A 70,645-nucleotide genomic window follows, 5' to 3' on the forward strand; every position below is an offset into this window, starting at 1 on the left:
AACGAGAGCTGAGGTTTGACAAAATCGATAAACTTGTGCGGTTACAAGAAGACTAGCAGAGTTGCGAATGGCAACACCGGCAACAGCTGGTGAATCAATAACTGAACTATCAAATTTTAGCTTGAAGCAACTTGAGGGGGGAGGCTGCCAGCTAATTGCAATGGAAGTTGGAAAATTGTAACAAGGAAGTGAAGAGATAGTAAAGAAAAAATCCATCAGAGTTCGATGAGTCCATTCCAAATACAAATATCAGGCTTTGTAATAAATACGATTTAAATTAAGCATAATTTCCTCAAAGATAATTGAATTGTGTTCCTTCCAAATACTCCACAAATTGTAACATAACAATTGTAAGGCCCGAGGGTAAAACAAAATGATGTTTGTTACACGTTGCCTCCTTGTCCCAATTAGTTCTCCACATTTACTTTTTCTAGCCTAATAATGTTCATCAATGTTCAAAGTTAAAGTATGTATATCCTGATCGTTGACGGCTTGTTTAATTATAGTTAAAAATACTGATAAAGAAAATAAATGTTTGTGTAATGGAAATTTGCTCCCAAAATTCATGGTAACACTACTTCACCCCTAAAATATATGATGTCTTGGGAAATATTGATAACAAAGTTTGTGAAGTAAAACACATATTTGGGGTTTGAATTTCATTACCTTAGATATTGACAATTTGAGTTGTGATCCAATAACCCATTACAAGCTTTTCCTCCTTGTATAGAAATATTAATTTGGTAAAATTTCCCATATATGATTTTTTTTTTTTTTTTTTTTTTTTTTTTGAAAAAGGAGCTTGATAAAGGCAGAAATTATGGAAGTGGAAAATTGAATTTTGTAAAGCTTGCTGACTTGTGGTACACTGATACTGTAACCTAAAATTGCATTTTTACTCGCTGAAAGGTGTAGCTAACTACCTACAGCCTACAGTTAAGCCTTTCTTATACACACTGCAAACTTTCAAGTTTCTTTACTGCTGACCCGTTGAGGAAGATCACGCAAGTTAATGATTCCAGCCAACAACAGTGAACTTACATTTCATACCAAAAACAGAACTGATGTTATATTCTGATTATGTCGTTTCGCATAAGATTAAGCATACAATTTTAATGTCAAGAGTAAAACATAACTATTTAATCAAATCCATACTGAAATCCCACAATTTCCACGCTAAAGTGATATCTTGAGCTTGCTTCGAAGGCTTGGCTAACTTACAGTCACTGAAATATCCACCACTTGTGCCTTCCACTTCTGGATGCAAAGCCACATAACATATTGTTGCTGCTCCCTGCAATGAATTCATCATTAGGAAAGATGAAGACAATTACTTCACAAATTTGATTTGCAATTATGATAAGTTTAACTGTGTTTCAGGCCAACTTACATGTGGAACATCTCTGAGGAAAATTTTGTTAAGCATATAAAATACTCCTGTTCAATAAAGCGATGCGTAAATTAAACCATGACCAAATCTGTGTTGAAAGCATAAACTGAATGTAATGATAATACTACAGGTAATAAGTCTCATGTGCATAATCATACGACAATACTCTTGGACCTACGTAGTTGCTGCTCCAATCCGACTTCGTAAACTGAAAGAGGCTTTTTTTTTACTAAGAGTAACAACTAGCCGAATGACTAAAATATGTTCAACTACTAGACACATAACAGATAGACAATAAGCTTTTATTGACGTAACGAAATGCAAATCTTACCGTTGAAAAAGCTGTTATAGCGGTGAATATTTGTATATATGACTCCAGGATGAATAGAATTAGCAGTTAACTTAACCCTGTCATCCTGATAAAAAGATTAAGAAGTACTTTCTAAACAGTTACAGATAATTTATAAAACCGCTGGTCAGAAAGGGCTAATGTCTGCAATGTATGGTATTTGTCATGAAAATGAACACAAAAGTAACTAACCTTCAAAAGTCTTGCTAGTTCATTAGCATGCAAAATGTTGGCGAGTTTTGATTGGCAATATGCGAAAAAACTGGAGTACCTGAACAATAACAATTGTAAGCATATACAGAATTTGAGAATAGCCGGATAGCTACATCCATAACAGCATGAAAACTTAGAATTTTTGGCATATTACGCAAGCAGAAATTCTCATGGGAACATCCTGTAATCCTGTGTCTATGTCCACTAAACAACTGCATTATTTCCCACTTCCCAGAACCTTCCATTGAAGTATTAAACCAAACAAGCACGAAGGCTTGTTGTGAATAAACGGACATAGCAACATGAAAACAAATACCTTTGGCAAGTTAAACGAGTATTTATAATTTCATATCCACGCATTCCACTATTATAACACAAAATGAAACCAGCAAACTAGTATGTTAAGCACCTATATGGCTATATTTCAGAAATTTATCCAAGGTCCAGAAGGTTTTAATGTATTACCCCGAGGAAGTGCCAAGGCTATCAAAACGAATTCCTCCACAAGTTGCAAGTCGATGAGCTTGTGATGAAACAATAAGAATCCTTCCCTCTTTACCACTTTCTGCTGCTGTGTTTTTCATGATGTCCAACAGCAAATGTGTCAGAAGAAAATGACCTACAGATGAGTGCATATACATAAAGTTATTACTCAGAGTATCCGAGAAACACTATCAACATTAGGAACTGTTATGAACAGATCAGCACTTAGATAGTCATCCAATACATGGGATACTTCCATCTTTCTTCATTTCATTTAACTAGATTACTCACCCAAGTGATTTGTTGCAAATTGCAGTTCTATGTTGTCTTGGGAGAGAGTAAAAGGGCAGGCAAACACTCCTGCATTGTTTCTTAATTAGAAATAGAGGGAAAGTTAATACTGTAGCAATTTCTATAACAAACCTTAAAGCATATCATTAAATCAACAAGTGAAAACATCCAAGTACTGCCTTAGTACTATATTTGAGAGTATTAGCCAGATACACTATCACAATTTTTGAAGCGCTAAAGATTTACATTAGGAGCTCAACTTTACTTCGATGGTGAATTTATTATAATCAGCAAGTACTTAGCAATGAAAGGCAGAGAGGAAAAGCAATTAAATACCCAAGGAAAAAAAATTACCAATCTTCAAATTTTCCATACATTAGAAGGTTCAGGGGATAATTCAATGACTTGTAGTCTGATGCAAATTTTCTAATAGAAGCCATTGAGCTCAAATCCAACTCCATAATATCAACCTTCGCGGATGGATTTTCATCGAGTATTTTTGCCCTGATATCTCTTCCAGCAGCCATATTCCTGACTGCCATGAAAACATGAACACCGCGTAAAGCAAGAACACGTGTTGTTTCAGCACCCAAGCCACTTGACGCTCCTGCAAGTCATACTTAGAGTTAATTAGTTGAGTGGAAACTGTCCTAAGCGCAGGAAAATTAACAAAAGTAAACTTATAGGAAGACAAATAAATTAGGCAAAAAGAAACTAAATATGAGCGAATATGGTAAACAAAGCTAAAGTCTAATTACTTAATATGAGCAAAAAATAGTAAACACAGCTAAAATCTAATTACTAGTATCTCTATAAGTTGATTAGGCCAAAATAAAGTGAATCTCTCCATCTTGCATTTTTTAGACTCACAAAAGTTATTAATATAGACAGAATTGGGATCTGATATTCGGTCGTGGGTGGCCAATCCATACTACCATCCACCAATCACTCACTTCTACCAACTAAACATGCTGACAACTTTAAAATTTGCCACTTTGGCTTATGAGTCATGTCATTCATACATTTTCAACTACCAACCTATGATATACTTTGGTCAAACACCGAGTATATTTGCACATAGCAAAAGGAACAGACCAATTTCATAAGAAAAAAACCTAAATCCAAGAACATGACTACCTTTTTGTGCATAGTTGCTATACCAGTTACCGGTAAAACCCAACAAATCCAACTTTAATTCATAAACATATCAGAAATTAGATTCATAATAAACCAACTAAAAGGCAATACTAGAAGTAAAAGATGAATCATAAATGGCAGCTTGATCAAAGTCAATAACGGACCTGTGACAATGGCAGTAAGGCTGCTACCATCAATTTCGTGGGTAACTTCTTCTGCTGTTGAAAAATTTGAAATTCCAGATGATTTTCTTCTTCCAAAAAACCACATTTGATTATCTCTTGATTGTATTAGAGAAGCTGAGATTGGTTGAATGGAGGTCAACTCTTCCAACAAAGCTGAAGCTGTTTTTTTGCATATAATGTGCAACTTCAGGAGTTGGTACTGTTGTGCCATTTACACTTTTGTTTATTATTCATGTCAAACAAGAGTTGCTTTAGAATGAGTTTATTTCTTTTTTGATGGCTAGTTACCCCTTTACATGTACATTATACTCCAATCCCAATTCCCATCTCAATGAATAAAAAAATTCTATAAGGTTGCAGTTTGCACAAGGTAACCATTCTCAACTCAATAAAAAAAATTTCACAGACTAATATCCCTTCCTTAGCAGAAGTGGTATCTATGCACGTAACACGATTACACACCACTTATCTAGAAAAACACTTATTCGGATTTCAGAATAACCAGATACTCCAAAGATAGCCCTTAAAAAACTTTATCAAAGATAATGTGTATGAATATATGCATTGCTAAGCCACAATTAACCAAAATTATAACTTAGGCCAATTTTCATTATTTACAACCAGCTGAGATTCAGTGATCACCAAATGAATGTACATTATTTAAATATACTTAAAGACTGAACATTTTCTCTTGTTGTCAACAAGAAGGTACAACAACCAACCCAAAATCAAAAAAAGAAATCAATCGTTTAAGATCTAGCTGCGTCTACTAGTTGTAACAAATGATTCTCCACATCCACACTGCCCTTTAGAGTTTGGATTTATAAAAACAAATTCGGACCTGAGTTTGTCATCAATAAAATCCATTTTTGTTCCTATAACATGCATTAGGGCCTTAGGATCAATAAGGATCTTCACTCCTTTGTCCTCAACAACCTCATCAAACTTCCCCTTCTCATCAGCATAATTGAGGGTGTAAGACAAACCATTGCACCCACGAGCCTTGACACCAAGGCGGAGGAATGGGCGGTTTCGATGTTCCAGGAGCTGGCTTACACGGTTCGCTGCCATGTCAGTCAAGCTCAGGGCTTGCCGCCGGATACTTGGTTGTGCCCTGTCTGCCGCTTTTGCCAGAAGTGATGCTGCTGCTGCTACTGCCATGTTATGTGATCTCTATAATCTTTGTTTATGTATCTCTACCAGGAGACTGTCATGAATGTGTTCAGCTAACTTCAGCAAACCAAAACATATGTATTCACAATTCACAAATCACAATTACTCCCTCTATTTTTCTTAATCTTTCTCACTTTCCTCTGCACATCTCTCAATGCACATATTTGAACTTAAATATCTTTCATTATATATTAGTAGAATTTATAACAATTGAATATTAATAATATACTAATTGAGATGATATCTAAGTATGAATAGTGTCAAGATTCTAAGTGAGAACAATAAAAAGAAACAAAGGGAGTACATTTTAGGTAAATTTAGAGAAAGACTTAAAATCATCCTAAAATACCTCCTATTTTTCTACAAATCCCTAAAATACATGTCACTTTTCCCAAAATTATAAAAAATTACCATTTCTCAAATGCAAGTATTTGAATTTACCCTCACAATTTTGAACTATGTATGTTCTATAATCTACACCAAACATTCTCAAATAATTGATACTGATAACTTCAATGGAGTTCCTTTTGCATTGTTATAGAACACAATTTATTGCATCCAGAATCTACAAAATTCTACTAGAAATACTTTTGATGATACTTCGATAGTTGATCATATCGACTTGAGTTTGCGAAACATGAATCTCTTTATTAACTATTACCAATATTTTGAAAAAAAAGGTTACAATTTTATATCCAGAAATAGATAATGATAGCCAACTTTGCAAAATTGAGAGATCAACATTACTATAAACAGCGGTAATTGTGCAATCAATTATAACTATGCATAACCAAGTAATTATCAGAAATGGGTAACCCAAAAACCCAGAATTAGAAATCGAGTTGGGTAAAATCCCAGTTCGTTTTTATGGAAAAATAAGACAGATTAAGAAAAAGATTGGGGTTAATTACATCCAGAATTTTAGAATGAAATGGAGAGAGCGTGCAGGTCTGACCTTTGATTAGTAGAGGAGAAATTAGCAGCAACAGTTACTGGAGAGCGCACCCGGAGACAATAGTCCTCTAATCGATTAACCCAAAAAAACATTCGTTTTGATGCCAATACAACCAAATTCATAGTTTTTGTTAGATGAATTCGTTTCATGTTCACACCACCTCAATATTAACCACTAGGCCAGTAGGCCAAGACATTTTTGGTACTTTTAACACTATTGATAACACGGTCTCTTAATAATTGCAACACTTTTTTTATATTTGGAATAGTCACAATAACTCAATAAGTGCAATCAAGTTCAAATTTGGTATAAAAAGTTGAATATTATTACAAATATGTTACCAAAAAAACAAGACGGGATCACAAATTTTTTGTTTTATCACTCGAATTACTCTATTTTATCGTAGTCCCAACTTTATCTTTCTACCTTCCTTGGTATTCCTCCACTTTCTCTATATTGTACTTGTTAAGAACCGGATGAAGTATTTTTTAAATATCCAAGTTTTTTGTAGTTTTTGCTTATTGATAATGAGAAATACTAAAGTTCAAATTTGTGTCTCGACAAGTTTGTCTACTGGAAATGGGTCAATTAAAAAAAAGATAAATACATTACAAAACAATGATGTAGTCATGAAGTGTAATACTACCTCCATTTTAAGTTAATCTATACACTAATTTTGGGGGTGAAACTAACTTTGGGGGAGAACCAAGGAAAAAATGCAAAAGTATGAGATATAAACTAAAAATGTGGAGAAAGAACTCAAAAGTGAGAGAGAAAAACAAAAAAGTTGGTTAAAATATTTAAAAGTGGATGATATAGGTGGAAAAAGAGGATAATGTAGATATGACATGTTACCAAAAATAGAAAAAACAACATTGTGTAGATTAAAAGAAACGGACCAAAAAAGAAAGTGGATGATATACGTGGAAAAAGAGGAAAATGTAGATATGACATGTTACCAAAAATAGAAAAAACAACATTTGTGTAAATTAAAAGAAACAGACCAAAAAAGAAAGTGTATAGATTAATTTGAAACGAAGGTAATATAACTTGATTCGATGAGGGAGAAGGATAGGCTAGTGGTTCAAGAGGTCTTGGGATGTACTTCCTCCGTTTCCTAAAGATCTTCCCTCTTTCCGTTTAAGGGTGTTTCCAAAAGATCTTCCCTCTTTTGCTTTATTCCTTATTTGGCAAAACAAATTTCCCTATTTACCCTCTAATGTCACTATCATATGGTCTACCATTACATTATTAATTCAATTTTACTCCCTTTCCTCTCCTACTTTAACCCCTTTTTTTTGTTTATTTATCTTAATCCCTTTCTCTCTCCTAGTTTACTCACACCATGCCCCACACAACTTGATTTTCCTTGGTATATGTAGGAACAGTAAGTGGGAAGATCTTTAGGAAACGGAGGGAGTATTTCCTCTGTTTTTTTTGTTGCAATACTTCTTCTTTTCAATTCATATAATGTATTACTTTGTTTAATAATATCTTTAATTATGGAGAAATAATATATAATTTTGATATCATAAAAATATCCATTAAGACAAATCCAACAATATCTCATTTGATTATGTAATTTCTTATACACAAATATTAACAAATCTAATAAGACTAGTTGGTGAATAGTAATTTCGACACAAGCGTAGCATCTAAAAAAATATATCGAGGAAGTATATCTAAAAGAAAAATTATCGTATAATCTCATTACTGATAATATGTGTCTTCCTTACCTTGTTTTTGTCTTGAATTATTAAATAAAGCCAATCATGTTTAGGCATTAATTTCCTTTCCCATAGTTATTATTTTTGCCCTTTTGTGTTGGTTTAGTCTGTTTAGAATAGTTAAAATAAAATTTTATTACTTACTCCGTTTCAATTTAGCTGTGACACTTTCTATTTTAGCAAGTTTCAATTTAGTTGTGATATTTTTATTTTAGGTAATAACTTTTCTTTATCTCTCTCCTATCACATGAGAACAATGTGACTCTTTTATTTTCTTTTGCCATCTCTCTCCTCTCTAAAAATTGCCTAGGAGTCCGTGATTTTATAAGTGCCATATCTAAATTGAAACAGAGAAAGTAATTGGGTAAAAAGTAAAAACACAAAACTATTGTTGTTGTTGTTGGGCCAGATCAAGATGACAGAGTGCAAGGACGAGGTTGCACAACGAGAACTGTTAAGACAAACCCAGAACTCCCTCTGAAAATCTCTCCCCAAAACCCAAAACTCCCAAATTTCCCACCCTTCATTACATCGTCGATCTCTTTCTCTCTCCTCCCACTCTTTCTGCCACCAACCACACTCTCTCTCTTCGCCGCCTACGAATCTCTCCATTCTCTTACGCCGGCCATATCCAAATTGCCGCAGCTTCTCTCCCACTTTCCGTTAATAGGTCAGTCAGTTTTACTGATTCTTTCGTCTCTTTCTTAATTGCTGCAAGTTTTGGTTTTTACATTGGATTACTGCATTTCTGCAACTAAACGAGTGCAACTGAACGGATTACATATTCATCTAATCCGCCGTTAAATTAATTATCTTGATGCTTAGTCTATTTTACACCATTTCTAGCTTGTTCTTCCTTATTCATTTTTATCTGTTGCCATTTTAAGTGTTTTTTCACAACATGAACGAGCTAAACTAGCTACTTTGTCAAGTTTCGATTGCTTAGTTGATGAATTATCTAATTGTTTTATTTTAATTCTGAATTTATGATGTATTTATAGTTGATTGTGAGATGATTATGGTGATTTAAGGCAATTTCTAGCTTGTTTGCGTTGTTTTGATGAATTTATCTTTGATGATTTTCCAGTACTAGATTTTGTTTGTCTCTTTGTTGTTTGAAAGTCAGTTACTTAAATTAGGCTTTGTTCACTTCAACTTTAAAAATAATATTGAATAAAAATTCCATTTTTAATCACTAAAAATCAGTTTCAATCACCAAAATTAGTTTTAATCTCTGAAAAGCAGTAACCTGCATAAGAGAGAACACTAGAAAATCAACATCTCAGTTTTAATTAGTAAAAATAAGTTGAAAAATCAGTAACTATCAGTTAGAATTAGTATAATCAAGTTCTAGTAAGTAAAAGTTAGAATAAATCAGTAAAAGACTAAAAGTATTTTTAGGTGAAGTGAACGGGCCTTAAGTGTGTTGATTGTTCAGTTGATAAAGTTATTAAATACTGAGCTTAATATTGAGAACAACATAATATTAATGAAAAACATGACTCCTATGTTCGACAACATAATATAATTATTCTCTAGTGTTCTCATTGAAGGGAATGAAAAGAAATTGTATCTATAGTTTTATCGAATAGAATTACCATAGAAGCTGAAAAATTGTAACTGGATTTTTTGTTTTGGTATTTTTGTATTATATTAAAAACAAAATTGAGAAGATATTTTCAGAAGATGACATGTGTCTTATGAGTTATGAGGAAGTTGTTTTATTAATATTATGTGGTTGTTTGGTTGTCACTTAAATTCCTAGGAAGTAGAATCTCATAGGAAGTGGAAGATTGTCAAGTTTTTGGTTGCCAAAAGTGTAGAGATTAGAACTTCTTAGTAAGTTCTATTTCCTAGAAAGTTGAAAAAGTTGTCTACCGAGGGGGACCTAGGTAAGTGGACTTTCCATGGTTGACCCAACAAAGATTACCAATTTCCGTAGTTTCTATATCACTATTCACCAAGAAGTACTCCCTCTGTCCCAAAAATGTTAATACATTTACTTTTTTACAATTTACGAGATGCAACTTCAAACACCAATATCTTGATACATTTAATTTTTCACAGTTTATTCCTTCTGTCTCAAAAATGTTGATACATTTACTTTTTCACAGTTTACGAGATGCAACTTCAAACACCAATATCTTGAGTTACATATATGAAAAAAATATAAAAATTATATATTTGGAAAATACAAATTGGGACGAATCAAATAAGATCCAACATGACTATGTTTTTTCTTATGTATATCAACTAAAAGACACTCAAAGTTACCAAGTGAATAGTGCCAATGGTCAAAATGTAGCAACATTTTTGGGACAGAGGGAGTACTAAATCATGGGAACTTAGACTTCCTATGGGTAACAAAACAAGCACTAAAAGTTTGTAACAAGACCATCTATAGTTGCTGGCTGCTGCAAAGGATTTTCATGGGTTATGCCTCCATGGCTTCATATATTGAACCTTGAAGATGATGAGATGCCAAAAGAAAAGGAGAGGGAATGACGTAAAGAAAAAGAATCAGTTTGAAAGAATTTGTTGAATGCAAGCAGAGCGTAGCAGGATTGTGACTCCACCTATTTTTTTAGATGTTCCTTTCCATACCTTGACAAGCGCTTATTTGAAGAAGATATTTAGTGTTTTCAGTTTTTTTTGGTATTATTTCCCTGTACTATCAAAATCGTGTGTAGATAGAGTATCATATCAGGTTGTCATTGATGAGCTTGGATTAATACACTCCGTGTTATCGAATGGGCTTTTTTATGTTGCTGTTTCAGAATTTTTTCTAGCAGCAAGCTCTTATACAAATAAACTCAGTTCAAAATGTAAGATCATTAGATCATATCAGATTGTCATCACTCATCAGTGAGCTTGGAGGTTGACTCCTCAGTTCAGAAAAATTAAACAAATAAGTCCCACAGTAATATAAGCATATATACAGGTGCATAGAAAAAACATGTAGCTGTGTGGTCCCCTTGACAGATATGCAAATGGACTTGTTGAGTATGATGTACTAATTCATTTTCTGAAACATAAAAACTTGAACAGATGAGAGGAGGGGTTCCTCATGCAGTCACCTAAGTCTTGTAAGTGTTAATTATGACTTGAAATCTTGTGAATGGCATAAGGCTGACTTTGAATGCACATATATCCTAATCTATAAATGGTTTTGATGTGATTCAAATTGGAGGTGATAGCTTGTTCAAAGAGCTTTCCAATGATAGGTCATATGCCAAATTCCGATAAGAAACGAGAAAGTTACGCCCGTTTTACGAATGACTGACGAAGCTGTTTCGTACCGGGCTCGAAAACCCGCGGGCGGGCAGAACATATGTGAGAATGGGGATGACTGGCCGCGCGGGCGCGGGGTACACCTTGCGGGTCGGGCGTTGAACGCGTATCTTGATATTTTTTCGTTCTTAAGTTATCTTTTAGGGTTTGTACGGGTTCCTTATGATTATAAAAGGGCTCTTAGTGTTCATTATTATTAACACAACTTATGAAACACTTTTAGCCTCTAGAATTTAGGACTCCTTGTATTATTCTTTCTGATTTTTCTCCATTATAGTGAAGAAGCTTTAATTCCCCACCTGTGTGGATGTAGGTCAAATTTGACTGAACCACGTAAATCCTTGTGTTATTTGTTTGTTCATCTTTATAGTTTTCTCACCTTCATTATTTCATTGATTTTTTGTTCCGTATTAATCAAACTACAACACCGATTTCCTAACAGTAAGAAAAAGAATTAATTTCGGGGTTTTGGACCAATCCTCCTTTCCTCCTCCTCTCACAATAATTACCAAATTCCTTAGAATGCTGGCTACTAATGTTCTTGGGTGTGGGCTAATGTTCCAGCACCATGCAATAAGTTTTCTTTACATCAGTAACGTAGATGGTTTTTCATGCATTAGTATTGATATGTAGGAATAACCATTCTCAAGTGTGATTATTCTTTCTTCAATGAAAGTTTCACAAACTCATTTGTTTGGTATTTGTCTACAAGTTGAAACATAAAACTTGTATGAATAAACCTCTTAGTGAAATTATGAAGCAAAAGGATGCTATTTTTAATTACTGGACACTTTTCTTTTGTGGAAGCCAAACTTAGCTTTACTAGATGATCAATCTAGTGTCCTGCATGATACATGATTACTGGGCCATGTAGAATTACGTGTAGAGGCCGTCTTAGGTTGCCCAGTTTGCTGTAATTCGAAGCAACTGCATTCTAAAATCTTTATCCTCTGTAGAATCACGTGTAGGCTGTTATTAGGTGACAGAGATAAAGGGAATTTCTTCTATTAGATGTTTTTTTGGTTATCTGTAGCACTTTGAAAATATCTATATATATGGGGGTCTTAATTTTGCTCAAAATAGGTGATTGAAAAGTAGTTGACTATGAATGGCTATTGTGTCTGGTATTGGTATTTAATTTGTGCACTAATCAATTAATCATTACTTCATCTTAAAATGTAATTTCTGAGGATTTCGGTGATCTATGAAGATATCTTAGTATTTGTAAACAAGAGATTTGTTGGCCAACTTTATGTTTAATAGATCTTGTAGAGCACATGGGTTGGAAGCTCTGATTAAGAATAACTTCTCACTTACTGAGTTACTGCTGATTACAGGCACTGAAGTTTGAATAAATAGGGTAATAAGCGGTAAAGAGTAGGTATATTGAAACTCCAGATGTTAGCAGAAAAATATAGCCTTAATGTATTCGGTTCTTTTCTTTTTGCATCAAGAGACTCTTTCACATGAATTCACTAGCATATAAAATTTTGAAATTGATTTTCTTTTTGTAACATCTACAGGATTACTCCATCAGGTATCAATATCATGGTCATATCCTTTCCCTATTCAAGGCAGAGTGAGGTGTTGAATAAAAGTTGTGCTTGGGACACTTTTAGAGATCTGTATCATCAATGCACCAACTTGTAATCAAGGAATTTCAAGACTTTTATCTCCTTAATAAGACTCAGTGTGCGGAGTGGAATAGAGATCTACGTTTAATTTAGGTGGTTGATTTTCCGTTTTCCCCCTCAGAAAGAATAAGTGACTTTTTTTTTTTGTCATATAAAGCCACACAAAGAGGTAAAAGCTAATGCCAGAAGGTGCAATGGCAGTTGTCAAACCAGAGGTATGCTTGATAGCTTGTCTGTCAGTTTCATTTTCTAGTTGCAGATAGTGCTTATTATAACTGGACATTGTTGAACTTTCAAGGTCCCTTTTCATGTGGCTTGTCAGTTTTATTTTTATTTATGCATGAATGTCAGGGATGCATAAAGGATATACTAGCAGGTAAATGGTGGAAAGAGTTCTCTTTGGGGGAATAAACACTTAACTTTGAACTTTGGCTTATCTTTAACTCATGCATAGCTGTTGAAGCAAGCATGAAAGATCATGCTTATTGTAGAATTTATCTGAGCTTGTTCCATGGTATATTGGTATGCTTCTGAGTACATTGTTATGTCCAACTATCTGTCAGATCAGCAATGAGGCATAAAGTTGCTTAAATAGTTTGTCAGATATATTTGCATTCAATACCTTGACTGGAGTCTGATCTGGGGATGAGGGGATGTTTTCTCTGGATTTGCTTCTGCTTAATCTCACTAGTAAACACAAATACTAGAAAAGAAGTTCCACCCCTTAGTATTATGTTTCAACTTCACCATTGTTTTCCTTCAGCAATTTAGAAAATTAGCCGACCGGTTACACTTAGCTTGAAGGATAGGTTCTCAGTTGAGTGGATTTCCTTGCCTATTGGTCTATCCAGGGGCAGCATTATACTATGGAATTCCTGATCCTTAGGGTTGGTGGGTGCTAGCGTAGGTCATTCTTATGAGTTGCAATCAGTTTGAGACACTTTACTTGGGATCATAGTGGGTTCTATGGGTGATTTATGTAAAACTTTGACATGCTTTATGGGAGGAGTTGGATGCCTTCACCCCCTTTGAAAAAGTCCTTGGTGTATGGAGGAGATCTTAGTGTGGTCTGAGCTCTTTCTGAAAGGTTATCTTGTGACAAGAATTTGCAATGTCAGACTTCAATGCTTTAACATATTTTTACAATGCTGATCCCCCTTTTAGATGTGCCTTCATACTTGGTTTAGAGATGAAGAGGTTTTAGATTCATCACATAGACTTTGATCCCTCTTTTACATTGACATGGAGGAGCATCTCTTGGAGTGCTTCACGTTGTGTTCTGGAAGATAATTGCTGATCAGTTTCTAATTCCCCTTCATGTTGGGTGCACGGTGTTGTTGAAAGACCTTTTACATTTGAAAATACGTGGCTTGAGATGGATGAATTCCATGACTAGCTACTTCTGGGTGACTGGGTTTAAATGTCATTGGAAGTTGTAGCTATGTTGTAGCAAAGAATTATCATTTCTTGAATATGCATAAAATGAAAGAGTGGAATAGAGATATCTTTAGGCATGACAAGAAAACGGAAAATCTGGTAGTCAGGTGATGCTTCAGGGTGACAAGAAGCAACAATATTACTTTATTGTGGCTTAGCAGTTAGCAAATTCTGGGTTCGAAGTGTTGGTGGGTGTTTAGGTGAAATATTAATGTCATTTACAGTATTGAAGTGAGGGGTTTATTTATGTGATAAGAAGCCATTCAGTTGGTGGAAAATTTTGTCATGAAAAGCTGAAGAGGATCTATTTAGGCCAGTGAAGGTATATATTTTAACAACTCTTCACAATTTCGTGGAATGGGAGATTTATTACTAAGAGGAAGTTTGGAAGCCTATTGATGAGTTGGAGAAGAGAATTTATAGGTGTGGTAGTTTGCCTTTTGAAGTCATATAAAGAAGGTTTTGTCTGCAACTTGGATATAGAGAAGCTTACACGGTGGGCTCAGTGTCTACATTTGGTATGATATAGCTGTTCCAGTTGAAATACTGGAATAATTCGGCCCCTTCTATTGAATTTGAGTTCACGATCATGTCAGTAACTAGTCCTTCCGTTCCACAAAGACCTTTACTCTTTCCACTTTAGTCCGTTGCATAGAGTTTTTCCCAATTTTGCTGTATTCCATTTTGGTAAACTTTTCTCCAATCTACCCCTACCTTGTCCCACTATATGGGTCCATTTGGTGTATTAATAAATACCAACAACTTTCTCCCTCCTAACCAAACATCAAACAAAAGAATTCCAGATTGCACTATCTCTCTCCTTTCCCTGGTGCCTGTATTTTCAACTTGGAACACAGGGAGTAGTTGTGGATTTGATTTATGTTACACAGGTTACTTTCTGCTGGTGTATTGATAGAGTGAGGATGTCAAGTTGATGTAAATTGAATTTGACTAATATTTCTAATATTAATGACTAGTATTTTTAATATGAAATATTAATATTTTGGTAAATGTATAGAAGGTTTTCTTTATCAAAGTACTTCATCCGTGTAACTATCATTGTGACATCACACCTCGGACATTTTAAAAAAAAGCCATTTGAAGAGGAGAGAGATAAAGATAAATGAAAAGTGGGACCCATGTGATAGGAGAGAGATGGAGAGAAAATTTTATTAATCATAAGGGAAACGTTGCAATTAATATGAAACTTCCAGAGAAGGAGACATTGCAATTAATATAGAACATAGGAAGTATAATATAAGACAATCTAACAGAGTTGCCTTCACATTTAAATGAATATTTTCTTTATTACAAAATGTAATAGCCAACTTTAGTTGCAACTTGAAAGAACATAGATGAAAAACATGACAATAAAAATGAGATGGAGTGTTATGGAAAGAGTCTGGTCCAATCTTGTCTGACTGGTTTACCTCAGTACAGGATAGCCCGAGCTGGGTTTCACACTCCCAAGCTAGGGCATAGCTCTAGCTCTGTTGTCTTCAATTTGGCCTTTTATGTTTTCCTTTTCTTCTGGGTTGGATTAGTGTAAGACAAAGATCTTTTTCGAAAATCAAATTATATGTGTGAGCTTAAGTTGATGAAATTTATTATGTAATAATGAGCTTGGACACTACGAACTTGGACAGAATACTGCTGAGGGACTGGGTAAGCTTGAAGGCTCAATGACCTTGTTGTGTCAATTCATCCTTGCTTAATGCTTACAGAATATGTATGGTAAAAAATAAGGGAAGGAATCAAACATATGAGGCAATTTTGTGCTGTCTTGAGGTTTTTCATCTTTGGTTACCTGAGGACAATTATTTCATTATGCAGATGAAGTCTTATGTTTGGCTACAAACCACTGATGGCTCAATTCAGCAAGTGGAGGAAGAAGTTGCAATGTTTTGTCCTGTTATATGCCGAGAAATACTTCAAAAAAGCATGGGATCTTCCAAATTAAATGCTATTGTACTCCCAGAGCGGGTTAATCCAGCAACTCTGGGTTTAGTTCTGGATTACTGCCGATTTCACCAAGTGCCTGGTCACTCCATAAAGGTTCTATTTTGTGACATAACGTCACTTTCTGCTTTATTGTGGTTTGTATGCTGATTGTGCATGTTGCAAAAGTAAATTTTGGATATGAGATTTAAATTTACGTTTCCAGTGCACTTTATTTTGTTTGTATCATCTATTTCTGTTCATGATGAGTTGGCATGAAGTACATCTAATATCCTGTATGAGGAGTCATACTAATTCATGTTGTTTCCATCTTTGTTTCACCTAGGAGCGGAAGGCATATGATGATAAGTTCATTCGATTAGATACCAAAAAATTGTGTGAGTTAACATCTGCTGCAGATAGCCTTCAGCTAAAACCTTTGGTTGATCTCACGAGCCGTACACTTGCTCGAATAATTGAAGGAAAGACTCCAGAGGAGATACGTGAGATATTCAATTTACCTGATGATCTCACAGAGGTTATTTTTTGTTGGTAGCAAGACTAGTGTGTATATGTTGTATAACACACATCGTATTGATGTAAAGGTGATTATTGTAGGAAGAGAAGTTGGAGCCCCTAAAAAACGTGACAGATGATCCTCGCATCCGACTGCTGAATCGGTTATATGCTAGAAAGAGGAAGGAATTGAAAGAAAGAGAACAAAAGAAGGTGCTTGCTATTGCCGTGTCCAATTCCTTAGAAGTTTAATGCTTATCATCTGTTTGCAGAATACTGGTGTTGGCTAGGAATTAGGAACCCTTTACCTGAACTTTTACATTAAATGACATGTAAAAGCTTACCTTTTCCTTCCATAGCCTTGATTCCTCATTTCGTCTCCCGTGCTCCTGCCTGTATGAGTTACCTGTTTTATTTTTATTTTTTCTTTTTTTTTTTTTTTTTTTTTTTTTGCTGGAGGGTTGGGGCAGATGTACTGCTATCTCATTTCATGATCTTAACAATTGCCAAGTGGCTTCTCATGAATCTCTTGATTGGAGAAGTATGGACTTACAAGCTATACCCCCTACTTCACAAAAAAGTAGAAGGCAGTATAATGAGAATTTCAATTAGTCTATTATGAATATTAGTGATCTGGTGCTGAAAATCGAGCTCCGACAGACTCTCCATCTCTACTGAAGGTGGATATATAATGGCAAAAATTAATTGCTCTCTCTTTGCTATTCTGATTAATGTTTTACAACGACTAGTTCAGTTTAAGAACTGGTGAATATTCCCATAAAAAAAATAACTGGTAAATATTGCTTATGTCTTGTGCTTATAGACTGTTTTAAAATGTTCTTCCTATAAGGAATGTGGGAAGAAACCAAGCAAAACCCACTTTCTGCAATCTCTCTCTTACTTTTTGGAACTTCTCTCTTGCTTTTTGGTACTTCTCTCATACGTTTTGCTGTCCAAATAAGGTTATATTTCGTCTAGGAAGAACTTTCTGTACACCCTAATGGAGAAACCAAGAGATACATTTAGAAACGAAGGGAATATATCTACTTCTATATTAGATGATAGATTTACTTGTTTACAGCTGGTTCCCAACCTTATCAAGGTTACACAGATAATCTATTGATGCTCGGTGGAGCAAGATCTATTTTCTGTAAGTTCCAGGGCACATATGTAATTGTCATGTAGGAATGACAAAGTGGATGCTCACTGGTAATAGAACTTGTCTGCTTGGTCCCCACCCTAATTTGGCAACCTATTTTATTTCTTGTTGTTTGCAATTTGAAGTGAGAATTGAGGAAGTCTTTAGAATATGTAGCATATTAATGTTCATGAATTATTTCTGACCCCGCCCTAATTTGCTCTGCATTGATGTCTTTTCTTCCTCCTGCATGTATTTCAGAATATTGAAGCCGAAGAAGAGCATGTTGATGAACGCTCTGTTGATGATCTCTTGTCATTTATAAATGGTGAAGATAAAGGTATAACCCCCCCCTTCTCCCCCCCCCCCCCCCAAAAAAAAACCTCCTTCTAGCATATGCTCTATCCTTTGATAAGAATAAGCCTTGAAGGATATTCGGGCTCAAATAAAATTTCTTCATCTTGACCTAATTTATGTCATCTTCTGGTGAGAACCAGCCTCCCTGAAATTTGAGCTGCAAGTGTTTGTCAACTCTTCTTTGTTAGTTCGTACATTCTCCAGATATCTTTGAAACTCAGTAATTAGGTATGATGAGCTGAGTGTGAAAGAGTTGAATAATATGTAGCAATCATTTCTTTTTTGGAAATCTAGACCCATATAACCTAGTGTTGTAGGTGTTTTTCTCAAAAGACCCTCATGTTTGCACCCTTTTTGGAGGTAATCCCTGCTTGTAACATCAATATGCTTAACAATTTTGCAGATGATAGTGAGGTAAAATTTCCTATTTAGTCACTCCCTCACCCCATGAATTTCTTTCAGAATGTTCATTTACGTATGAGAGTATATTCTTCTCTACATTTATACCATATAAAACAAGGTTATATAGATGAAAATTTCGAAAGGATTGGTTATAGAGGATCCTAAAGAATATTTTGTACCTAATTAATGCTGTTTCCCAAACTGAACTTTTATGACACTACACAAGTTAGAGTTTCCTTGTTGGGGTATTTTTTTTGAGAAAAGCACTTAGGATATATATGTGTGTGTGTGTGGGCGCGGGAGCGGGCGCGTGGGGCCGCGCATTATGGGTTCGGTCTAGGTAGGTTATGTAGCAGCTTCTTAGGGCGGCTTCTGAATCAGAAAGTGAAGCAATTACATCTAAGCTTCTGTACCATTCTTCCACCATTTAATCAATTGGAAAGTATACAAAGGGGTCTAGGGATAAGTGAAGGAAATAATTTCCAATGTTGCTTCATGCTTCTAAATCTCTAATATAGCCTCCTAATGAATGACAAATTTTCGTGATACGAGGAATCTTCTAGTTTTAGAATTTGGAGGACCAACGTTTTGTCACTTCGGAGCTTGAAAGTCAAAAATAACTGAAGATGTCCTCTTGTTAGGGTTGGTTTTTAATGGGAGAAAACCCATGCAAAACCGTCAATATAAGCTACTGTCATGCATGTGACTTGTTCGGAATGATAGCTCATCAGCGTTTGATGTACCATGTGTTCAAATTTAGTCTTTGGCGTGTATGGTACTGCAATCCTTGGATGTCTCAAAAATATTGTCAGTTTGTTAGTCCTTTTTTTATTACTTCTTTTCTCCTAACATTACTTGTTTTTGGGGTGTGGAATTGGAGAATTATATTATAGCACATCGAATCAAGAAGTAACAGTGCTTTACCATATGTGACTGGAAGCTGTAGTTGGCTATATTGGAGACAGGCATGGATACAGGTATAGGTATTAATTATTATACATACATAAAAAAATAATTTACAAAATTTACAGTTATAATATGTGGCCATGCGATTTCGTCCAACTTATTTGAAGTGTCCATGCTACCTAGATTTTTAGGGCTAGCGTGCACTTCAACCTGGGCTTAATCTCATTCAATATAAATAAAGAGTTTCTCAGGTGGTTGTACTTATATTGAAATTTACAACAATTATTTCTTTTCATGCAAACTTGTACATTATGACATCATCTAGATGTTACTTCAAAAACGAATCTAACTCCACGTCGAACCCTCCCTGTACTCTTCCCTTGAGAAAGATTTTTGAGAAAGGGAAAGTGGTTAGGTTTAAGAGGGATGATTAATCTAGCTTCAATATTGAGGTAAACCTAGGCAATAGGATTGATGAATCGGCACAATTATACTGGAGAGTGCTAGTTCCCTTTTTCGATTGAAGAAAGAAAGTCTTCAATTATGCTTAGATATCAATTCCCTTGTTTCAGTGCTAGGGCTAAGTAAGCATCCCTTATAGCCAACTAGAAAAAGAATCTGCTTGTTCCAAAGTTGAAATTGGTGTTAAAAACTTTCATTTGATGGATTCATACTAGAAATTTGACTTGAATCCGCTTTTACTGTGGCAACTAATTTCCTTTTCGTGCCATATAAGATACTTCCTCCGTTTTAAAATAAGTGAAACACTTATCTTTAAAAGCTCTCACATAAAAGAGAGAAGCATTTCACTTATTTCAGAACGGAGGAAGTATATTGCTTGCTTAGGCTTTACTTTACCCCCCCCCCCCTTTTATCCCGATTCCATCTTTGCTTCGTCTCAAAGGTCTTCGTTTCCTCTATCAATTCTAGAGCCCAGGGGCATAGTTAGCTGAAATACGCTTATCTATATTGAAATCATTCCTTGAAATTTTTGTTTATACCAAAATGCCTTTACTACTAACTACATATCAACGCCATTATTAGAGGGCGGGGGAGCGCTTTCCTTTATCTCATATTTTCCTTCCTCTCTATCCTCAAGGGAGTCTCCTCTGTCTCCCTGTTCAAAAGCCTTCCCCTATCTTGTTCCTTTCTCTCTCTCCTTTTCCTGCCTTGTCATCATTAGTTGGTTTTAACTTTGCATCTTAATATACCCCTTAAAGAAAGACAAAAAAAAGATGCTTGCTTTATATCTGCATTGGCTGGGAGATTGAAGAGCTTGCTTGGCTCCCATATTAGTTTTTTTGTCAACTTTATAGACATGAATCTTCGAGCTGAAAGTATACGGTTTTTTTTCTGTCCTATCTTTCTTTATGTATGTACTTTGTCATGGGTTATTGAGGATAGAGGATCTGCTTTCAATTTCTTTATCTGGTCTTTCCTCTATATGATACATGTTCCCTTCTATGTAAAGGATCTGTTTTCTAAGTCCAAATGCTATCTATTAGACACATGTATTGAACTTGTTTAAGAGATATGAAGGTTTTCAAATAATAGTAATCACACACGTGGTGCTTCCTAGAATTTTCCTTCCGACTGTTCTGTAGTTTACATCTAAAAATGTTGATGTCATAGGTCCCAATATTTTAGTCATATTCAAGCAGGCTGATCATACTCGGAAACATGATTCATCAGCAAACTAACTGGAGAAAAGATTGTAATCAAATTCCCTCTGTTACCAATGCAAAATTATTCATCACTATTTATGCATACCATGGTATAGTATGCCGCAATATGTTTGAATATTGCTACTTTTTCCAGTGTTTGTAAATTATAACAGCGAGGTTTTCTGGGATGTTGCCGTCAGAGGTTGTGGCGATGCCCTTGCTGCTCTTGGACATTTGGATTTTTTGAAGAAAGAGTTTTGGGAGTTCGGTTTGAGGGGGAGGTGAAGCCGGAGAGAAATTGGAAAGGATTTCGGGAATCCGTTAGAGAGCAAGACAAGACGGGTTTAGGTGTCTGTGTTATTGGAGCGTGTCGGTTGTTTTGTGAAAGTGAGGAAGATAAGAAAATAAGAAATCTAAAGAACAAGTTTGATTTCCTATCATACTCTCTTCATTCCATATAGTTTGTTTGGGTAAGGGCATTTGGATGGAAAGAGAGACAAGGGAAAGGATAGAGAACGGAATTGGAAAGATCCGTTCCCCCTCCTTCGGAGGTGGCAAACAGGTCATACTAGTCGGGTCATATTCAAGTCAACTTTGCGTTGAGGTTCGTTGGGGTACACTCAAGTTCGATTCCATCTCCGACCATGAAATTTGGGGTCAGGTACAAGTACGAGTTTGATGACTGGGGTCAACATCGGGTCGGGTTGAACCGGGTTTGTTTATTCATGTCGGGTCATTTCGGGTAAGGCATGCTTTCTTCCCGTAACAAATAATTGAAACACATACTAACCTGTATAAAGTAAGTCAACTATAATAGTTCCAGTTTCTCCAAAAAAAACCAGTTTAAGTTCTTTTACCAACGTTAATATTTTGGATTAATAGCGTCATACTCATACAATAATGTGAATATGTGATATTTAGACTTTGCTTTGAATTTTCAAAGCTTTATGTTTCTTTATGTATTTCTATTTGGTTATTTAAGTTAATTGCCAAGAAAGTTCACTTTTTTTTCTTAATGTTCGTGTCAAATATTGCATTATTATTTCTGAGTTAGGTCTGAATAGCATAATTTTCGGGTCACTTCGATTCAGTACGTTCAATTCGGGTTGTTTTCGGGTACATGCCATATCCGGGTCTAGGCTTTTACGGGTTAGTTCAGGCCATGTCCTGTCATTCAGATTTCGGTTCTGTTCGTGTGTTTTCTTCGGGTGAAAAAGGGTCTCGGATCGGGTATCTTCGGATCGGTGCAGGTCCATTTTGACACGTTACTCCCTATTAGTAAATCAAATCTGTTGGAAAGATTTGGAAAGAAAATTGAAGCTCATTCTTTCCTTCTCTCCCCTTCCTTTCCCTATCAAACATTGCCTTCCAAACAATGTTTTCCTCTTTCCATTTTTAGTTCGTACCAGAGGTCTTCTCTTTTGCTTTATACCTTTTTGTGGTAAATGGCTTTTCTATTTCTACCTTATCTTGCCTCTCTTGGTGTGTCAACTTAATTCCATGCTCTCTACTCTCTACTCTCTGATAACCACATTTGATAACCACCTTCATTGTGGTATTTGGAAGGGGTTTATGTAATAAATGTCTTATGTGGTTACATCAGTTTCATTGGGTAAGAAGCTCCTTCTTTAAGATGTACCTGTTGCTTGATGAATCTAGAATCTTTGAAGTAGACCCTGTTATGGCATTTGTAAAGGGTTTTATGTCAACGACATTTTCTTTGGATTCCTCGTTTGCTTTATTTGTTTTTCATGCTACAATCTTTTATTGTGCAGAATCGAAAGGAGCTAAAACTGGTAAAAGTAAAAAGAAAAATCGGCGAAAGAAAACACACATTATAGGCTCCTCAAACGAGGATGGGGACCACGAGGTCAGTGTCTTACTTGCTCCCTTACTAAACTCGACTTGTACACGTATGTTTACTAATGTGTTTGTGATCATGTCACCAGGACGCAAATGGTGTATCTCATTCATGTGATAATGGCAAAGCTGATGACAGTTGGATGTTAGATTCTGGTGCTAGTTCAGAATTACTGGATCCTGTGAGTCCTAAGCTTGACTTTGAAGATGGTGATATTGATGACGAACTGGATCCAGCAATGAAGGAAGAGCTTGACAGGTTTGTAAATATTATTCGCGCTATTAATGGCCAACTTTTCTGCCTAAATGGTACATATATACTTACGGGTGAGGTGGACGGGAGCAGTCCATTTTCCAGTTCAATCCAGTCCAAACATGGTGAACTGGACTTGATAAACAATTGGACTGAAATTTTGGAGTCCAAAATAACTAGGCTTGGACTTATCCTTTCGAGTCCAATCTTACATTCAAAGTTTTTTTGAATATTTATGTATACTTCCTCCATTTCAAAATACTTGCTACACTTCCCTATAATAGAAATGTCACAATACTTGCTACTTCCTCCGTTTCTAAATAAGTGCAACAGTTTTTGTTTTTATGTTTTCCAATGCATTATTTTAACCATTAATATCTTCAATTATCAATAAGGAAAAATTATAAAAAGTTGATATTAAAAAAATTCACATTCAGACGAATCTAACAAGATCCCACATGACTATGTTTAACCTAAAATGTAAATCACCAAAGCTAATTAAAGTTTAAACTATGAATAGTAAACACTATGCAAATGTTGCACTTATTTAGAAACGGAGGAAGTATATATTACCTTTTGACACTTTCGCGCTCTTGAAAGTACAATTTAGCTTAATTGAATGTGAAATTATGTGGTGGGGACCAAGAAGGGAATTCGACCATCCTTCTTGAGGGTCCCCTTTGTTCTCTATCTAACTTTTTAAAAATGTGTGCATACTCTCTATGTAGGCATGTAGCAAGTGAATAAAGGATTAGGACCCCCCCCCCCCCAATTGAGACGTTATTAGCATTTATTTATGGCACTTGATGTTATTAGTTTTTCTTCTTTATTATCTATTTTAGAAGATAAGTGGAAGTCAAATTAAGTGCAAACTTCATTTTTATAAAAAAGGTTGTATTCGGCTTGAAACAAACAATATTCATTTTTTATTTTGAAATCTCAAACAAAATCTGTTTGGATTAGACGGGACCTTATTTGTGAAAATTTTGGACTAAATTTGGACTCAAATCTTTCAATTGGACTTGTCCAATTCACAATTCACTCCCCCTATGCACATCGCAAGTCAAAACATCAGGATATGATCTAATATCTTATTCTTTATTTTCCTAGTGACCAAAAGAAACTTTTTTTTTTTAATTTCAAATGAAAATAGGCACAGATATGTCCATTTATTTTTCTCTTGTTTTTAGTCGAAGGTCCCAATGCATGGCCAAGAGCATCCTATCACAAGAAAGTTATTCCAGAAACATCCTAGTACAAGGAAATGCTGGAGCGACGTTTTAGCTATTTGTGAACCTTAGAAAGGCATAATCATTTAACCAAACTTTACAAATGGCATAACTCATTAGAATCCCCTTATTTTAACCTCCATGTTGCCACGTCGCAGGGGTGTGGGTGAGGGGGCACCAAGGCAGGGGTTACTTCTATCATTCTATGTCCTATGAATTTTGTGGTTTATGGAGCTCCATATCAGATTCTTAAAGCAGAATATTGTAGAGTTTATACATTTGGAGTTGATCTAGGTCAAACTTTAAAGGCAGACATGCTCACATCAAAGTAACATTTATTCGAAAGGTCTTTGTTCTGGTCCCAAGTAAAAATGGGGTGACAACTGACAATCTAATAGTGCCACTGTTCCAGCAATTTGCCTAAGATCTGTGAAAAGTGGGGATCCTGCATGATTGAGGATTGTATATAGTCTGAACCAAGATCTGCAGTTCTCTGAAACTTGCCTGTGCTGGTGTGCCTCTTGAATGGGTGATCTGGAAGAGTAACTTGAAAGCACAAAAAGATATGGTACTCCGGTTTAGTTGGTCTCAATATTTTGGATTAAAAAATTGTTGAGAATATCTCATCTGAGTATCAAAGTTCCTATCATTTTCTTCCAAATTTCTGAAGTTGATGATTTAAACCATTTATAAAGATGTTTAACATATTGAAACACGTATGTAATGACACACTTTCTTCTGAGGAAACACAGTTAGTATTATTTGAAATGTTCAGATAGAATTAGATGAGCTGAGGTAAGTTAGCAAATAAGATTAGATTGATTCTGGCGAAAACGAGTGGGACCTTGAACCCAGGGAAAAAAAACGCGGTCGCGGTCGCGTTCGCGGGAACGGTCACGTTTTCGCGGGAACGGCTTGTAACGGGCAAATAGAACGTTTCGCGGCCGACGCGGCGTGAATTTTTTAAAAAAATTCACATAAATATGTTTCAACTTTATTTGCATTTTTTAGTTTATGAAGCATTATTACAACATAATATAATCAAATCTAATGAATATCATGTTTCATCAACTATATAATTAAATCATAGAAAGAATTTGGCCAATGTTTGAAAAAAAACGGATGTAACGGGGAAAAAGCTTCTAACGCGGCGAGTTCGCGTTACGGAACGGACAACGCGGCGAGAAGTATGTGAATTTTATTATGGCGTTCCGTAACGGGATTTCGCGGAACGGCAAATCCAAAATCCGTTACAGAACGGCCGTTCTGTAACGGAACGGGAGAGTTTTAATTCCATGCTTGAACCTGAAATAAGGAGAAAGGGGAGAGGTGTTTTTCCACTTTCAATGCCGTGTTGAGATGTGCATATGTGCATTTGCCCCAACAGAGTAATTATTACCAAATGTTACATTTTTTTTTTCCTTTTCATGTTAAAGTTTTCGTTTATGATAGTGAATTGATCATATACATTAACTGTGATGTGATCTGTTTTGTATCTACTTTAGGGAGGTAGAGGACTTTGCTCGGAGATTGAATTCAGATTGGCCAGAAAGAATGCAAGAGATTCTTTCTTTGGGCCAAGGGAGAAGGCTAAGCCCCATATCAATAAACGGCAATGGCTCTGCACAGAGATATACAGGTTGGCCTTCCAAGCAATTTTCAAGTGATTCCACTTTCGGTTGTTTCTTTTTGTGTCTTTTGATCTTATGCTGGCATTAGAAGTTGCTGCAGCTAGTCTTTGTTGCGCTGCCCCAAAATAGTAGTCCCTCTGATCCAAAAATAACTTTCTTAGCAATTTCAACATAATATTTAGAAGAGTGCTTTAGTTAAAAGTTGCACTGGTGATGTGAGCGCCATATTTTTCTAGTTTACTCACTAGAGAACCAAGGAGGAAGTACAAAAGTATGAGATAAACTGAAAAGGTGGAGAAAGAAATTGAAAAGTGAGATAAAAAACTAAAAAATGGGTTGAAATATTAGTAGATGACGTAGGTGGAAAAAGAGGAGAAAGTAGATGGGACATGTTACCAAGAATAGAAAAGCAACAATGTGTAGATTAAAAAAAAGACCAAAAAAGAAATGTATAAATTAAAAAGAAAAGGAGGGATTATAATACTGTATTGTCGTATTGATGTAATCAACTGACCTACAATGTTGAATTGGTATGAAACATTCTATGTTCCTTTAGTACTAATCAACTTTTTTGGAGAAAAAACTATAACGATTCGTATTTTGGATCGAAGGGAGTATTATTTTGTTTAGCTTCTACAGCCTGAGCTAACATTAACTGCTGAATGTGGAGGTAATGTGAACAAGTACATAGTGTAATGGTTCCCCATCTGTAAGTAACTAAGTATGTAATTTTTGTTTCATTATAAAACAAACACTTGCTTAAAGCTTCACAAACCTCATCATGATCAGCTCTATCTATGACGTACCAAACTGGTTGGTAGAAATATTATGGCGGCTAAAAAGTCGGTGCCACCATTGTGAGAAGTATTCTGATTGAAACACTTGACTCGTGTAATCAGGTTTGTAACAAAGATAATAATGGAGCGAGATTGGCGGACACATTATCGACTGAGCTCCTCTCTCAGGAATAATTTGTTCGTTCTGCTAGTGTGCATATGTTTATATGTTGTGCACTGTGTTGGCCTTGCTGAAGTCATGGAAAAGGATGGTTAGGCCAGTCGCAAAATCTGTATATTTGAGGTTGAGCGAGAACGCTGTGCTGGGAAATTTGTACCTTTAATTTAGTCATAGTTTTGTTCCCTTTGTTTTCAACTTCTCTGTATTGGGAGTGCTACTTTTTCTTTTCTTTCAATACAACCTGTTCCTGAAATTCTCCCACTCTGTATCCGTTTGAACAAGCATTTGCTTTTGCACATATCAGAAGGCCCAAAGCCTCAATTTTTTTTTTTTTTTTTTGAGAACTACAGATATCAATCTATTTATCAGACAAGGAGCTGCTAAAGTTAGATCAAGAATTTTGTTCCCCCGAGTATAATGAAAAGAACATCAATGGAATGGAATGTAATGTATAGTACGCAGGCTATCTACTGTTGATGTTAAGTCTTTTTTTCCTTTGTGCTGATAAAGTAAGGCTTCGTTTTTTGGATTGAGAGAAATTGAAATTAACTGAACAGAGAGAAATTGAATTGAAATTAACTGAATTGAACTAAAAATAAGTTTTAAAAAAATCAGGGATTAAGATGAGAAATAGTAATGAACTTAGGAGGCAGTGAAAGGCAATCCAACTGAAAAAAGTTTTTGAGACATAGCTACATTCTAGTGAATATATTTATTCAGATGTAAGTTTGAGACATAATAAAGAAAATCGAATCTAAAATGCTTGTAAGATTTGGGATGTAATTAAATGTTGAATTAATAAGGTTCGACACTCTAATATTTGGATTTATAATATCAACTTTTCCAGAAGAAAATTAGTTAAGTGATACTTACTACTTACTAGAAATTTATTAAATTGTTCTAAAAATATAATAACTTTATGTAGATTTTTTGTCATAAGATTTTCAACTAGAATAATAAAAACTTTTGTCTGTTCCCTTGCAATAATACAAACTTTTGATTATTTTTAAATAATACAAATTTTGGTCTAAAAATTCATCCAGTAGGGCATGACCGGTTAGTTACTTGTTGGTGCAAGTAAATTGCTTACGTGGCATTTACTTCTTCTTCATTTGTTTTTTTTCATTTCATTCTTCTCTCTTGCTCCCCCTTCACTGTCTTTCTCTCTTGTCCACCCTTAACCCCACCCCTATCCCTCCCTCCTCCACTGCCTTTTTCCCGTGGCAGAGCCACCCCCTTTCCCCCCCAGACAGTTGCCGCCCCTCCCCCCGTTGCTACTTACCCTTTGACCACCACCAACACCAAAATCACACCTCACCTAGTCGAATTAGCTCCCCTCCACCCATGAAACAACCCATCACCCACCTATAAATAGCCATAACACTCAAAGCAACCCTCACCTACTCGAAATCAAAACTTTACCCATTACCCACCGCCCACCCTCGTAACAACCCTTCACCCACAAGATTAACCCCCTACCTAAAACCCACTGTCCTATCTTAAAATCAGCCCCACTCAAAAATAATGGCGGTGATGTTTTGCTTTGACAGTTTATTCAGGATGGTTTGGGGTTTTTATTTTGTGAATGATTTAGGGTTCATGGTGATGAATGTGGTGTTGATAGGATTTGGTGGGTGGGGTTCACGGCGGCTGTGGCTGAATTTTGTGTATTTCGAGGATGAGGGAGTGGAGGGGAATGGTTTTCGAAGGTTGGGGTGGCTGGAATTGGTGGTTTTCGGTAGTGAGGTGGTTGGATTTGGTGGTTTTCAAGGGTAAACGAGTGATGGTGGGTGGTATTCGAGGACGAACGAGTGATGAAAGATGGTTTTCGGGGATGAACGAGTGATAGGAGATGGTTTTCGGGGGTGAACGAGTGATGGGGATGGTTTATGGGGTAAGGGAGAGAGAAGTGTTTTCGGGAGTGGGAAGGAGAGTAGCGGTGTTTTTTTGGAATGGATGAGGAAAGACGTAGTGTTATGGGGTGGGGTAAGAGAGGAGGAGAGGGGAAAATTCAATAATTTTGTAGTGGAATTTCAATTGGTAGGTGATATGAATTTATGGCGCACGCGGAAGTTTTGATGGACCCGAATAGTATCATAGAAATTGCCTTTTCATTGATACTTAATCGTACAAGTTTGTGAGAGCTCATGTCTCTCATTCACCTTGGTAGAACCCTTTGTTTCTATCTTTCCTAATATTTTGTGTGGAGCTCACTTGTTTGGCTCCCTATCAACTCATGCACATACAACACATATTTATAGTTGTTGTAGTTCTAGTTTCTAGATTTCTCTACACTTGTCTATTATCTTTGATTTGTACAAGATGTTTCTAGATACATCACTTCATGTTTCATTACACTTCTAGATTTTTCTAGATTAATCTCTAACACTCCCCCTTAATTTTGAAAAATCTATACTTTAAAAATCTTAAATATGTTGATGCAGTTGTCATCAACAACTCGACCATGCACTGAAATTGCTTTTGTTAGTGCCCATGTCACCAACTATCCTCAGTTTTGCTTTCTCTTCACATCTTCTTGATCTTCAATGTTTTGTGTTAATACCCATGTTACCAACTTACTCTCCCTAATCTGAACTTTTTCATTTTTCTTCTTCACATATCTTTATCCAATTTCATTCTTTCATTGATGCTCATGTCACCAATCATCTCTGCTAATGCCCATGTCATTAGCAAACTCCAAAATCTTTCTCTTGAACTTCTTTTTTTTTTTTTTTTTTTGTTCTTCTCCTTTTTCTTTTCATTTTTTTTCCTTCTTCCCAACTATTGGTGCTCTTGTCACCAATATTCTCCCTTTTTTTTCATTCTTTCCTTTTCTTCCAATGTTAATTTCATTTGTTGATATTCATGTCATGAACCATCCAATTTATCCTACATTTTAATCTTCAACATTTCTCAAAAGTTATTTCATCCATTTTTTTTCTCCATCATCATATTTTAATTTCCAAACATATCTTCCATTTTTATCTTCTCCTAAAACTCTTTTATTTCATCTCCATACCTTTTAATTATCTTCTTTGAAATTTTGTATTAGATACTTACCTTGATTGTGCCATCCAAGTCTCTTCTTACAAGCTTGATTTTCATCTCTCGGGTCTTCGATCTTCTTCGTAATCACTTTTGCAGCTCTGATACCATGATAGAATTTGTGACGCACGCGAAAGTTTTAATGGACCCGAATAGTATCATAAAAATTACCTTTTCATTGATACTTAATCGTATAAGTTTGTGAGAACTCATGTATCTCATTCACCTTATTAAAATCCTTTGTTTCTACCTTTCCTAATATTTTATGTGGAGCTCACTTGTTTGGCTCCCTATCAACTCATGCACATACAACACATATTTATAATTGTTGTAGTTCTAGTTTCTAGATTTCTCTACATTTGTCTAGTATCTTTGATTTGTACAAGATGTTTCTAGATACATCACTTCATGTTTCATTACACTTTTAGATTTTTCTAGATTAATCTCTAACGATAGGAGGGGGAGGAGAGAGATTTTCGATTTTTTAAAATTTTCTTATCACATTACGCTATTAGAGAAATTTTAAACAAATATTTATATTATTTAAAAATAATTAAAAATTTATATTATTACGAGATAAGGGACAAATATTTATACTATCATAGTTAAAAAATCTATTATTATACTGTTCCTTAGACAATATCAGTCAAACGTTTGCATGAGTCTATGACAACAAAAGAAAAGAAACAATAATAATATACTAAAAGTAACGAGATTGTCGAGATAAACGGGACATAAAACTCAAAAATACATTGCAGAAGCTTTGGAACTCAAAACATCCCAAGAAAAGCAAAGCTACTTAACAATTCACATTACATATAATCATATACTAAACCTAATGGATCAACCATCGACCCAAAACCGGCTAAATTTGACCCATACATTTTTAGTCTTATTTTTGGAAGTGCTCAATTTTCGATTGCGAGTCGCAAAAACCCATCCTAAGTAGTGATGTAGACGAAATTCAATTTCCGATCTCGAAAATACTTGACCAACAAAGCTAACTGCATGGACTATCAAATCAGTTTTTTTATGATCACTCTACATGTATATATCATTCCTCCTTTAAAGTAGTAGACCCATTTCCTGAGTAGTATCTCTTAAATGCTCTAGGAAGATAAACAGGTAACAAAAACCCAAACAAATTATAAGACCATAACACAAAATTAGCAACAGCAAGAGCTCTTCCAACACACAACCTACTATAAGAACCACTATATCTACCTTCCACAACTTTCACCATTTCTTCCTTAAGCCACTCTACTAGAGTATACATCCTACATGAGTTAAAAAAAACGGGTATAAAAACCCGAATAGGCAACGAAAATCGGTCCGAAATCGAAACACCTTCCATAAAAACTTGACTTGAAAGAAGAAAAACATGAGGAGCAGCTGCTTTAATTCCATCTTGATCACCTTCTAAGATACCATGAAAGATGTACAAAATGGGAAATAACAACCCAATAACTCCAGCAAAGATTATGTAAATGTTAAGTATTTTATTGTTTTGATCAAAAACGGGTTTTTGTTGGGTAGGAGAGATGTTGTTATAAGTTGGATATGCAAAGTTAGAAAGGAAGAAGATGTAAATAACAGAGAAAACAAATATGGCAAAGTCTCCAGGACTAACCATGCCACTTGCAGCTAAGACAATCATAATAGCAAGACAGTTTAATTGGCGTAAGTTTAAGAATAGAAGATTATTGCCAGGTTTTTGTGGGTGTTTTGATGTTAAATTTAGTGAAGTTGTTATGTTTTCAGCTTGTTTTTCAAGTGGGTGTTCTTCTTTTGGGAGACTTATGTCACAAGTTGGACCAACTCCACCTGACATTTTGATTGAGTGAGTGAGATTTTGATGTTTTGGGATTTTGGTAGATGGATTATGGAGAATTGGAGAAGTGTATAATGGGGGAAAAGTGGGAGAGAATTGAAGTATTGAGGAAAGTAGGGAGGACTGAGGAGAGAGAGAGAGAGTGATTGTGTGACAACTGACAAGTGGCGAGGAGAGGGGAGTGTTGTGTGGATGGAGAAACATAAGACGTGGTACACTAATAAGAGATGATTATCAGTTTGCTCATTTGCATTTTGTTTTTTTGTCTGGTACATGATAAAAGTTAGGACACCCTATTTTCTATGAAGACTTTTAACGAATTAAGAAGAACAAATTTATGTAACAAGACTTCTATTGAAACATCCACGGCAACGGAGGCAACAAAACTGTACCCGACTACCCATGTTAGAGGCGTGTTCGGCAATAGTTTTTGACGTAGCTTTTAGTGTCTCAATAAGTCAAAAATCTAATTATGGTGAAAAGTTGTGTTTGGTAAATTAGTATTTAGAGTAGATTTTAAACTAGTGTTTTAGAAAAGCTATATAATATTAGCTATTGGGTAGAGGTAGCTTTTGTAGTACATTTGAAGATTGAATATAGTTTATTTTTATAATTTTTTTATATGAACAATTAGTTTTACTAAACACTAATTGTTATAAAAGTTATGTTCACAGTCAAACACTAACAACTAATATCCGACAGTTGACAGCTAGTATAACAACTGACAACTAATTCTACAACTAACATCTAGTAAAGCTGAATCTAATTCTATAGCTATTAGCTGCCACAACAACTACTTTTGCCGAACAGTCCCTATATCCTCTCAGTCTAAACTTTACCCATTTGCTCTTGTTGAATTCGAAATATATCGGAATTTCACCCTATTTTGTTTCGATTAATCTTCTTAAAGGACTTTTATTTTTAATTTAAAATTAGGCACGACTCAAAAATTATATTAAGAAGAGAACGAATCACGTGTATGAATATATGATTAGTTAGTTTAATCTATTTAGTGACAAGTTTAATACATTTAGTATTCACATTCTTTACCTCATTTAGTGACTAGTTTACTAACTTAATCCATGTAGTGACTAATTTAAACTATTAGGTAAGACTCTCGGGTTATTTTGTAAAATTTTCTGATGTAATTCGAGATTCAAAAGGAAATGAAAGGAGAGAAGAGACGAGTAGATCAATGCGAGATGTGTAGGGATTGTATTGGGTTAGATTGAGATGAAATAAGCTTGTTAGGAAAATGCATGTCTGAATTTGTTTAATTTTACGTTAAAATAATAAGGCAGCCTATTCTAATAATTTGCGTATTTGATTTACTATTAGCGAAAAGTATATATAGGAAATAATGTAGTTATCTAGGATTTTTGTACATATTATTTTAATTTTAAATTTTAGAATCATAACCTTTTATAATGTATAATCATACGTAACTAAAATTATTGATGGTCAAATATTGGCTTGAAAATTGTGAAAGTAGCAAATGAGAGATGAAATAAGACTTTACCCATTTAAGCTTTTGATTATGGACTTGCGTTAGTTTCTTATATAACTCGAGTCACATTAAATAACAAGAACAGCACCCCTCCCCATCCCCTCTGTGCCGTCCTGTTGATGGAACTTCTTGCACTAAATGAATCCGCAATAGGAACGTAGAGGATGGTGCACCCTCATGCAAATATGCATATAGAGGATGGTGCACCAAAATTTGTTGTTATTTGTTTTCTTAAATTTTGCAATTTCTTTTACCTTTTAAAAAATATTTTATTTGCAAAAATTCCTTTGTCAAATTTAAATTTAAAAGGTATGTCCTTTTAATTTAAACACATATGTTCATTTGTTATATGCTCTTTTTATTATAACCTATTTTTTTTATAAATATAAATTTACATGTTCTTTAATTTTAAGTCGTTTGTTCTTTTTTAGGTAGAAAAATTGTTAAAAAAAGTTCGTATTCTTTTATATAACCGATATGTACTTTTTGGGTGTACAATGAGCACTGTACACCCTAGTGCATAATCCATCCTCTAAAACAAATCTTATGTAACATGAATTGAGCAAATCTCCAAAAAAATTGAAGTAATAGTCTATCACAATATATATAAGTGTCATTCAAGTGATGTTGTAATGAATCTCTGTTATATTGACATTCAAACTGTAAGTAAATACATTGGTACACTAAGTAGCAAAACTGTGTCTAAAATAGAAAAGATGGCAGGTGAGCCTTGTACTAATTTTAGAAAAGGTCAAAAAAGAAGATGAAGAGGTAGGTCTATCATAAAGGGATTTTACAAGTAATCTGTTACACCCAAACAAACAATGCAAAGCCTTAATTGCAACAGGAACAAGTCCACAGATTATTTGTACCCATTCTCTTCTTTCAAGAGCAATGTGCTCCACCAAACATAATTTCTTAACACTTTTGCTAGCCTCCCCCAACTTCTTAAACATTCTAAATCCCAACATTCTACTACCCTTAGCGGTGTATAATCTAGTAAATTTCTCACATATGACATACCCAAGCCATCAACTTAACTAGTTATCTCATCCTCAATATCAGCAACACCTTTCGAATTTGAAACATCAATAAGTTTGGGACATGAAGCAAGCTTTAAGGTAGTTAAATAAACGCTTTGCTCTAGAAGGTGCATGTCCAAGATAATCAACCATGTCAATACCTACATCTCAACTCTCAAGCCTCAGGTCAAGCACTCATCCTATATACACAGATACCATCGATCCGATCGTAAGAAAAGGAGGAAAAAATCAGAAATTTTTGACAATGATGTTTAGGTTCCAACTAGTCCTAGCATCTTAAGCTATGGCAGCTATACACTTCCACATTTCAAAGATACAAGAGAAGAGTAAAACCTTATGTTGCCAGCCAAAAGCCAGAGGGTAAAATCAGCAATAACACTAAAAAACCAATTTATTACATGAGAAAATTTCAACCTATTGAAGGCAAAAAGAAATTAAAAAAAAAAAAAGAACTCACTGCATCCTGTGACCAGAAAATAAAAAAGATTACTACCAAATAATCACTTCCCTCAAAATTTTACGGACAGAAGACCTGCTGTTAAAATTGGAACCTCTGCTAAGAATGTAAGATATAGTAGATGAAAAACTGCACATTTGCTATACCACCTATAAATTCCCATGAGTTTCAATAAGCACTTCTTTGTTTTGGGATGTACTTCACCTTACTGCCCTTCTCTGGCTTAGCTCTGGTCTTTGATTTCACAGCCGCTGAAAGTTCAAGGTTTGTGTAGCTCTCCAAACGGTTCTCTGCACTGTGAAGGATGCCACGCCGCTCCAACTTGGACGAGTATAAAGTTTCTTGGCTATTACAATGTACCTGGGGGCATTCTGGAGGTCTAGCGTCAGGTAACACAAGTTTCACATGGTATGATGCAATAGCCTCCTTCCACCCTACATGAGATTGTCGTGCAAAATAAGTCAACAGAAGAGCACTCGTACATTAATTAATGTTCAGATACCTACTTCATTTCAACCAAAAGTCTACACTTCACAGAAATAAAAGAATTGATCTGTCTCATAACATTTATCTTGAAACGTAACTAGTGGTTATTCAGTTGTTTTTTCCATGTTACATTTCTTAGGCTATGCAAAAACTTGTTCGGTTCATCATGGAAAGTTTACTTTCAATGGGGAGTTCCACTTATCTAGGGGGCCCGGGTAAGCAACTTCCTCAATTTTGTGGGCAGAAATTCTACTTTCTAAATAATGCAACTTCCTATTCTTTGCCAACCAAACTCCACATTCTTCCATTTCCTGAAAATTAGGTTTCCTATATTACACCAGTTTCTGCACGAATCAAGTTGCATAATTTCACCCTAAAAGTTGTTAATGACAATCTCCCTGGTATACAATAAATATTAGGAAGAGCGTGCAAGACTAAGCACAAGCTCTCAACATACAGCTTACAGTTAATTTATTAGAGAGATGCTCAATAAAGGGGTCAGTAAGCATTTGGGAATAGAGGACATACTCTTTGCAAGAAAAGCTTCTGCCACATGGCTGGAGAACCCTGAGTCTCTCTGAAGTCCACCTTCCCCAGAAGCATGATTTTCTTCATGGAAGTTAGAGCAAGTCTGCGCTTCACATGTCTGCTGGACCTCATCACTGTTATTGCGAGTGTCACCAACTTCACAAGCATCAACCCCGTTCTGACTGGGGGGCTGACCACCATTATCATTTCGACTAACAGGTCTCCAGAGCTTGACAGTTGAGCGATTTGCAGTACTCTGAGCTGCCTCAGGTTTGACAGGCCTCTCATGAATTCCATCTATATCTGTTGTGGAAAGCTCCAAAGCACTTCTCAGCGGAGCATGACCAAGATCTTCGTCGTGCTGCAGGTTACTGCAATTTCCAAGTGTAACAGATATAGAACCAATTAGAACTTCATGCTTTTTGTCCTGTACATTTGGTGCTTCAATCTGTAACCTAGTTCTGTAACTCTCTTCATCAGTGTCTGATTTTGGTTTTGGAGTCCACACTTTAATGCCATTGGTAGCAACTCGGGAATCCCTGGAAGAGGCATGCTTTTGTGCTGCTCCAAGCTTTGGTGCCTGGTAATTGTGACTGGTATGAAATCCATTAGAGGTTCTCTGCAATTTTGGTGCTTGCCAACGAGAGTTAGCTGTGTGTCTTCGACCACTTCGATGCAATGTTCTATTCTCAACATTTTGGTAAGAATCCATATCAGGATATACATTATGAGAAGAATCTAAATCTAAATATTCATGTTCATAACTCTTGGCACGATCTGCTTCAACATCAATCATTTGAAAAGACTCAGAAGATAAAACAGACGTGTGAGGAACTTCTGGCACTTCTAGAATATAGTCAGGGGTGTCAACAGCACTAGAGGTTGGTGGAGAAGGGTAACTGTCTTCCGGAGAATCATCTGTTTCTGCACTGCCTTGCTCCTTTGCCCTTTGCTCCTTTTGCCTAAGTTTCTTCTGTCTTTTCTTTTCCAAAATAGCTGCTTGTCTGTAATAGCGTACATACAAAGCATATCAGTTCCAATTTAAAACAGGCTCAAAGCAAATAGAAGAGAATGTGCCCGAAGGTATTGCCTGACCCCAATTAATCATCATCCGCAATATAGGCCAAAATTTTTTAAGTGAAAGCTCTTTACTAAATTCCAGTAGGTCCTACTCCTAGAAATCCTACACTCTGGTGAACATTTGCAGAGATAAAAAATTTAAGAAAAGAAGTTGAGATTATATATGAGAGGGCACACACAGAAACATGCAAGCCTATCTACACAAAAACATGAATCATTAATGGGGAAGCTACAATTCTTGTGCGTAGAGTCTAGACCATATGTGCAAGCTAATCCTGACTAAATCCTCACAAGAGTAATTTTTTGAAGATAAGTATTCTGATGGCGAGAGTCTGTTGTCATACTATCAAAGCACACTTCCTCCGAACACAAGCTTGTGTAGCCTTCAACATCCACTGAAACCCATACTAAGGCAGATGATTGTTCACAATCTATCTTACAAGACAATCCGAAAAAAAGCAATACGTGCACAAAAGTACGTTGACTGGTTACCAAACCATCAATTGCATCATCAGCAACATATAATCCCACATCACAAAATAATAGGCTATATTTGACTCTTTGGGTCATAGATTGTAAACTTCGATAACGAATTTCTTAAGACAATATATCGATTCACAATGCAACAGCACTCTTACTAAATTTATCTGAATAAATACTCATGGGGAAATATTTCCATATGATCAACAACAATTATGGACAAAGGTAAAGCATGGCTAATCAATTTGGGACAGTGTATATTCATTAGTTTGAGCCTAAATTGGCTATTAAGTCAAGAAGTTGCACATAAGAACAGCAAGATACCTCTTTTGAGCAGCTTCTTCTTCCTCCACAAGCAATTTCTGATATCTCAAAGCCTCAGCGTCCTTGTCAGCAAGGCATGCCTTCACCTGCTCAAGACAGATAGTAAGCATTTGACACATAGGTCTGAATCCAAAGAAGCAAGCATTAAAAAGGGAATACACTCAAAGTGCTCGTACAAAACACATAGTAAATACGAAAAAACAGTCAAGTCTGTACCAATTTCTGCTCAGCAAGGAAGCTAGTACAAGCAACCAAGTTCCTCATTTCAAGCCCAATCTTTCCTGCCTCTCCATCAAACACATACTTCTGTAATGATTCAGCTGTGCCAGCACATAAAAAGGTCTTCTCGCTTGCATCATCTAAAATAGCAAACAATTCCTGTGATGATATCGGGAACCTGGAAGGTCTACCCTGGACAATGTCCTGCCAAGTTAACCATCACTGTCAAACCAAGACTATCTTGATAACAAGTTAAATAATGCCATAAAATTAGGAGTTTGACAGGAGATAATAAAAAACAACTGTCCAGAAGAACAACTGTCCTCTTACCAGGAGTGCAGAGCCAGATTTTACATAAGTTTGTGGTAAAGAACTGAATCCAGGCTTCCGAATGAATGAAGTCAACGCCTTTACAATCGAAGACCCACTAACTCCCTAGAGAAAGATCAATGGAAAAAGTTAATAAGAAAAATAATCCAGGCTTTAGTTATGGAATGAAGATGATAGACGTCAAGATAGCAAGAGAAAATCAAGTTCCCCACCGTCACAGGTTCCTGAAACTAACGTGTGATATGCCTAACATATATTGACGAGCTGAAAGCTATACGACTACATACACAACTTTTTAAGAGCTGATTTTACAATTAGCACACAAGATTATCGTGTAATACTATACGCATTATCCCAAGATTTTAGAGATATATGGCAGATAAGTAGATAACTGCTAAAAGGTTGTTCTTGGGGGGGGGGGGATTCGTTGGAGCATCCACAAGCTTGTCAAACAAACTATGATCCCAAAAAACAAGTTTTTACCTCAAGAGAAATGTCATTAAATGACATAATCTCCATGGCCTCCTCTGGAGACAGCTGCATCAAGAGAGCCAAAAAAATCACAGAATTAGTGAAAGCCTCCAACACAAGTTACCAAGAAATCCCACAAGAATTAAAAAATTAGGTACCTTGTCCCAAAAAGCTTGCAGCAGGCCCCTATTTTTCATAGTTGAATCCTGTAGAATGGGCACCCACATCAGCCAAGGTAGAAGAGAATACTTATCAAAGCTAAATTCCAAAAAGAATTGTGTATGAAAATAAGGTTTGACCTCTGAAGATAACATAAATGAGCAACCATTTCACAACTTCTATAAACCGCAACTCCAACCAAGTAAAAAGGCAAGAGAAAATACCTTATCGAGGTTCAAGTTCCGCCTATGTAGGCGCATATGTCTTCGATAACTGATGGTTGAACAAAATTCACGAGAGCACTTCTCACATTTCTGCATTTGAACCTTCAATGGAGAGAGCAAAGGCCATCCTGGCAGATCTGCCATCGAATATATAGAAAGTAATTAGAAAAATATGCTTCTGCACAAGTCACACCATAGTGCTAGCCCCTAACTTGAGAGCAGCTAGTGACACATGCACATTTTCACACTCATTACTCACCATTAGCCTTAACATGCGCCTAGACAACTGTCGGAATATGTTATATCCACCATGTTTAACACGTTGCACAGATTCCTTTGGACCAGTAATCTCAGATTCATAAGATACTTGTTACGAAGAGATAGTCAATAAAATTTCCCTTCCATTCATCCTAATAAACTTCACTGAATTAGAAAATTTGCTAGTACCTTGCTGATCCAAGGCATGAAGTAACTGAATCCACTGAACTGGACTGTCATTAGCCCTTGAGAAAGAAAGAAAGGGCTCTTTCCCTATTGCTTGTCTGATGAATGTGTCTAAAGAGTCATTTCCATCATCCACCTTCATTGTATCTACTGCACCAGAGGCCTTGAGCTTTGGAAGAGGCATTTATCCTCGAAAATTCACTTAAATGGTTGCAACCTTGGAAAAATGTACTGCACAAGACATTCTCATTCAAGAAATATAGTATGAAATTGCAGCAAAGTTCAGGAAAAACAAGAAAATGAGTGAATAGATAGCATATGAAGAATAGTAAATTGTACAAACAACTTTTCAGGCAGGACACTGAACAATTAAATGAAAGTCATAAGAGTTATAGTAGCCACATAAACTAGTCACAAAGATCCATCCAATAAATAAATTCAGATAACTGTGGTTCATCAATGGAACCGGCACTCCTCATTCAAAGTAAAAAAGAACAAACAGTGTCTTGACACTGGATAGTGGTTCTCTCTAATTTGAGTGTATATCAAGACAAATTGGTCATATGTCACAAGAATCTGTGCAATGAAATGCTCATTGACGAATACCTGTAAGATAATGCTTCAACTGTTAAAAAGATCCAGACAGCTGTAACAAAAGCATGCACTACAGCACTAGGTTACAAGATAAAATGATCACCTAAAAGGCTAAAACACAGGTATAGATTTTTCAAAACTACTTGTCATGATCACCCTTTGAATGTCTTCACTGAACTATAACATTTTTAAGGAGGCTTGTTACCACCTATAATCTCTTAAAAAGCCTTTCCATTTAAATCAGAATACAAATTGGTGTGATCCCGACGTTCAATATTCTGCAATTTCCATGTACTTAAGCCTTTCTTTAAGAACAAAGAAAATCAGAATACTTGTATGAGAATTTCATTTCACTATTGCTGCAAAGCCAGCTGCCTTATATACAGAAGACAACAAAAAATTTCCTCCAAGTACAGGTCCCCAAGACGATAGATGTGCAATCAAAAATTCATGGGATCAAACTTCCTCAGAAATTCAGGGATCAGATATTATAGCAATCAGTAGAAAGAAGCCAACTTCAAGACAGCTATGAGCCTATGACCTTTTATATTTCCCTTTACGAAATCAAAAAGTTGCTGTTACCACCCATGGGGGAGAGCTAAGTAACAGCCTTCATGGAGTCCTTCTCTTGAGTTCAATCTTCAATCATCTTCCCTTGTTGAGCAATAGTGCTCTGTAAACACATCCTTATATCAGGACTGCCGAAAATATTTTCATATACCCCTAATGTAGGTTTCTTACAAAAGTTTCTCAAGCTAAAACAACTTGCGCATATTATCATCCCGTTAGTTCTTGCCTTCTTGGGCCAACCACAATTGAATTCCAAGTTCCTAGACCCAAGCAGTATTCATTATTAAAGCTACATTTCCAAAGAGAACTCAAGACTCTTTATCAATCCTTGTAAACATTGAGTATACTGCATAGGTTTTCAATAACACAGAAGTGGTATGGAATCAACATCCCTTAGTTAGCAACATTACACTGCATAATCAACTTAGCACTTCCTTAACATATCCTTATATGAGGACTCCTGAAAACACTTTGCAGCATACCAGCAACGTAGATTTCTTACGAAACAAAATTCCAAGCTAAAGTAACTCACCCATAACTATTTATCCCAATTCACATTAGTCCTCGGACTAGCCAGAATCATATTCTTTCGAGATAAAATCTGAGACCCTATTCTCAAAGGGGTATTTCCATACAGAAATCAAATTCTTTATCAGTCCTTGAAAGTAAGTATACCGTATAGCTTTTCAATCACATAGAAGCGGAACGGTGGAGCAGCTGGACGAACAAGATCCTACTATTGGCGAATAGGCCCCCAGCCAAGAAGAAATTCTTTCACATTATTTAAAATACATTTGCAATCTTCATTGTGGGGCTTCAAACGAAAAGCACCCAACACACTTCACTAGTGAAGAAAATCGATTCAAACATAACGCCTCCAATATTTCTACACTACACATAAATCCCAATAAGATACAGCACAATGTACATGGATAACTACCAACAAAAACCATATAAACACATAATAACAAGCACCAATATACCCTTTCCGATAACAAGCGCAAAAAGGCACAACCCAAATAAAACAATAGCATATTACTACATGAAATCCAATAAAATATAAAGGAAAAAGGTCAAATCAAAGAACAAAAACCACCAGAAATGCTAAAATTAATGAAACAAAATCATGCTTCACAAAACAACAAAACATACAACACCCACAATCTACATTGGATCCACAATGATCAAAATCCCTAAAAAATTCCCCAAATGCGTAATATTCATGCTTAAAATCATACTACAACCCTTCTAAAGAAAAGGGCAGATCACCAAAAAGTACAAAAATCAGATCAAAACTAAACTACTTTACAAAGTTTCTGGTATCAATATGATCTAGGAAAAGCATATAATATAACAACATGTAAAAATGATGATGATTTCTTAAAATGTAAAAGGTTGGCTAGTTTGAGAAAAGTGTGACGTACCCAGTAGTGAGTTGACACTTTATGATTCAAAGGAGAGAGAGAGAATAAGAAGCGTCGATCGATGAAGGAATACCAGCGTTTTGCGAGTGAAAAGAGGAGAGAGAAAAGAAATTAATCTGGGAAACAAAAGAATGAATTAAGAACAAGTACGTGAAACAAAAGGTGGTCGGCGAAACCTTTGAGACGGTGAGAGAAGAAACAAGGAGAAGAAGGAGAGAAATGCAAATTGCAATTCCACTTTTAGTTAATCTCTCTCTCTTTTTTTTTTTTTTAACTTTCCTTTTTTTCCTTTAATAATATAGGTCCCCAAATAGAAATGTGTAGAAAAAATTAAACTTCAATCTTTTATGTGAGTTGATACTCTGTTTGGAAATTGTTGCACCATTTAAAACTTTCGTGCTTGTCGATATATAATTTTAATCACTAACATCTTTAATTATGACAAATTAGTCCTATATGCACGCGTGCGTGCGAAAACAAATAAAAAAAGTCAATTGCATATTAATATATACGAAAAATTATTCATAAAGTTCATTTTATATTTTTTTCTGTTTTCTAAAAGCCAATAAATCAATGATGATGTCATAAAGTTCATTGTATATTTTTCTTCTGTTTTTTGAAAGCTAATAAATCAATAATGATAAAAGATGATGAATTTGTATTTTATTACTTAAGGGTATAAAAGAAAATACCATTTTTGGTATCCCCTCCTCTTTCCTTATACAATAGAGATAAGTAAAATTTTAAAAAGTTAATTTTGCAAAAGTATAGTGAGACGAAACTAACAAAATTTATCATGCCTACGGTTTAGCCTAAAATATAAATTAACAAAGAGTCAAAAACAATCTAAGAGTAAGATGTGACTAATGTACAAAATAGAAATGGTGCAAATATTTATAAATGGGGGAAGTATGTATAAGACTTGCTCACAAGGGATTAGCTATTAATTCACCCACATGAATACGAAGTCATATTAAAATAAACATCTTTAATTTTGAATAACGAAACCCAAATTTGTTTTTGTATTTTAATGCTTATAATTTTTTTGGGTGAACTACGAATTAATTTTTATAAATGTTTATTCAGAAACAAAGTTAAATTCATCCATCTTATAGCATTATGTTAAGAAAAACAAAGTTTTGAATATAAATTTTGAATAGGCAATCCTTAATTTAATGATATTTTGATTCTTCAAAATGTTATTATCAAAAGAACTCATGTTTATTCAATAAATAATGTTACAACCACTAATCTAGCGTTAGTTTTTCATAATAATCATTTGAAAATCGCGTTATGTTGAAGATCAATGTCCATCCGAGTGAAATAATTGTTCTTTTAGACTACTATATTCGTTTGAGTAAAACTTGATGCTCATGGATCTTTTTTATAGAGTTGTGAGCACCATCCTCTTTTATACAAATGTGTGAATTCTTCTAAAGTACGCTCTCTAATGACTAAGGTGTTGTTTGGTTGGAAGCTATTTTCCTTGGAAATACAAATTCCTAGGAAATACATTATGGGTGTTGTGTTTGGTTAGAGGGAAATGATAGAAGCATAGGAAATACAAATTCCAAGGGAAATAGAATTTCCCATGAAACATGGGAAATCACTCACCAAGCCCCCCCTTGGTGAGTAATTTCCTAGGAAATGCAATTTCCTATGGTGTCAACCAAATAATTTTGTCTAATTCCTAAGAAATTAACAAGGGAAAGAATTTCCCATAAAATGTAAATTCCCGTGGGAAATTACTTCCCATGTGAACCAAACGAGGCCTAATAGTAGCATAGAGTTCTTGCAAATGCCATAAATTAAGTAGTAGTAATATAAATATAGTCATATTCAATACTACATAGAAATTGTCTAGTGAACATAGCATGTGAGAGTTTCAGTACACCCTTTTATGTAATGTTGATTTCAGCTTAGAAATACCTAAAATGATATATCATGGTAGTTTTCTACACTTGGTTTAATTGGTCTAAACCAGACATTATTGCTATAGTGACAGTTCTCATTGCTAATCAATGATTTATCTTCCAAAATCTCAATTAGAATATGTAGATTGCAATAATAGTGAAAATTTAAAGGATGAAGAGCTTAGCAGAAACTCCCCATGGACTCAAATGGGGACCTGCCTAGCCCAATTAAGATAGTCCTATCTACTTTCATCAATATGTTAGCAAAAGTGATCTGTTTAAATCAAGCACCTTTCTTTGTGGAACCAAAAACACTGTTACTTGTCAATTCAGGGGTGTTCATAAGTATTCGATCCGGTCGAACAGATCGCCGATCCGATTTTTCGGATATCCGATGTGATCCGCTTTTTTAGTTTTTGGATCAGGTTTCCGAAATTTTTCGGGTCGGATACGGATCAAAATAATTTCATTTTCGAATATCCAGTCCAAAATATCCGTTTTTAAGACTGGATATCCGAAATATCCGATGATCCGATCCGAAACTTGTTTTATGAACTTTTCCTTTGAAAAATTTAACTTTTATAGTTTTCGGATAATCCATGATCCGATCCGAAAATTTCGGATATCTGATACGATACAATCCGAAAATTTTCGGATCGAATCGGATATCCGAAAATGAACACTCGTACTTGCCATGTTGGGTTTATAGTTTAGATGGAGTATTATCTTGAAATAGTGATGGGAATTTATAGGGTGTCATTTCCCATGGTAGGGATATAGTTAGAGCTGGCATATCATTTTTGGTAACCTAAAGTAAGAATGGAAACCCAGCTGTTCATGCAAAATTGGTCACACAAGGAGATTAGTATAAAACAGAAGGAAAGAGAGCAATATACTTTAAAAGACTAGGCCGCCTTTGGTTAAAGGTATCCAGAACTCAAGTACAAAGGGTCCAATAAAAGGTCCAACATGTTAATCTCATATAATTTACATGTATGTATATAGTATTGAGTTCACCTGATACAACATTGTACAATATTAAGATTATACTCCTATATGAGTTGGAGTATAATACTTTTATCAGTTAAGTAATTTTATGATAGAAGCATTTGGTAATATTTGGCTTCTACATAGGCTCCTTATTGTGAAAGGCTTTGATATGTATATTTATATGCATAGCTACATAGGCTCTCTATAGGCGCGTAATATGTGCAATGTTAAGGTTAGAGGTGTGTAGTGTGTACAATTATGATTTATGAGCGCTGCAGCCATTCTTGGATTGCATACTGAAGAGCATGGTTTGGGATCAGACTGCAGCTCGAAAGCTTCAAATTTGTCATGGGTGAAGTTATATGGCCGCTATCTAACCATCCTCTTATAGCGTCTCCTTCGTAAGTATAGCCATCTGCTGCTGTACAAGGATCTGTCATGACTTCCTGTACATTAAGTTACAAAAAAGGACTGTCAAATTATAAAATCACGACATGCTAGTTAATTGGTGTGTGTTTATTTCACCCTTCAGTTATCCCTCTTAGTAAATGATAATAATCCAAATAGGTTAGATTATACTACTCGATATCATAAATGTACTGATGGATATAGTGCAACATAAAACTCAAGGTATTAAGACTACCAAAATCAGGGCCTCCATATTGGCGAAATCTTGTGTTTGGACTTGGGAACTTGTACCAAACACACACACATATATAATATATATCCAAGTGTAAGACTCGACTACTTTTATACGCAAAAGTTCATTATCTGGTCCAAAAGATGAAGTCTTATTACCCAGGTCTGAGGGTCGAAGATCTAATATTAGTACTTGAGGTATAAGGAAGAGAGTTTGAATAACATGGGGAACTCATGAAGCTACCAGAACGATGGCAATTAATATACCTGATAAATGGGACAGAGGAAGTGAGAGGGAGGACGTTTGTTTTCCTTCTTCTGCGAGCATGACGCTTGAGGATCACATGATTTACTAAGTGATTCAAGAGCATTCCACATATCTAAAGCAAGATCCGGTCGCTTTGATGGGTTTCTCTCACAACACCGTAATGCCATTCGAGCCAGTGTTTTTGCTTCATTAACCGGCCATTCTCCAGCTGAAAAATCTAAAACTGATTCAAATTTATCTTTCTGTAAGGCACATTTGACATCCCTCACAATTCCAGAAGCAGGTCTACTAGTTAAAAGTTGTAATAATATCATTCCAAAAGAATATATATCTGAATATTGAGTGAGCACTCCGGTCTCAAGAAACTCTGGGTCTATATACACAGGGCTATGGCTATTGTTAGGAAGCTGATTTTGAGGGATCAAAAAGAACATGCCCAGGTCACTGAGTTTGGAGATGAAATTGGCATCTAAAAGGACCTTGGTGGGCTTCATATTCCCATGGAAAATTGGAGGATTTTTTGAATGAAGGAAGATAAGGGCAGAACAGAGTTCTTTTGCAATGCGAACACGAGTTTGCCATTGCAGAGGCAGGCTTTTCCCCTTGCATGCTAGGTGGTCTTCCAAACTACCTCTTTCAAGGTACTTATAAACAATAGACCGTGCTTCAGGACAAATTCCGATAAGTGTCACTATGTTTGGATGCCTTATCCTGCTTACAATTTCAACCTGCAATTCCCCAACACAAAATATTATATATGCTTACTCTCTAAAACAAGATAAATGGACAAATTAATTAGAATAACTGGAACACTTGTAAAAGGACCAATTGGGTTCTCATGTGTTAGATTTATTTTCGTTAATATTCTATCTTCCTGCATGACAAGTAGCTTGGTTGGAGATATTCTAGAACAGAAATTCCTAGTCAAGTTTATATATAAAAAGAAAAAAATTGCTTGTTAAAGACTTAATGGTGCATTTACCCTGCTTTCAAACATCTGTTGGCTCAAGAAGCCATCATTTGGCAGCATCCTTATAGCAACATCTACATGTCGAAGCATTCCTCTATAAATGCTTCCGTGTCTCCCGTCTCCGATTCTCTTAGAAGGGTCAAAACTGCAAGTCACTTCACCAATTTCCAACAATGAAAAAGTTGAAAAATGTAAGCCAGACAACACTTTAGTTCTTTGTTGCTTTAATATCTTCAGCTTTTCTCGTTCTTCGACAGCTTTATCATGCTCCACCTGTATCTGGTCCCTCTTATCCCTGAAAGATATCAAAAGCTGAACAGCTGAAATAATCTTCTCCTCCAGCTCTTTAGCTGCAATTTCAGATTCTCTGATCTGGCTTTTTAGGCCAAAACATTGATCTTGGACCACTGGAAGTTCTTTCATATACTTTTCATGCTCTTCTTTGATTCTCCCACATGCTAGCTTCTGTTTTGACAAAGCTTCTTCTATTTCTTCTCTTTTTTTCATTTCCTCATAATATTTAATTTCTGCAGCATCAGCCTGCAAATTTTCAAGTGATCACAGCAAATTTCTTTCATAAGAACTTTTCAAGGGTCATGGTCACTCTGCCCAGTAATTAGGTTATTATGTTGAACTTATCACATTTTCCTCACTTCATATGGTAGGAAATCAGAAAGATAGAAGAAAATGAAGAAGATTGTACATCATGAAGCTAAAAAAAGAGTACCTTTCTTTTAGCATCCATGGCATCCTCCTCAGCCTTCCATCGATTGACTGACTCTCGAAATGCCAACTGTTTCAAGCTTTCAGCATCTGAGATAGCCTGTTCCATTTTACCATGACTTTCTCTTGGTGCAAGCAGTTTACCTTTTCCTGCCTGTGCAAACATTTATCAACCATAGTGAGCTTTTAAAGAGAAGATAATCCCACCAGTCAGTCAGAAATTCCTAGTCAAGCTTTGCATTTAAATTGCAGGAATCTTCATGATGCCTACCATTTTGCCTTTGGACAACACTGAATCAAATGAAGAACGAAATTTGAACATCTGCAAGTTGCCCTCATATCCATTGTCTTCTTTTTCTCCACCTATACAATCATGTAAATGCCTACAATCCTGTGAAGAAGATAACACCATGCACTTCTCCACATCAGAGTTGAAGTCAACAGAACAAGCCCGGAGAATGGAGCCACGTTCCCGAAATGTTAGCCGAGGTGGCGATCCATGTTCATTAGGCTGGCAATCTATTCTCACAGGCCCTGGTTCTTCTGCAACCACATTTGACTGTATTGATAGTGTATCTGCACTAGGATTATTCACTCTGACACCTTCGGCATCTGATTCTAGTGATTTCGACTCTGATTCTTCAGCTGAAAAATCTGAATCCAATGAGAGACCATCAGCAGCAGGAGCTTCTACTCTCACAGGCCCTGGCTCATTAGGTTGGCAATCTATTCTCACAGGCCCTGGTTCTTCTGCGACCACATTTGACTGTATTGATCGTGTATCTGCACTAGGATCATTTACTCTGAAACCTTCAGCATCTTCTTCACTAACCGCATCTGATTCTAGTGATTTCGACTCTGATTCTTCAGTTGAAAAATCTGAATCCGGTGAGAGACCATCAGCAGCAGGAGCTTCTACTCTCAGATTTCCTTCTTCAGTCACCAGCATTACATCTACTGGTTGTGGTCTTAGAAAAGATTCTGGACTACTTAATCTTATATGATCTGATTCTTCGGTAGCCACATTTGAATTTTGTGATTCACTTGTCTGAGGTATCTCTACACTAGGGTATTTTTCTAGACCCTCCCTGTTCAAATGAGTTTTCTAAGTTAACTGATCAATTCTGAACACTATGAGGAGACAAATAGACATGACGGAAATGCGCATAAATGATAGGAAAGGTATCAGATTGTGATGTGACATTTGTAACTTTACAAGCAGAGCAAAGAGAAGTAACCTAGTATATATAAGGTTTCCTCTGCAAGTAAACCAAATGTGACATGAAACTGGCGCTTGTTCATAGACAAAAATTGCCTTTTGGGACTTCAGCTCTGCCATTTCCCTGCAACATCCATCAGTTTAGTTGACTATTTAGTAATGATTGATATTCTCCAGCTTATGCGATGTCTTGACACCATACAAACTCAACCAAAATGCTCATACTTTGTGTAATGTTTGTCTGCCGCAGCTCCCATGACCAACCATTTAATACCATGCTGAGCAATCATCTTTACTATTCCGTCCTCAATATTCTCCATTTCTATCCACATCCTATCCGCACGCACCTAGAGACACGGGTTGATTAAGACAACTATATTATACATGGATAAAGGCATACAGCTCAAGATAACAACATGCTTACATACACATATCAAGTAAGCTTAGTAAAGAGAAATTACCCCTGTTTGGGAAACAAAAAGAACATATTGACTGATGAGTTTATGGAGTTTCTGCATATCCAATTCATGGAATGCCTTGATTGCTCTTTGTTTGAATTTGCTTGTTGCAAACTTCGAATCAACTGAAAGAATTTTAACAGAAAAACCTTCATAAATGGCTGTTCGATGTGATGAATATCAAGCTTTAGGAAGTGTTTCAAATGCAACAGCAAGGGGAAAAACTGCCAACTTGGCATTATGGCCCCAGAAGTACAGAGAATATTTCTTTGAAGTATGCTGATACATCATCATGATAAGCTAGACAAATTTGACGAGTAAAGACAAGGAATGGCTCAGTAAAGGATCCCCAACCTATCATACAAATGCTTACTGATTAACAAATTATCAGTCATAACATGATTTCAGAGATCAAAAATCTAGTTTCAGAACCATATGCTAATATGCATCCATAAGATGGGTTTGGCATGGCTGTACTCACTTCTCTTCAACCGTTGAGTTGTTCATGTATGTTGGACAAGATCAAAGGATCCAGTATAAGAGGGACGTACGGGTTGGATCAAGAAAATCTTGAGGTAATTTTGCATTTTTTTTTGTTTCATTTGAACTGCAAAAGTGCCATATTTTTCAACAATAAGGCTTATGTAGTTTTGATCCAATGCGGAGTTAGCCTATCACCAATGATGAGAAACATAAAAGCTATTACACACTTTACTAGTTACTCATAGCTTTAATCAAGGTTTTAGCTAGATACTCAAAACAGAAGGTAATATACTTGTGAGTTGTGAAGCCACTGGAGATGTGATCATATCGTACTACATAATCAATCGTAACTGAGTGAAGGATTTAATTATTTAGCTATTGCTTGTAAAATTAATCAATGATCATTCCAACTACTAAGGCAGTCAACTGAAACACAAAATTCGATTTCTACCTAAATCCTATTTTCTTGCAAGCTTAACATCAACATCCTTCCAATGTCTAAAGAGTTTCCTGCCATGGCAAGGCTTGGAAAGTCAATTGGGATAAAATTTACCCATGTGAATGTGTGATAACAAAGAAACTATTTCCTGTTAACTAAACACGACCATCTGCTAGTTTACAATAAACAAAAGAGGCACAAACCGTTAACGAAACACTCTTATTTAGTACATTAGTTAAATCCAAAGCCAAAGATTAAATTTTTTTTCAGCTTTGTTAGAAATGGACAAATTTTTCTATAATAAAATATACTTTTTATATTCAATATTATCGAGAGAAATGCAAAAACCTGTGGTACTCACTACTTAGACTCTTTGGCTCATCTCAAGTATTCGTGTGAGATCCTCGACTCTACGACATACAATCCTAACACTTCTTTGTGGACCAAAAACATTAAAACTTATCAACAAGTAGTTGAGTCTCACACTTGGATAATTTTATTTTTCTTTTTTTTTTATTAAGAAATTAGGTCAGCCCAAGGGCTAACCCTACAAGGCTACTAGCCTGTAGGAAACACCAACACATTGGCTGGTAACTTGGTAAGGCATGCTAAGGAAATACCCCAAGCATAATGTTGGGGGTAAGGATTGAACCCCTGAACTCAGAGGCCAAGGGGAGCGCTCTACCCACCTGAGCTAACTCCTATCCTTACTTGGATAATTATATAGTCGTGTCTGACACGAGTACCCGAATCCGAGTAACACAGCCAAAACCAAGACAATCAACTGAAACCTAAAATTAAAGTTTCACTATTCCATGAGTCATCTTTAATCAATCAAACATAAGAAACATAGTCATTCATTTACAGATGTACACAAAACCTTCAATTCCCACAGAAACAGAGAAATGACACAAAGTGTATTAAAACTTCATAAATAAGCCAATCTATAAGAACTGACACTGTTCCATTAGATAAACTCAATTAAGCTTTCATCATGAAGAAAACAAGAGTATTATCATATCTAATAAGATCAACAAAATCCAAATCATCAAAAATTCATAGATCACTTCCATCTTTTACAAAATCCAAAAAACCAATATTATAAAGATTCATACAATTTCAAACAATCTCAACTAAAAAAGAGGAGAGAGAAAAGTGGAACTTACAAAATGTAACTAACTGAGCTGGTTGGTGAATATGAAGGACGCAAATTCTCTTCTTCCCTGCAAATTTTTGGACTGCATATGATAAAACAGATTCACTCTCCTTCATATGCTTTCCCACAGCAACAAACACAGTGTTCTCTGCATAGTAATTATTACTTTCACACACTATCTCATTACTTCCCATAATTTAAGAATTACCCAGTTCTTGATTTAATCTGTTCTTCAACCCAGAATTTTTCTTCAAATTTTTATGTGAAAATTAAGAATGTAAATGTTCATATCAAATTATTTCCTTGATGGGTTTTTGCTGAGAAACACAAGTTGCTGAAATTGCTATAAAGATTTGTTTGATAAGCATATAAGATTGGTGGAATGTTTGGGTGATAGATGGGAAAAAGAGAAAACTTTCTCATTTGATAAGTATATTATGTTTAGACTTTATTGCTTTGCTTTATTACGGTGATTGCATTTATTGGTTGAGAAATTGGCAAAGAAGAGAAGAATTTTATTTTTTTACTGCAATGGTGCTGGTGGTGTGAGGTGTCTGACAAGACAGAGTTTTCAAGTGGCAGTTGTTGCCAAGTGCTTTCTCTTTGGAATACTTGTAATAGAAGGATCGGATATATTCTTCCCCTCCAAATCATAAAAATCTTACACTTTTCCCTTTTAAAAAAAAAAAAAATAGTGAAAAGAAATCATCTAGACTACCCTCGCACAGGCTTGGTATTGATTATTGAGCCCTAATCCTTTTTAGAGAAGATGGAAAAACTTGCTACTTGAGTCAACCCGACTTTCTACACTTTTCCTATTTAACATCCTAAAATTTTTTACTAACACTCTAAATATAGTAATTCAGTACTAAAATTTCTTATACCTTCATTTCTTTTCTCTCTTCCTCCCCTTCCCTCACTTCCCCTTGCAAACCACCAATGGTGTCGCCTCCATCATACCACCACCATATTTTCGGGCATTTTTGTAATTAGTTTTCTAAAGTTTATTTTTGTCCTGAATTTTTTTTAGAAAATAATTATGGTGAGGCGTCCAACCTGAAACTCCTCCTCCCACCACAGACGCAGGCACCATGGAGGCCCTCATAGTATATTTTTATTTGAAAATTTCAATTTTTTGATTGTTGGCGATAATGTCAAGTTCGTCGAAAAATTGGTGGTGACTCCAGTGGTGCAATACTGCAATTCATAGGGGTGGTGAAAGAAGAAGAGTAAGGGGAGCGGGGAAGTGAGGGAAATAGTAGAAAGAAGATGTACATATACATTGACGTTTGAAAGAAATTTTAGGGTCGCATTTAGCAACTGAGTAAAAATCTAAATAATGAGTATAATACTATTTTTTTTATTGGACATGTCTGTTGGTGTGGAAAGTTTGTACCAAAAATATTATCATACATCCGACTATTCGAGTGTATTATGAATAAGGTATATTCAAGACTATTTTTTTTGTGCATCACTCATTTGAAATCATCCAACTGAGTTAAACGTATTAAGGGTCTGTTCTCCCCAACTTATTTTCAGTTCAATTCAGTTCAGTTCAATTCAGTTCAGTTCAGTTCAGTTCAATTCAGTTCAGTTTAGACCAGTTCAGTTCAGTTAAGCTCTTGACAATATTTTTACTCTCACATATCAATATTCATTTCAGTTCAATTCAGTTCAATTCAGTTCAGTTCAGATCAGTTCAGTTCAATTCAGTTCAGTTCAATTCAGTTGTTTTATGCCGAAGAGAACATGCCCTAAAATAGAGTTTCAAATGAGCAATAACTAGTCTTGGGTATATCAAACACATAATATATCCGAGTGTTTGATGAATAAATTCAACTTTTACGTATTGTAAATAGAGTATCACTAATTCTAAAATCTAATCATAGGAGTCGACTATATAACTAGTCGTCACTTACTTTTATTTTTTCACTTGCAACTTGAAATTTGCAATGTTTACTTACGAATTACGATAATACCACTGGATGTATATGGACTGGATATTTAACCTGTAATACTTAATATTAGAATTTTTTGCACGTGATACGGGCTTGAATTTCTTTCAAAACAGAAACTCGATTTTCTTCGGCATAAGAGTCAAAATTTGAACATTAGACATACAAAGTATAATTGTTTTTAGTTGCAAAATTTGATTGGTTTAGTTTCTGTCACTTAAGTCTCTCACCGTTCTTTTTTTTTTTTTTTTTTTTTTTTTAAAGTTAAATTTTATGAACAAAATAGAAATTTTATTGAATTTATTTATGATTTCTAATATTATAATTTTTTAGTTGATTTTTGAATTAAGTACAGTACTTCATAAATTTTAAAGAAAGTGAACACTTTGATTTCAAGTTAATTTTTTCATAGGTTGTAGTTTGTAAGTGAATTTTTAAGTTTTTATAATGTTTCATCATTTTAGTGATTTGCATAACGTAAATTATGCAATTTTATGATTTTAGTTGACTTGTGAGTGATTGTCATAATTATATTTTTGGTATTTTTGTTTGAAGCCCCTTTTAATTTGTAAGTGAATTTGTAATTTAGAATGGAAAGTCGGGCAAAATAGGCATTTCAAAAGAGGACACAGTTGCTCCCCCTTCCCTTATATAATAGAGATCAGTGACATCTTATTCACGATAATTCCCCTTGTAGGGGCGGAGCAAATATAAGCAAAAATAATGTGTGGCCGTACAATTTCATCCTTAATTGGGCCCTTCATTTGTAGTTCAAAAAAAGATTGAATTATAAGATTCGTATTTACAGTTGGCTATGACGACTATCTTAAAAAGTTTAAACAACAAAATTTTGATGAATTTCATGTTCTCATTATTCCTTCCATTAAACTTTTACTATTGATCCAAATGTTTTCTTTTGTCTAATCTTAAAACAATTAAAAATAAATATATTTTGGGGGACCCATTACGTCGTTTGCATGGGCCAAGAACCACCCCTGATCCCTTTATGTACGAAATTTGTACATAAAAAAGATGGCAGTGCCCCCCCCCCCCTTCCCTCTCTATATTCCATTTTTTTTAGATAGATGCTATGTTTTGACTTTCACATCATTCACAAACTTTGCTTATTTGACGTCATTTTTCAACATATGTATAAATCTGAATGTAAGTATACAAGATTTTGTTGGATTTGTCTCGACATGTGTATTCAAACAATCGATCTTTTTATGATTTTTGTAGTAAATCATAGATATTAATGATAAAGTCGTTGTACATTAGCAAGTGCGCAAATCAAATTGGAACATCTATTTAAAAATGGAGGAAATAGTACAATTCGTTTCTTTCTAAACGTTTCACATATATATCTGGGCATATTTTACCAATATATAATTTTAACTATTAATATTTTCTTTTTGACGGGTAATAATTATTAAAAAAATGAAATTTTAAATTATATATTGTTAAGAGGAATAAGTGAATATGTATATGTGAGAGTTTTATATCAAACAAAGTGAAACTAACATATTTTGCATATAAACTTAGGCCATGCTGTTTTTGATTTATTTTCAGTACAGTTCAGTTTAATTCTGCTCAATTTAGTTTCTCTTTATAATTTAATTTCTCTCAATTCAATTTAGTTCGGTTTTTCTTAGGGCCTGTTCTCTTCGGCATAAAACGGCTGAACTGAACTGAACTTATTGGAGCTGAGCTGAACTGAACTGAACTGAACTGAATTGAATTGAATTGAATTGAATTGAATTGAATTGAATTGAATTGAATTGAATTGAATTGAATTGAATTGAATTGAATTGAATTGAATTAAATTAAATTGAATTAAATTGGATGTAATAAAAATATAAATGAGTATTTTAAACAATAATAATATGAATATTAAAAAATAATTATAATGATAAGTAATAATAATAATGAATAATAATAATAGTATTTTGAATATTTTTAAATGATAGTTATAAATAAATAATATTAATAATCATAAATTATTAATAATAATAATAATTAATGATAATAATGATAATTAATAATTATTATTTTATATTATTTGTATTAATATATTAATACTTGATGATGATATATAATAACAATAATATCTAAGAAGTAAATTAATATTACTATTTTTATAAAAAAATATTTAGTATTAAAAATAATGATTGAGTTGGACCGCGAAAATTACATCATAAACCGTCTTGACGCGATTTGATTGGTTTATGGGCTAAAAAAAGTGGGTTCATTTGTGCTTTGACCTAAACCATGTTCCTCCTAATAATAATAGTAATAACAATGAGTAAAACTATAATAAACAAAATAATATATAGAAACAACAACAATAATAATAATAATACTTAATAGTAATGATATATATTTAAATAATAATAACAATAACAGTAATGATAATAATAATAATAATGATGATGATGATGATAATAATAATGATAATAATAATAATAATAAGAGTAATTAGTAATATAAATTATACCAACATAATAATAATATTTAACAAAATGGTTACAAAAGAATGGAGTTGAACTGAACTGAACTGATTGGAGCTGAATTGAACTGAACTGATGGGATTTGAACTGAATTGAACTGAACTAATGGAAGCTGAACTGAACTGAAAATAAGTTGGGGAAAACAGACCCTTAGTCCAAAAGAACATAGCCTTAATAGGTTACTCTATCAATTGCTAATTAATTATAAAATAAAACTCTACTAAGTTGGTGGTTAGATTACCCTATGACTAGGACTTACTTGACCAAATAAAAGTATATCATATGAAGTATAGTGGAACACTCACTTGACTTCTACATCCCACTTTAGTCGTGAAGACTCTACACAAGCAACATGATAGTATGATACATTAGTCAGAAAGCAACAAAGAACTAGAAAGTTGGGCTTAGATCTCAAGTGGCCTTGAAACAAAGGCTATTACTATACGAAGAAAGTGGGCCCACGATAGGTCCATTCATTTGTCAAAGAAGTAAAGATGGACCTTGAGTTGTGTTCTTGTTGGACTGGCCCATGTTAGGCTTAGTCAGACACAACATGTCAACCATAGAATTAAGGTTCAGGCACGACCAAAATTTATATGTCATGTCATCATGTGATGGCATGCAATATTTATTCTTACGGATCATACATACTTTGCAACTAGGGGTGTTGATTGAACCAATGGGATTGGATTCCCTGGACTTAAGGATCAAAGATCGAACAGAAAAAACTTAGATTTTGGCTCAGACCTGATTGTAAAAAGATTGGAGAGAGAGTAAGAACTAGATGAAAATTCCCTATTTTATATTTTTACTTCAAAGGTTGGTGTGTTATGTTTGACATATTCTCTACTTTTTATAAGATAATATATACCTAAATTTGATCTCTTGAGATATTCATATATAAAGAATGTTGTCAGTACAATATTTTAAGAAAATAATTCGAATTCTTAGTGTTAGATATGTATATAACTACATTTAAAAAATTGAGTGGTGGAGAAATGATGGATAACTATTACCGAGTTATTAATTATAGAACCACGTGACTATTATTATTTTAGAATAGGAGAGTAGTTGGTACTTGATAGATCGTCTGTGGCAATAATTTGACACTTGAATCTATTATGGTTTTGACTAGCTTAGCCCCGCCAAACAATCATGCATTACATAGAATTGTAAATCAAGGTCCATAACCAGCAATGATCTATAACCTACTTGTATATGTATTTGAGGTGAAAGAGGTCACCTATAACTCAACCTGCACCTGAATCAATAATAATTGATAATCGATTTTTGACACAGTAATATATATGATCTGAACCTGTACCGACGCCCAACCACAAGGATCGATAATTGAATTGACCCGCTACCTGGCAATGATCTGAACCCACTTCCCAACCTGACTTAATTAGGACCTGAAACTGATTAACTTGACACAACTTGGTATTGATCCGACCTATATGACCCAATATTTAATGGTTACCCGAGGTGTTGCAACTTGTTAGTTTATTACCGATATTTTGACCCATTACCCGATTTTGTCTTATTTTCGGGTATGACCACTTAATTAATTGGTGCACAAAAGAAGAACAACCCCAACTTTACTCAACATAATGATCTGAAACCAATTATGGCACGACCCGATGCCAAAACAATTCAGAATCAGGCGACCTGAAATTGACATAACAAAACAGCTCCTCAAATATGTCATCACCCGACCTGATAACTTTCCGACCCACACATGACTCGAACCTGAAACGACCTACTACGAACATGTTTGCTCAATCTGACACCACATGTTCACGAAAGCTGACTTATTCCGAGATTGACTAGACCAAACCGAGTCAATATAATCCTAATCCGACCTTGTTTCGAAGCACTGACTTGATCAGCATGATGACCTCACACAACCCTACCTAAACATAAATTGAAACCTGAGATGACGCGCGCAATCTGAACCCGACTTGAGTAATTGAATTGACAGCTCTAAATTGCATACTGCCTTTAGCACTATTTTGCTCCCTACATGTCAGACATTAATCAATAGTGGACGAAGATGAGGACATGCACGATGCTGAGTTACTGCTATAAGAACCAAATCTCCATGGGTAAGATGGGAAGTAGGAATATTTGCCTTTCATTTGCGGTTCGCGTGATCTAGTAAGGCACTAAACTATGAGTCTATGACCAATCAATGAGGTAAAAAGTTTCTTCATTAACCACCTGATTTTCTTTTCAGTTTCCAGAATATTCTTATTACACAAGTTTTTATAAGCAACAAAAATCAATGGCCAGATGTAGAAATAACCTGCATGACCCCTAAATAGTGCCAAGCGTGATTAATATTTGCTTGAGCCAGTGAGCCTAGGAGGAGGCACACATATAATCCGCCTAATACTTGTCGACATAGATGCACTGTGATCGCGTTTGAGCTGACCTGATTGAGTGTGAGCCTAGCTACGGAGCAGGTGGGTTATATATATGTTGACCTGATTGAGTGTGAGCCTAGGTCATGGCGTACTTCACATGCCTCATCGGTTTTCAGAAAAAGAAAAATGATAGAGAATATATGTGAACTTTATTTATTTCATATATTTAGATTAAAATTCATATAAATATTATCTTGTTATATTGGATTTACTAACATCATTAGGATTGATACTTCAATGGGGATGTGGTAGCTCAGTGGAGTACCACCCCGAATCCTAGGGCATTGCCCAGGGTTCGAATTTTCATCCCAACAATATGTTGGGGCATTTACTTCTGGACTGTTTAGCCTTGTACCCAACCTCTGAGTTGGTGTGCCCTGCAGGCTAGTAGCATAGCAGGAGTTGGTTTTCGAACCAATTATCTTTCTCAATCAAAAAATTAAATAAATTAGGATTGATACTTCGTAAGTTGTAACATAACTCTTCAATCTCCAATTGAAGAGCATGCTAAGTGTATACTCCATATGTATGTGAGTTGGCAGACTACTCCACGTCGCCACCTATTCTCGATAATTGATTTTAGGATGGAACTTGCCGACCTTATATATGATCAAAGCTTCCTTTAAATCGTCCTCCAAATCAAATAATCTACGGGGGAATAATAAATTATTAATTTCTTGTAATTAAATTCACTAGTATAAGTGAATGTCTGAATTAAGAGCGGTTAAAACGAAAGTGTGTCAAAAAAGTACAAAAAGTTAAAATAAAAAAAGTTAAAAATAAGGAGTGTCAAGTGTGAAGTGTTGGGAACTTGGGATGATAGGGCCATACATATATAGGGGTGAAATGGGTGAAGTTATCATCAATACTCAATAGGATGGTGACGGGTTGTATAATTAGGGCAACAAATTCCGTTCAATTTAGACGTAATCCCAAAAGTGTTACATTATTCATGAGATAATTGGATAAACCACTCTTCATGACAAACAATTTCCTATGGGTGCAATTGAAGTATGGAGCTTGCGGAATATGATTCCCACGCACTATAGTATACTACTAGGAAGTACTCTTCTAACTTTATATTTTTAGGGTTGGATCTGGATAAGGATCGATTCTGATCCAAAACATGCCAGCATTACGTATGTACCATATTAGTAATGAGAATATTAACATTTCATGCATGGTTGGCTTTCCACGTATATTTCATCAACTAGCATTATATTTATCTTGGTTCTTGTTTTAGTAGTTCTGTCTATCTTGTTAATTAATTGAAAGCATCATATGCAATTGGAATCTAGTTCATTTATGGCTAAGTATAATAACACCTTCGATTATGAAATAGAAGTACATTTTCTGTGTGTGTGTGTTCATGATACATAGAAGTACATGATAGGGATAGTAGTTATTCCAGATGCATCTAATAGTCACTATTATTCTTTTCTTTTTCTACCCCTATTCAAAATCTCCATTCAAGAGTGGTTCTTGATACATGCAATCACGGCGATGGAATAGGACCCTCAAAATTATTTTTAATTGTTTAGTGAAAAGATGAAAGAAAAACATTTGGATTAGTATTAAAAGTGTAAGAGAAGGAATAATGAAAACATGAAATTCATCAAAGTTTTGTTGTTTAAACTTTTAAATACGAGTCTTATACTTATTTTATATTTTTTTGAACTACAAATGAAAGGTCCAATTAAGAACATTGTACGGAACCTCCTTATTTTTGCCCATATTTGCCCCGCCCCTGCCTTCACTTAGGGCATGTTCTCCCCAGCTTATTTTCAGTTCAGTTCAATTCAGTTCAGTTCAACTCAGTCCAGTTCAGATCAGTTCAGCTCTTGACAATATTTTTACTCTCACATATCACTATTCATTTCAGTTCAGTTCAGTTCAATTCAGTTCAGTTCAGTTCAGTTCAGTTCAGATCAGTGCAGTCCAGCTATTTTATGCCGAAAAGAACATGCCCTTATATGCCTAGCCGAGTGTACCTAGATCTAGTTATACTTTTTATCATGAATTTGGTCATTATATAGAGTATCTATTATATTAATTTATTCATCTGGAATTCTTTAAATAAGCAAATAAGAAAGAAAAATAACTTTAAACATGCTCATGATTAGGTATACTCGGAATCTCGGATGCATAATATAGTTATGTCAAAAGAACAATCTTCCCTTTCTTTTTGTGACGTTTTCTAATATTAGGAAGTTTGGTTACTTAGCTTCTTTATTCTGATTCTAATTTAGTGTTATGGATTACTGTGATGGGAACTGAAATCTAAGTTACTGTTATTCTAAGGCGACTTCATCATATTCTTTTATGAGACTCCTTTTTGAAACCTTATGGCCGGTAAGAAGATCTGTGCTATCCTCACACAGGACACTCACCCAAAGGTTCAACAATCACCCCCAATTCCCCATCACAACATTAAAATTATATTTACACCAAGAGTTGAACCTTTGTCTCTCATGTGGGAGAGGTGAACTGAAGCGATACCGTTAGACCTAAAGATCCTCGATCGACTTCCTCATATGTTGTGACCAAAATAAAATAATTTCATAAGGAGTATTGATTTTACTAAACTTTTACCATTCCCATCAAGGCATCAAATTATACATCACAATATATTACTTCATTTGCGTGAAAATTCATAGGATCCAAATAGCAAGTGTAAGCATGCATATTTTTCTACAAAAACTATTGGAAAATTTGCAAAAAAAAAAAAACCTTTTAAAAGTTCAATCTTGTAAAAAAAAACCTTTTAAAACATTATTTGCAAAAAGAATCCACAAACTAAATTTTCCTTCAATATTTACTTAGTTTGTCTCTACCAGCCAAAATCTTAATCCATATGCAGCAACTTAAATGGCATATTCTTAACACTAGCAATTTACGCACGCGATGCGTGCCTCATTTAAAAAAAAAAAAATTCTACCTTTTTTGGACATTAGCAAGGGTTAAATTTGATCCATGATCCCAAAATTGTAACCGGAAAGTATAAACTAATTTCAGTTTTTTTTTCCTTGTCTAACTTCTAAATTTTGTTTTCACACATTAAAATTTAAAATTTTCATCATTTTAAATCTTGTCCTTTTCTAAATTTTAACACTTTGAGCTTCAATTATATTTGAAATGAAATTTTAAATTTTTCATACACAATTTGATATTGTAATTTTTTTTTAGAAAAACAAAAATCGTTACTTTTCGGAAATTAATGTAGTTATTTTTTTCTGAAAATGGATTTTTACAAAAATTTTAATATTGGCATTTTTTAAGAAAAAAATAAATTTATTTTATATGAAAATGAATTAAATTTAAGTCTGATTATATAAAACCCCTTTTGAACTCATTGCTATCATCTACATTTTTTAACTACATAACAGTCGACTAAGTTGCTATTGTTTATTTCACTAATGTGAAATAATTTTGAAGGTTAAAAGAGTTATGTATCTTTTTGAAAGTTCGCAAATTGTCGATGGATGAATGTGTGATATCGCCGTCAAAATCTTATGTTCTTCTCAGTTTTGTGTTTATAAGTAACTTTTGTGAGTATGTAATTGTGAATGGTTCTTGAGAATAGTCATTTGTAAGCAAATTTTTGTAAATGTTTTTGTATGTATTGACATTTTAGGTTATTAGTTTTAGTTTATATGCTAATTTTAAGTTTTAATAAAGTTTCTTGATAATTTGAGTGATTTGCGCGATTTTTATAACGTGATTTTCTCAATTGTATGAGTGATTTGTAAAGTTTCTTCTTTTAAGTAATTTGTGAGTGAGTGTTGTAAATTAATTTTCGTGAGTTTTCTTTAAGTGCCGATTTTGATTTTAACATTCCTTTTGTAATTTAGAAAGGAAATGGGGGCAAAATAGGCGTTTCAAAAGAGGACACCATTGCTCCTCCCTTCCCTTATATAATAGAGATTATTGGTTAAAAATCTTGGGATGGTAAGTAGTTATCAACACTCAAAACTGCATTCTCTCTGTATTGCTGGGAGATTGATATATCTACTCATTAGTTAGACTACCTATTAGTTATAGACAATTAAAAAAGAAATTCATTCTGTTGAGCTAGAGTCTACTAATTACTTATGTATATCTTTATTTATGAGTAGATTTTCTAGTAGATAGACAAAGTTTTTTCTATATGGCTGGCCCAAATCTGAAAACAAAATTATTAAATGCATGTTACCATAAATCTTCTAGGCCTTGGGAAGGTATGCCTCAAGGATTAAGTATTTAGGTTATTAGCTCCTCATTTTAAGTACTACATCTGTATCTTTTTAGGTACCTCATTTGTTTTTTCACATTTGCTGAGACAATTTTGCGAACTTTACTATTTTTTATTGGGTGTAAGTAAAAATTATAAAAATTTGATATTTGAAATTCTGGCATTGAGACGAAATTGGTTGATGAATAATAGTGTCACAAAACCAAATGATACCACAAAATCAAATGATGCCACAAAATCAAATGGTGCAACTAAAAAATTACGGAGGTAGTATTACTAAATAACTTTGCCACTAGTAAATATACAAACTAAAAAAGAACTCCCAAAAAGTATAGGAGAGTTCATTCCAACTGTAAACACATCAAATTTTGCCATTATGTAGCTGTAAACTTTAAATTTTTACTTCCCATTGTATAATACTACTATATGGGATTGTAAATGTGGCCTACAGATGAACATAGAAAGTGACTACAAACATCCTGCTTTACTTAGCAACCAACCAATACCGAAGACAACTTAAAGCAGACCGCAGAAAGTGACAATTTAATAAAGGGAACCATCAATAAAATTCCTCCTGTACTTGCATCGTACAATCCATTGAAAACGACACCACTATCTTTCTCTTTCGAAACATATTTACTCCATCATTTCTCTTCCATATAAAGATGTTGGTTAGGACTTAGGATTTTGTCAAGCAAGTTTCATTAATCCTCATCTTCTCTAAAAAACTTCACAACATATACAAATCAAACAACTTCTTGAGTATCCTACAAAGTTTATTCCTCCAAAAAAAAAAACATGGGATTTACTACTAGTGAAGATGATAAGACGAATTTTGTAGCGCGTGCATGGAGTTGGATTCATCACTTGTCCAAGACGTTAATAGCTAAATTTGTTGGGATCGCGACAATGGCGAAAAAATTGGCTCAAGATGATCCTAGAAGGGTTATTCATTCCGCCAAAGTTGGACTAGCTATAACTTTGGTGTCTTTGTTCTACTATTTTCAACCACTATATGATAGTTTTGGTGTTTCGGCTATGTGGGCTGTTATGACTGTAGTGGTTGTCTTTGAATTTACTGTTGGTAAGTTAATAATTTACTCTGTTTGGCATTAATAGTCGAAAATAAAGTGAAACTAATAAGTTAATTGAAACTGATAAGATAAAGCTGAAACTGATAATAACGTGCTAGAACTGATAAGATAATTGATTAGTTTAACTGTTTGGCAAAATTAGTTGATCAACTTGATAAATTATTTTAGCAAAATTAATTAGTTGTTGTCAAAATTTTGGAAAGATTTTTCAAAATTTCAATCACCTAATTTTAAAAAGGTAAATTTTTTAACTTATCATTTAAGTCATTTTAGCCACGTAAAATTTTATTTTAGGTGCTTTCCAAACACTACTAATCATTTTAGCACCTAAAATATGTTAGCACCTTATCATTTTAGGTACTTATTGATCTGGGAATGTTTAGGAAAAAATATTCGATAAATATAACATTTTTGGTTAACTTTTATTTGCAGGAGCAACATTAGGAAAAGGATTAAATAGAGCATTGGCGACGTTACTAGCAGGTGCATTAGGAGTTGGGGCGCATCACTTGGCTAATCTTTGTGGCAAGATTGGTGAACCTATCCTAATTGGATTATTTGTCTACATATTTGGTAATATATAGATTTACATTCCTTTGTTCGTGTTTGTTTATTACACTTAATTTTTCACAGTTGTCGATGCACATCTTTAGTGTTTCTAAAATATGATGCTAATTACGAAATTATGTGGTTGAAAAAAAATGCAGCTGCAGCATCGACATTTATGAGATTTTTCCCAAAAATAAAGGCGCGATATGATTATGGGTTCTTGATTTTCATATTGACGTTCAGCTTCATATCCATATCAGGGTATCGAGCAGATGAAATCATAGATTTGGCACACAAGAGATTGTCAACTATCGTAATTGGTGGATCAGTTAGTTTGCTTACTAATACACTCATTTTTCCGGTATGGGCTGGTGAAGAATTGCATAATTCAGTTGCCACTAATATGGAAAAACTTGGTCATTTCTTGGAAGGTATATATACATGCAAGTATGTAACAATGTCTCATTTAGCCTATATATTACTCAGAAAAGTACTGCTGCATGCATCAGGGACGGAACATCACAAGGAACTGTGGGAGTTGTGGTTCCGACCAACTTTTGAATTTTACTAAAAATTAAGGTTGAAAATGAATTTTTTTTTAAAAAATAGAATAGCTTAATTTTTATAATTTCATCCCCTCTAAAAAAACCAAATTATATTTTTCGCCCCCTCTAAAATATTTTTCTGGTTCCGCCCCTGTCATGCATGTTATTAATATAATAGTTATAATGTTATATGGTTATAGTTATAGTTATAGTTATAGTTAGAAAATAATGTGATCAGAGAATATTTACTTTGCAGGATTTGGGGCTATATATTTGAAAACATCAGAAGGTGAAGCAAATACTAAGGATGGGAACAAATCTTTATTTCAAGGCTATAAAAGTGTTCTAAATTCGAAGAATACCGAAGAAATCATGGTAACATTTCGTAAGTTTACGTGAACTTTTCATTGTTTTTCTTACAAGAATGATGCCTAAGATCTGAAGTATTAATCTAAATTCCAGGCAAATTTTGCAAGATGGGAGCCAAGACATGGACTATTTAGATACCATCATCCATGGAACCAGTACATTAAGTTAGGAAGTCTTATCAGGCAATGTGCCTACAGGATTGATGCTCTTGATGCTTATTTTAAGCCTGACATTCAGGTAAAAATGGTACACACATAAATTAGTTACATAATCCATCTTAATTTTTTAATGACCCATGCATATAAACATCATCTACATTTTCATACGACCGCCTTTTAGATCGTTACACTTTGAAAGAGTATTAAACTATTCCTGATACTCCAACCATCACCTAAGCTTTTGGTTAAGTTGGTCATTTGACATGGTATCAGAGCCAGCGTGACATAAAGGTCACGGGTTCAAATCTCATCCATCCCCTCCTTTCTAAGTGAAATTAGTGCCAGGTATGAGAGAAACATATGCTGCATCCACACTTCAAGCTCAATGGGCTTTCGAGTGAGGGGATGTGATAGAGTATTAAACTATTCCTAGGACTCCAACCATCAGTTTAAGCTTTTGGTTGAGTTGGTACTTTGACACACTCGTAATTAGACCTTCTTTGGACTAATGAGATTAAATCGTATCATTAAAAATCAAATATACTGATTTAAACTTATTTTTATTGGTAAAGATTTGAATTATATTTGTTGAAGATAATAGGACCTAAGATTTATCATTTTGCCTATAATTGAGTATGTTTGCTGCAGTGTTACCTAATTCGCTCAAAATGGACCAAAAATAAACCAAAATCAACCATAATTTGCTTGTCTCAATTCACAATTCGAAGGAGGATTAGTGAATTAGGTAGCACTTGTTGCTGACTAAACGGATTTTTAATTTTCAAAATTGATTTTATCAGCTGATGAAAAAAGTGTGAGATCTTTTTCAATTTAAGTTTATAATGCCATCTTGTTTTAAATTTTGTGTGCAATTTTTTTACAGAAACCAGCAGAAATACTCCAAGAAGAAATCAGGGAAGCATGCACCAAGATAAGTTTGGAATCAAGCAAAACATTGAAAAAGTTAGGATCATGCTTAAAAGCTATGACACACCCTTCTTGTTCAGTTAATGCTCACATTGTAAGCTCAAAAGCAGCTGTGAAAATCCTCAAGACTTTCCTCAAATCAAGCTCATTGTATAACCAACACTCTGAGTTACTACAAATCATTCCAATTGCAACATTAGCTTCTCTCCTCATTGATATAGTCGATTGCACTGAGAAAATTGCAGAATTTACTTATGATCTTGCAACTCTTGCGCGCTTTAAGGTTGCTAATGAGTCTAATAATCTCGAGGAAAAACCAATAAGATCCAATATTAATCAACTTGATCATCAAGGTGTAAATCAAGTTTCTCAAGTTGATTGTCCTCAAATTGTGATTTCAGTTGCTGAATTAACTTTGATGACTTCAAAGTCAGTTGATCATCAAGGGAATACTATGGTGGCAAATTCAGATGGGCAACATAGTTTAGAAGATTAGTGCTATATGAATTAGTCAATATATGTATAGTCTTATAATGGATAACAAAATCTTAATTATTTACTGCCTTGATGAGATGTTCAACTACTTAAGTCCACCATATTTGATGTTAGTGGAAAATTTAGTTGGATTTTTAACACAATAAGAAAAATTCTAGCCAATGAGGTCTTAATCTAATGGTTAAGGCCGAGGTTTAATATATTCCTGATATATATTGGATATTAACTTTTCGACTTTTTTTCCGAGTTGTATGTGTGTATAAACGTCTGATATAATGATTTATATGACATCTTTTGAGCAATAATCACTGGTGGAAAAAACCTTATCTGTCACTTAGTAACTGATTCGGTTTTTGTAAAACCGCATCCGAAAATCAACATAAAAAATGGGAGGAAAAGCTGAGAGGATAATCTGATGCAGTTCCTTATTTCAGTCCATGAAACACGATGCAGCCCACGAAATATTTGGTGATGCGCGGCCCAACTTGAACCCCCTCTCCTCCGTTTCTAACCCTCCTGATCATTTCTAACCCTCCTTATTTCTCTCATATCTAATCCCCTCTCTCATTTCTCTCGCTTCTTTCAACCTAAATCCCATATTCACTCTAAACCTAAATCCTCTTCACTCAACGCCGTTTCTCTAAGCCCCCTCTGTCCTCCTCTCTCCTTCCTTCTTTAAACCTAAATCCCATATTTGGATCTCGTTGGTTTCGTTTGTTGGAGTTATGAATTTCGTTTGTTTCGTTGGTTACTATTTCGAATTTTATTCGTTGATTTCGTTGGTTTCGTTCGTTCATATATTGGTTTTGTTGGGTTATGGTTTCCTCGTTTGTGGCTGTAACTTTTTTTCTTTTTTTCAAAACACATAAAAGCTGATGCGGTCATTCTGGAAAACAGCATCAGTTTTCTTACTATACTGATGGGGTTTTGCATCAGTTTTTTTGTTTGCTGCTGCAGGTCCATCTGATGCGGACCACAACTGCATCAGTAAACCCGATTTTGACCGCATTAGATGAACTTTAGTCTACTAGTGAACAACTAACTTATTATCTTCATTCTAAATTATCTTCTATATGCTTACTATATATATGATTTACACGATGAAGTATATAATCAAGTCTAAGGAAATTACATGAAACCGTAGCTACTTGCACTGGATGCGTGTACTTCCTCCGTTTTAATTTAGTTGTGACACTTTCATTTTGGGTAATAACTTCTCTCTATCTCTCTCCTATCACATGGGACCCTTTTACTTACTTTTTCTCTATCTCTCTCCTCTCCAAAAATTGTCTAGGAGTCCGTGATTTTAAAGTGTCACAACTAAACTGAAACGGAGGAAGTAACTAGATTTCGTATTTAGGAGCCATCTCACCTTTTATTTTTTCCAATATTAGCAATGACATATAGGAAAGATGATGATTTTGGTTACCTTTAAGCAAGTCTCACTATTTTTTTTGGTGTTTCATTAACATATATTAATTCATGAGAAGTTTTTTGATATGTGCAAATGGTAAGAAAAAGTACTCCATTCGTCCCAAAATATAGTTCTCATTTTCATTTTGGGTGTCCCAAAATATAGTTCCCATTTTCATATTTAATTCCACATTTTTCCGTAATTTATCTAAAAAAACTGTGTCCCATCATTTATTTTCTTCTTGAATTTTATTTTTTCCTTTGTTTATTCAACCAAAATATTACAATTAATGCTCTTTCACCAATTATTCTCTATTCTCTCTCCTAAAATCATCTTTTCCCATACAACATTTATTTAAATAAATAAAAAATCTTTATTATTCCCCTTATATTCTACTTGCATAAATTACCGTGAAAAAAAAGAAACGGAAACTATATTTTGGGACGGAGGGAGTATAACAGAACACATCATAAGATCCCATTTATATTCTTCAATCTCCATCATCAATGTTGCTAACGTCAGAAGATGATATAAGTTGCTTTTCAAAACTTTGGCTACTTTTCAACTGAAGACTTGCTATCGTGTTAATACTTGGTACTCTTTAGATACCGAAATAAGTGAGTGAAACAAAGATACACAAGTTGGCTTATATGCACATCAGCACATCAGCAATTCAGCTTATGTGCTTTAATTGTGGCACAGAATAGTAACTACTAGTAGACTACATAATAACATAAATGATTGAAAAAGTTGCAAATACTCTATGGAGAAGGCAAAAGAGAGACAATAGTGGCGCTAATATAATAGTGGAACTAATCAAAAGTATATAGTGCATGCATGTTGCAGCTAACTAGCTACCTCAACCTCGATCATGCTAGATTGCTAGCCAGGAAATATGCGCACTTATAGTATGTTAGGACTTAGGAGTATATCTTTCAAGGAAAAAGTGCAACGATATTTTACTAGTTGTTCTGCAGGAATATTATCAAGCATATATAAGGGAATATTAAGTTCCTAGTCATTGTTGGGTGTGTTGCATTACTTGCATATGATACACAATTCGAGTAATGGTAGAGCCTTCGAAGAAAGGAAGTTATTCATCGGTGTGTATTGCAATTTGCAAGTTGTATTTTATATATCGAACAAATACTAATGAAGGATTGTTGTGATGGAGATTGATTTTCGTGTTAATAATGATCATGAGTTTGTCTTGTAAAAGATTGTATACTTTTAAATTAAAATTAGACAATAGTAAGATCAATATTAAAAAGAAAATTAGCCTGGTCCGGTCCGTTGTCCGCTACATGAGCCGTGGGCCTACCGCAGTCAAGAAATTTTATTTCTGATGCATCCCAGTACGAGCCCTATATGGCACATGGACCCGCCCATAGACCCAGTGCCCCTTTTCTTTGTTTTATAGTCTAAAATTACCAAGTAATCAAAAAAACAACATAAAAAATGGGTCAGGCCCGTTGGAAGCACATTCCCGGCACAAGCTCGTGGACCTAGGCCGGGCCACAGACAAAATCTGAAAATTTCAAGCCCGGTCCGACGGTGCCCAAAGCGCATATGCCATGCCCGTGAATAGGCTCGGCCCGGTCTATGTCCAGATCTATATCGCACATATAACCCATAAGTTCAAAATATGAAATGTGTGTTAAAGTAAGATTTAAGTCAAATTATAGTGGAAGGTAGTTATATTTAAATCTGGTATAATCCCTCCGTCCCAAAATATAGTTCCGGTTTTCCTTTTTTCACGGTAGTTTATGCAAGTAAAATCCATGAGGGATAGTAAAGATTTTTTGTTTATTTAAATAAATGTTGTATGTGAAAAGATGATTTTAGGAGAGAGAATGAAGAATAATTGGTGAAAGAGCATTAATTATAACATTTTGATCGAATAAACAAAGGAAAAAACAAAATTCAAGAAGCAAATAAATGATGAGATACGATTTTTCTAGATAAATTATGGAAAAATGTGGAACTTAATATGAAAATAAAAACTATATTTTAAAATATCCAAAATGAAAATGAGAACTATATTTTGAGACGAAGAAATATATTTTAAACAACCCTATGGTTTACTCCTATATGAGTATCTCCGGTTTTTCAGTATGAGGACAAAAGACGAGCTTTGAAGTGTAAAGACTGTAAACTGTTATCGTGGTGCAATTGTGAGTTGTTTTCCACTACAAAAATAAAAGAAGTAAGCTGACTAATGAAAAGTAAAAACTTTTGTTTGGCGTGGTGCGTGGACAAATCAAAATTTGCAACTTGTTTATAGAGTTGATTACTGAGATCTTAATGCACTTATCAAAGTAAAAGTGAACCTTCGTATCCTACTTCTCAGTTTTCAGCCGTTAGTGCTTATCAGGAAATCTTTTA

At 34.8% G+C, this 70,645-nt stretch overlaps 7 protein-coding genes across 12 annotated transcripts; 2 read left to right on the top strand and 5 right to left on the bottom strand.

Moving 5' to 3' along the window:
* Positions 1-1,013: 1,013 nt before the first annotated feature.
* Positions 1,014-4,480, bottom strand: LOC104888527 (short-chain dehydrogenase TIC 32, chloroplastic). Of its 2 annotated transcripts, none has more exons than XM_048640989.2 (8): positions 4,028-4,480; positions 3,102-3,333; positions 2,727-2,806; positions 2,418-2,523; positions 1,932-2,010; positions 1,722-1,806; positions 1,391-1,437; positions 1,014-1,294 (listed from the first exon to the last, which is right to left on the bottom strand). In XM_048640989.2, the coding sequence occupies exons 1-8, from the start codon at positions 4,257-4,259 to the stop codon at positions 1,136-1,138; spliced, it is 1,020 nt and encodes a 339-aa protein (XP_048496946.1). In that variant the 5' UTR covers positions 4,260-4,480; the 3' UTR covers positions 1,014-1,135. The 2 variants fall into 2 exon arrangements, with proteins under 2 accessions (XP_048496946.1, XP_019104108.2); XM_019248563.3 differs by having other exon boundaries at positions 2,418-2,571.
* A 146-nt stretch (positions 4,481-4,626) lies between these two features.
* LOC104888627 (iron-sulfur assembly protein IscA-like 3, mitochondrial) lies at positions 4,627-6,314 on the bottom strand. The gene is made up of 2 exons (XM_019248564.2): positions 6,177-6,314; positions 4,627-5,255 (listed from the first exon to the last, which is right to left on the bottom strand). Exon 2 carries the CDS (start codon positions 5,207-5,209, stop codon positions 4,805-4,807), a length of 405 nt encoding a protein of 134 aa, XP_019104109.2. The 5' UTR covers positions 5,210-5,255; positions 6,177-6,314; the 3' UTR covers positions 4,627-4,804.
* Positions 6,315-8,328: 2,014 nt separating this feature from the next.
* LOC104888528 (SKP1-like protein 21) lies at positions 8,329-27,448 on the top strand. 2 transcript variants are annotated; one of them, XM_010673544.4, is made up of 10 exons: positions 8,329-8,573; positions 12,718-13,043; positions 16,099-16,320; positions 16,550-16,741; positions 16,822-16,932; positions 18,119-18,197; positions 22,962-23,056; positions 23,136-23,305; positions 26,034-26,167; positions 27,059-27,448. In XM_010673544.4, exons 2-10 carry the CDS (start codon positions 13,008-13,010, stop codon positions 27,064-27,066), a joined length of 1,047 nt encoding a protein of 348 aa, XP_010671846.1. In that variant the 5' UTR covers positions 8,329-8,573; positions 12,718-13,007; the 3' UTR covers positions 27,067-27,448. The 2 variants fall into 2 exon arrangements, with proteins under 2 accessions (XP_010671846.1, XP_048496947.1); XM_048640990.2 differs by lacking the exon at positions 12,718-13,043.
* A 3,392-nt stretch (positions 27,449-30,840) lies between these two features.
* Positions 30,841-32,365, bottom strand: LOC104888529 (hypothetical protein). Its single transcript, XM_010673545.4, has one exon. The coding sequence runs from the start codon at positions 32,194-32,196 to the stop codon at positions 31,216-31,218; it is 981 nt and encodes a 326-aa protein (XP_010671847.2). The 5' UTR covers positions 32,197-32,365; the 3' UTR covers positions 30,841-31,215.
* Positions 32,366-34,856: 2,491 nt separating this feature from the next.
* On the bottom strand, positions 34,857-42,585 carry LOC104888530 (hypothetical protein). Of its 2 annotated transcripts, XM_010673546.4 has the most exons (10): positions 42,333-42,585; positions 39,748-39,975; positions 39,301-39,437; positions 39,076-39,123; positions 38,930-38,983; positions 38,447-38,551; positions 38,114-38,320; positions 37,898-37,983; positions 36,014-37,017; positions 34,857-35,433 (listed from the first exon to the last, which is right to left on the bottom strand). In XM_010673546.4, the coding sequence occupies exons 2-10, from the start codon at positions 39,926-39,928 to the stop codon at positions 35,168-35,170; spliced, it is 2,088 nt and encodes a 695-aa protein (XP_010671848.2). In that variant the 5' UTR covers positions 39,929-39,975; positions 42,333-42,585; the 3' UTR covers positions 34,857-35,167. The 2 variants fall into 2 exon arrangements, with proteins under 2 accessions (XP_010671848.2, XP_010671849.2); XM_010673547.4 differs by lacking the exons at positions 39,748-39,975; positions 42,333-42,585 and adding an exon at positions 39,560-39,707.
* Positions 42,586-45,138: 2,553 nt separating this feature from the next.
* Positions 45,139-52,130, bottom strand: LOC104888531 (U-box domain-containing protein 33). Of its 3 annotated transcripts, XM_010673548.4 has the most exons (9): positions 51,601-52,130; positions 49,516-49,637; positions 49,280-49,401; positions 49,074-49,178; positions 48,107-48,923; positions 47,840-47,989; positions 47,125-47,652; positions 46,142-46,870; positions 45,139-45,681 (listed from the first exon to the last, which is right to left on the bottom strand). In XM_010673548.4, exons 1-9 carry the CDS (start codon positions 51,782-51,784, stop codon positions 45,499-45,501), a joined length of 2,940 nt encoding a protein of 979 aa, XP_010671850.2. In that variant the 5' UTR covers positions 51,785-52,130; the 3' UTR covers positions 45,139-45,498. The 3 variants fall into 3 exon arrangements, with proteins under 3 accessions (XP_010671850.2, XP_057249532.1, XP_048496950.1); XM_057393549.1 differs by lacking the exon at positions 49,516-49,637 and having other exon boundaries at positions 51,601-51,739; XM_048640993.2 differs by lacking the exon at positions 49,516-49,637 and having other exon boundaries at positions 49,074-49,203; positions 51,601-51,739.
* An 11,377-nt stretch (positions 52,131-63,507) lies between these two features.
* On the top strand, positions 63,508-67,048 carry LOC104888629 (aluminum-activated malate transporter 2). The gene is made up of 6 exons (XM_010673653.3): positions 63,508-63,793; positions 64,236-64,376; positions 64,511-64,783; positions 65,154-65,272; positions 65,360-65,503; positions 66,308-67,048. Exons 1-6 carry the CDS (start codon positions 63,508-63,510, stop codon positions 66,845-66,847), a joined length of 1,503 nt encoding a protein of 500 aa, XP_010671955.3. The 3' UTR covers positions 66,848-67,048.
* Positions 67,049-70,645: the final 3,597 nt, after the last annotated feature.

Source organism: Beta vulgaris, chromosome 3 (genome assembly GCF_026745355.1).
Source record: "Beta vulgaris subsp. vulgaris cultivar EL10 chromosome 3, EL10.2, whole genome shotgun sequence".
NCBI lineage: Eukaryota > Viridiplantae > Streptophyta > Magnoliopsida > Caryophyllales > Amaranthaceae > Beta > Beta vulgaris.

Bases quoted from the DNA above. Each gene is read 5' to 3' on its own strand.
- LOC104888527 (XM_019248563.3), bottom strand. From the start codon at position 4,259: ATGGCACAACAGTACCAACTCCTGAAGTTGCACATTATATGCAAAAAA. The intron at 1,438-1,721 runs GTAAGATTTGCA...TTTATTGAACAG, and splicing joins CTATAACAGCTTTTTCAACG to GAGTATTTTATATGCTTAAC. The intron at 1,295-1,390 runs GTAAGTTGGCCT...AATTCATTGCAG, and splicing joins TCCTCAGAGATGTTCCACAT to GGAGCAGCAACAATATGTTA.
- LOC104888627 (XM_019248564.2), bottom strand. From the start codon at position 5,209: ATGGCAGTAGCAGCAGCAGCATCACTTCTGGCAAAAGCGGCAGACAGG.
- LOC104888528 (XM_010673544.4), top strand. From the start codon at position 13,008: ATGCCAGAAGGTGCAATGGCAGTTGTCAAACCAGAG. The intron at 13,044-16,098 runs GTATGCTTGATA...TTCATTATGCAG, and splicing joins TGGCAGTTGTCAAACCAGAG to ATGAAGTCTTATGTTTGGCT. The intron at 16,742-16,821 runs GTTATTTTTTGT...TGATTATTGTAG, and splicing joins TACCTGATGATCTCACAGAG to GAAGAGAAGTTGGAGCCCCT.
- LOC104888529 (XM_010673545.4), bottom strand. From the start codon at position 32,196: ATGTTTCTCCATCCACACAACACTCCCCTCTCCTCGCCACTTGTCAGT.
- LOC104888530 (XM_010673546.4), bottom strand. From the start codon at position 39,928: ATGCCTCTTCCAAAGCTCAAGGCCTCTGGTGCAGTAGATACAATGAAG. The intron at 38,321-38,446 runs GTAAGAGGACAG...TTAACTTGGCAG, and splicing joins AATCTGGCTCTGCACTCCTG to GACATTGTCCAGGGTAGACC. The intron at 37,018-37,897 runs GTATCTTGCTGT...ACGCTATTACAG, and splicing joins GAAGAAGCTGCTCAAAAGAG to ACAAGCAGCTATTTTGGAAA.
- LOC104888531 (XM_010673548.4), bottom strand. From the start codon at position 51,784: ATGGGAAGTAATGAGATAGTGTGTGAAAGTAATAATTACTATGCAGAG. The intron at 47,990-48,106 runs GTAGGCATCATG...ATGTTTGCACAG, and splicing joins TGTTGTCCAAAGGCAAAATG to GCAGGAAAAGGTAAACTGCT. The intron at 45,682-46,141 runs GTATATTAATTG...CTTAATGTACAG, and splicing joins TCCTCTGTCCCATTTATCAG to GAAGTCATGACAGATCCTTG.
- LOC104888629 (XM_010673653.3), top strand. From the start codon at position 63,508: ATGGGATTTACTACTAGTGAAGATGATAAGACGAATTTTGTAGCGCGT. The intron at 64,784-65,153 runs GTATATATACAT...TTTACTTTGCAG, and splicing joins ACTTGGTCATTTCTTGGAAG to GATTTGGGGCTATATATTTG. The intron at 65,273-65,359 runs GTAACATTTCGT...TCTAAATTCCAG, and splicing joins AGAATACCGAAGAAATCATG to GCAAATTTTGCAAGATGGGA.